The sequence below is a fragment of the Myotis yumanensis genome, unplaced genomic scaffold (assembly GCF_028538775.1).
Source record: "Myotis yumanensis isolate MYYU_CA2020_CCGP unplaced genomic scaffold, mMyoYum1.0.hap1 SCAF_9, whole genome shotgun sequence".
NCBI classification, from domain to species: Eukaryota; Metazoa; Chordata; class Mammalia; order Chiroptera; family Vespertilionidae; genus Myotis; species Myotis yumanensis.
The window spans coordinates 12,208,785-12,280,873 of record NW_027223760.1 but is presented as its reverse complement, the minus strand read 5'-3'; the positions used below and the strand labels follow the sequence as shown (position 1 = coordinate 12,280,873).

Below are 72,089 nucleotides of genomic sequence, written 5' to 3'. Positions count from 1 at the left end.
AAGGACTTTTATCCTTTGAGATGGGATAAAAGAAAAAGTCATTTTCTAATAAATTCCCCTCTACTTTTGCTGTGTGACTTAGAAGTTGGTCCAAAAGTTCATCTTCAGCAATTACATCTTCATGATCAATTGTACTTCTCCTGCAAGTGGTGACATGAATCTGTTTCTCAGGCAAAGCAAAGGGATCAAATTAGTAAGACACATACTTCCTATCACTTCTTGCTTTAATTCTGGATTTTACCAAAATGACTGGTTTAGGTGAATTATCACATTTGTTTTGGGTTTGCTTGGATTTCCGCTTTGCTTTTTTTTTCCTGCTTTGCTTTTTAAGCAGCCATTCACCAGCAACTATAACAGAAGCTCACTAGCACTTAAGGATAAAAACACAACCAGATAAGGCTCCCCCAACAACTGTGTGCAAAAGGGGCCACATGCTAAACCTGAGCAGTTCAGGGGAGGCCTGTGTGGCAGCCTTACAAACTCAGAGACTTAAAATAAACACAAAGGATGGTCTGAAATTAAAACTTTTTAAAAATACATATTTTTATTGATTTCAGACAGGGATGCTGGAGAGGGGGCGGGGAGGAACATCAGGATGAGAGAGAATCATTGATTAGTTGCCTACAATGTGGGCATGTGCCCTGACCGGGAATCAAACTCAGACCCTTCAGTCCACAAGCCAGTGGCTCTATCCCAGAGCCAAACTGGCTAGGGTTGAATTTAAAACTAAAGGCAGTAGTCATGTCCTAGGCTAGAGTCTTACCTGACAAAGTTCAATTTTCACCTTAACTAAGCCTGTGTGTTGTCTTTTTGCATCTACCATAACATTCCCTTGGAATCTCAAAGTAATTTCCTTTTTCTAGACCCCTCAAAGCACAGGTGCCACACCAGAGGGGAGACCACACATACCCTCACTGTTATTGAACTAATTGCTGACTATTAACTATCTTGTACCCACCTATGTGAAGGAAATACGTGTCTATCATTTTACTTTTTATTCTATCACCAGTGGATTTAATCCATGTAAGTCTTATTTGGATTGTAATGTATCAAATCAGGTGCAAAACTGCCATTCTCTGGAGCATTTTCTCAATCCTTTGAGATTTTGCTTCCCAGCAATTGTCAGTTTGGCTCAAATAAACTCAGAAAATTCTCTACAAGTTTGAATATTTCTCAGGTTGACATAACCCAAACTGATCCATTTCCTCAACATAATTTTAAAACCACACAGCTAGGGGTGCAAAGAGGAGAGGGAGGGGGAGAGAGAGAGGGAGAGGGAGACAGAGACAGAGACAGAGACAGCAGGGAGGGAGACAATCCAAATACTCAAGTCCCTGATAAAGAACAGATAGATAATAAAAACCTAAAAGAAACCACATTGGAAACACAGAGATGTCTGCAAAACCAGAGGCTTCTTTCATCCCCAAAATACCAAACCAACACAAGGGGAGAAAAAGTGAATGCAACGGATCCATGTGCCAAAGTTTTGGTCCTGCCTCATGGAGACACTGCACTGGGGCAAATTTTGAAGAGGAAAATGGGCGTGTTGGGGGCAGAGAAAGAGCGAGCCAGTATGTGGCCTGCAAACTGCAACAATGCAGCCTCCATGAACAACGGGCCCCTGTCCGCTGGTAAATGTAGTTGTGCTGTTGTGTTGTGTTGTGTTTGTTTTTGTTGTGTGGGAGTGTCACTCGATGTGCCCTGACATTTCTCCTCAGTCGGGGGGAGTGGATGTCAGGGTTAGGGTTTGGGAGAGCACGGGTGAGGGCAGAGGAGGTGGGCAGGAGCCCACATCCATGGGCTGGGTGGGTACCTGTAAGTGCTGTGCCTCCTGAAGCTGCTTTCCGTACAGTCACTGCTGCATTCTCCTCTTCCTCATCCTCTCCCCCCTCCTCTTCCTCAGTGTCCTCAGAATCCAGGACCTCCTCTGCATCGCTGTCCTCATCTTCCTCTTCTCCTTCAGCGGTCAACGTACACCACACACCACTTGGGTCTGAGCCAAGGATCCCCTTATGGACCCTGACGCTGGGGGTCTAGTGAGGGAGGGGGAGGCGCTGGCGGCTGCTACCTGGGGTTACTGCTGCCCCTGCAGCCCCACATCCTCTAGGTCCCCACCTCAGCCACCTCGCGGTGCTTCCATTGAAGGGAATTAGGCCAGACTTAGTTGGACCATGTGTCCCATGACTGCAGGCCTTGTGGAGAGGGAGCCTGCATGGAATGCATCAAGCTTATAGGGAAGGTGAGGCAGGGACATCTATACCACCACCATGAACCCTGTTGAATGAAAGAAATTATCTCATTAGAAAAGGGGACTGTTTTTCCATTACTTGCTGGTACCTGCTGAGCTAGCGATCTGGTGAGCCACTGAAAGGGGACAGGAAATGTGTCTCCAGGACGATCCCATTTGTTTCTCCTCACCTCCTGGATTCCCCACACCTCACTGATCCCCATTCCCAGGCTGTGCCTTAAACACACTATGTATTTGTTGGCTCACTGGTCAACCCAGAGAAAAACACTTGTTTTCATTCTCAGTAAGGAACTTTGGGAGGTAACTTGGGCAGGCACCAAGAGAACAGCATCAGCAAACTAATTAACCAAGTAGGAACTGGAGGCCCTTGCACTCTGCCTAGAACCCTACCTAACCATTTCAGATAAGAATTCCAAATTGTCCCCATTGATTCTTATTGAAAATCTCATTCTCATTAGACAATCCTTGTTGTGTAGCTTCTGTGCCATGTTTGGCTTATATGTGGCATTGCGAGGTCTAAACGGATCCCTTAGCCAAGGCGGCCGCTTTCTCCAGCAAAAGCCCTCCTAGAAACAGACACATAAATATGAATTCTGTGTTTCCCTCCTTTCTCCTGCCACAAAATATGCTGGGCTGTTTCCCAGTCCCACTGCTCCACGGGGGGGAGGCCGGGGGGGGGGGGGGATAGGGGGGGGCAGGCTGTGCTATTGCCCTGTGTGTGGTTGGCAGCATTCTGCATCTCATATTGCTAAGCCACCAGCAGTTATCTGTGGTCATTTAGGTCTATTATTAAATCTTGTTCACTCAGAATTTCTTTTACTCACGCAGGAATTTAGGTCTCACTGACTTAATGTGATTTAGTAATGACTCCTCTCTTTGCAGGAGTGGAGGAACCAGGACATTCACTTGGAATCACGTGTCGAAGGATCTGTGTTGGACACAGAAGGAAGTAGGTAGGTTTGGTGCTGCGCTGAGCTGGAGTGAGGGGAGGAGCACACACATGACCTGCAGTGGGGTCCACAGAGGCTGAGGCAGGACAAGTGAATGGAGAAGTCGTCCACCAGTACGTTTCCTGAAATAAAGTCCTGAGGAGGGAAGCCTTGGTCAGTTACCGCTCACACATTCTTCCTTATCTCCAGCAACTGCCTGGTAGCTATCCAACAGTTGGGAAGGGATTTTGTTTTGTTTTTTATAAAGATGCTTGATTATTTATTTTATTTGTGGATTTCAGTCCCCTTTTCCAAACGTGCGGGGGGGGGAGATTAGCTGCCTACCGCCTGCCCTCCTACTGGAATTGAATTTGAAACTGGGCATTTGCCCTCACCTCCTGATGAATAGGACAAAGTTCAACCAACTGAGTCACACTGACCTGAAGTAACCACAAGGGATGGTTTGAAATTAAAACTTTTAAGTAAAAGTAGTTTATGGAAGGTAGTCATCACCTGGGCTAGAATCTTTCCTGACAAAAGTCAATCTTTACCATAACTGAGACTGTCTATTGTCTTTTGCATTTACCATAACATATCTTGAGAAACTATATATATATACAAATTAGGCCAGGACACCATAATGAGTCATGACCGTACACGAGGAGGTTGTGAGCACAGGTGAGGCCTGGAATGGAGAGGGAGACAGAGACAGGGGGGCTGGCGAGCCACCGTGCTGGACTTGGGCCGGCCCCCTGGAGCCAGAGTGGACACAGACAAGGACAGCGGGGCTGGCTCCCAGCCTCCGCGACAGAGCACAAGCCTGGAGAGGAGATGGTGGGCCCGCATGCCCTGGAAGCAGCTCGGCTCCCTCTGGCCTCCCGCAATATCGGCGCGGGTCCCTCTTGGCTCCTGTGAGTGCCAGAGGCTTGTTTCAGCCGCCCCTGGAAGCAGTGCAGCTCCAGGTGGTGCACTTTGGTTCCCCCAGGCTCCTCAGAAGCAGCAGGTGGCCTACGGCACTCTGTATCACAGGATGGGCTACTAGTATCAGAATAACTTCCCCTGACAGTACATCAGGATTCGAATCCGCCTATCACATGTCCTTATGTTCAACCACCCCTAGAAAGTTTTTACTTCCAAAGCATATCCACATCTACACATTTACCTGATGGGGGCTGGGGATGGGGGTGGGGGTGGGGGGCTTCCTCTGGCTACTACCCGCCTTGGGCAAGCTCAGCCCCATCTTGGGCACCACCTCAGCCTGGGCAATAGCCCACTTGCCCTGGCTGTTGCCTAGGTGCCTGGAGCAGAGCACCCCTACCCGTGGGTCCAGCACATGGGCACCTACCGTGTGGGCACAGAGCTGGAGCTGGAGGCTGCATGAGTGGTCTGCCCCTACTGTCCCCTCCGATGGGAGTGCAGGCAAGGAAGAAGGGAGAGCTGAGTGGGAAGGTGCTGGGGCCAGGCAGGAGGTGCAGGCCTGTGGAAATGGGTGCAGGGAGAAGGCCCATTGCAATTGCTGAGGCCCCTCTGGATGGCCTTCAGCCTTTTCTTCCCTCTGACTGTGTGACCAGAACTGACAATGGGTGGAGCACAGTCAATCAAAGGAGCTTTGTCTCCAAGGAGCATGGAAGAGACTGAGCCCATGAAGGGGCTGCTATGGGGAGCCCAGTGGGGTTGGGATAGGATGGGGTGTGGCGGGTCCTTAGGTAGCCCAGGCACCTCTGTACTGTGGCATGTATCTCATCAGGGCCTCCCTTCGTGTCCCTGTGTCCCTTTCCAGCTTGGAGAGGAAGGCAGGGGAGCCCCCAAAGGTGTCCCCCTCCTGCCCCTTTGATGCCAAAAGATCTCGAGGGTATTGGGGGGTGGGGGTAGGGGTGGGGGGGGGGAGGCGGGGGAGGAACTTATGCAACCCAAGCAGGCCAGGGCAGCAGTTAATTCACTCCATGCACAAACAGCCCTGCCTCTGACTTAAAACCCTGAACCAAAGTGCTATAGATTTTAGGAAAAAACTCAGCACTAATCGGAATATCCTATTTACATTTGACTCTTTCTCCTCAAGCCCCTCTATAAGAGGCAAAGGATTGAATATTTTCATGAGAGTTTATTTAAATCTTTGGTAGATAATTTTAATGGAAGGCTACACACGATCAGTAGTTGAAGCAAAATCTTTTTTTTTTTTTTTTTTTTTTTTTTAGAGAAAGGGAGGAACCCATTTATTAACACTAGTGACTAGTGGACTCCGGGAAATAATTTCCAAATCAGAGCGAAGTAACATACAGAGGCTTTGCTTTTTATAACCTTCTGGGGTCTTTGTCTTGCAGATATGGTTCTGAGCCCTTGTGGGCCTACAGGAAGGCCCCCAGGTGTTGGGGGTTCCCAGGTCTTATCAGATGATCTTCCTGGGGCCAGTGATAATGACCTCCCCCCCCCCACTCTCAGGGCAGTGCATTGTTCAGTTTTTATGGGCTGACATGCCTTGCAAGACCAGTTTCCTCCTTATTCCCCCACCCCTTTTCCCACAAGCTTCCTTTAGCCTTATGGAGCAACTAATCCACAGGGGGTGTTTCTGGTATCCAGGTATTCAGTCCTGCAACCTTGAGAGCCATGGGGGTGGTCAGGATGATGGTAGGTGGTCCCCTCCAGGTAGGAGTCAGTCCTTGGGTGGTCTTTTCCCAAACAGAGTCACCAGGTTGGAAGGCAGAACTGGGAGGTGCTCCTGGACTGCCCTCTGGGTAGACTGCAAAGCCTGCAAGAACTCAAGGATCCTGGCTCTGAATTCTTTTAGGGGAGAATGGATGTTGAATTTCCTCTGTAGTTGTTTCGTTCTGAGGAGGGCTGGATGGAGTTTTCTCTCAGAGCCAAAGGATCCTTGCTGTCTGTCAGAGGGACGAGAGGCCTGGGCAAAGAAGGAGGCGGGCTTGTGACCTGGTAGAGACAAACTGTTTTAAGATTTTCCTTGTCAGTCCTTTTCATGGACTCTTCAGTGTGATATAACTGTCTTAAAGATTCTGTCGACAGGTTCAGAGGGGTCCATCCACTTTCTCCAGATGCGGGCAGGGTCCTGGGCTGAGGTCCGGAAGCACCTGGAGTTCCCCCAGGTTCAATTCTGCTAAAATCAGCAGCAGGCGCCTTCCGGAGGCGTGTCCTACACCCCCGGGCCTCAAACCCCGTCCACTCACCGGAGGCTAAACAAAGCCAAAACGCGGTAGCTTCCTGGTCACGGAACATATGTTACAGAAGAGCAAAGAAAAACCAAGCACGCTTCCTAGAGAAAGGGAGGAACCCATTTATTAACACTAGTGACTAGTGGACTCAGGGAAATAATTTCCAAATCAGAGTCTGAAGCAAAATCTTAACCAAAATTTCCCTCCTCCTAAGTATCCTAGCAAGAAGTCATGTCTAAAGTTTTAAAATTAAAGGTTCTGTCAGGTATTGCCTAAAATGAAAAAACAAAAACAAACAAGCAAAAAGCCTGTGTTGGAAGGCAGAAAAATTTTGCTCAGAGAGTTAGTAGTTTAACAAGGGGAGGGCTTGATGATGTATCCGGAAAGATGAGTTTTAAATGAAAGAAAAAAAGAGAGGTGCCCACCACCCCAACACACAGGAAACAGACCCTCCTCCAGCTTACCCAAACGCTCCTCGGCCATGCCAACTCCGAGACTCCTGCACTCAGGATGACACCACCTGTAAAGCACAGAACTTTGGCTTTGCTTCTGAAGTGATGCAACCACAATACCTTCCTTTTCCCTTTCTTCAAGGTCAGAAAGATCCTGAAGCTGTAAGGATTTTGAAGTAAAGCCCCTTGCCAGAATCTCAATGTAGACTTTAGTTTTTAGAAATAAAAACTAAATTCCAACAATCCCAGCTATCAGTTGAGGTGTTCTGCAGCTTCAAAATCAAGTAAGACTTGCAGATGAATTACTAGATATAAACAACTGTTTTTATAAGTACCATACAAATACTGGAGAAAATTATGGACACCATCACCCAAGTCTATGAAATTATTAATTCTAGCTGGTGGTCCAATACTCAGATACTTCCACTTACAGGTCTCCCACATCTCCTCCCCACAACCCAGGTCTATTCTTGTCTCTAAAGTCTAGAATTTCAATGTTGAAAGGAGTCTAGTCAGTCCAGTGGTCAGCAAACGCATTAGTCAACAGAGCCAAATATCAACAGTGCTTCTTCAAAATAGACTTGCCCAGGCCAAAAACAGACTTCTGCGCGTGGGCCACAAAGTTTCAATCGAACTGTATGTGCGCACCCACACGTGGTATTTTGTGGAAGAGCCACACTCAAGGGGCCAAAGTGCCGCATGTGACTGGCGAGCTGCAGTTTGCCAACCACGGAGTTAGTCAAAGAAAATCCACAAAGTTTACCTTAATGATTCTTTTTTCCAATCATTGAAAACAAAGTAGTAAGTTGCCAGTTCTTAGCACTGGGATCTGTTTATGGCAAGAGCCTCATGTTGAACTGCCCTATGTCTGATGCCAAGGTGAACCCAAAGACAGAAGAGATAGACCTAAGAATATCACAAAACAGACACAGAGACTTATTTTTAACACACCAGAAATTTATCAATATCAATTTCATAGTGATTTTGAATATTAAATAGGAGACAACATGTTAAGCAATGACTTCAAAGTAAACTATAAGTGTTAGGAGGCTCAGGAAGTGGCATAGAGAACAAAGAGAACCAAACGGTTAAAGAGGAGAGAAGGAGGGGAGTTTAATGCTGTGTTCTGGGGCAAGACCCACCAGCCCAAAAGGGGGGGCCAGTGAATTCACAACCCCAGGGAGGGAGGGGCTTCTGTTTTATACAGGTGTTTGGTGAGGGTGGGGGGCCTGAGCTGAGGAAGTCTCTGCTGCAGGGATCATCAAGGTATTCAGCTGAGGAAGTCTCTGCCACAGGGGGTGGGCAGGGTATTCAGGAAGGAACCAGTATCTGTGTGGGGGTCGTGTGGATTCCAGGGAGGGCCCAGTATCTGTGTCTGGCACGTTGATTGGTTTGAAATTCCAGGGAGGGTCCATTATCTCACCACATGTCTGCACGTATCCAATCCTGGGCTCTCTCCGACCTAACAATAAGTAAGTATTATTAAGCCACAGTACTTTTCTGCATCATTTCCAGAGCCCCTGGCTAATTGAAAAGTTGCACTGAACTCTGGTGGTGAAAGTGATGATGGAACAACTTAGAAAGCCATGCATATGCCAATTATAGGGTTACTAGAGGCCCGGTGCACAAAAATTTGTGCACTCAGGGGGAAGGGGGGGTGGTCCCTCAGCCCGACCTGTGCCCTCTAGCAGTCTGGGGCCCCTCAGGGGATGACCCCCTGCTGGCTTCGGCCCGCTCCCCAGGGGATTGGGCCTAAGATGGCAATCAGACATACCTCTGGCAGCCTGGCAGCTCTGGGGGGATGTCCACTTGCCAGCGGGGAGCAGACCTAAGGTACAGTTGGACATCCTTAGCGTTGCTGAGGAGGCAGGAGAGGCTCCCACCACCACCGCTGTACTGGCAGCCATCAGCCTGGCTTGTGGCTGAGCAGAGCTACTCCCATGTGAGAGCGCCTTGACCACCAGAGAGCAGCTCCTACATTGAGTGTCTGCCCCCTGGTGGTCACTGTGTGTCATAGTGACCAGTCATTCCCAGTCATTCTGCTGTTAGGGTCAGTTTGTATATTACCCTTTCCTATATAGGATAGAGGCCTGGTGCATGAGTGTGGGCCGGCTGGTTTGCCCTGAAGGGTGTCCCGGATCAGGTTGGGGGTCCCCACTGGGGTTCCTGTCCAGCCTGGATGAGGGGATGATGGCTGTTTGCAGCTGGTCCCACGCCTTTCAGGGTGGGGGTCCCACTGGGGTGCCTGGCCAGTCTGGGTGAGAGGCTGAGGGCCATTTTCAGGCTGGCAGGTAACTGAAGCTCCAAACCTCTCCTTTTTTTCTTTTAATTCTGGGATTTATTTACCTACTATGGCTGTCACTGGAACTGAGAGCCGGCTTTAGCTCTGAGGCTCGGCTCCAGCTCTGAGACCTCGGCTGCTGAAAGCAGGTATCTGGTTTCTTTGGCTTCTATAATTGAAACACTGTTGCAACTCCAGCTTTGAGGCCTGGCTGGCTGAACGCAGGTATCTGGGGTTTGTTTAGCTTCTATAACTGCAACATTGTTTCTTAGAGTGCAGCTCAGAGCCTAGCAGCAGCAGGCGGGGAACCTTGGCTTCCTCCTTGACTGGATCAAGAAAGCCTCATGTTCACTTCAACTGCCTGGCTGCCGGCCGTCATCTTGGTTGGAAGTTAATTTGCATATCTCCCTGATTAGCCAATGGCAAGTGTGTCAGAGGTATGGTTAATTACCATGTTTGTCTATTATTAGATAGGATGGGTACCCAAAGGCAGTAAATTGTTATAGTCATCCCATCCTGTAGATCCTGTTTCAGACTATAATCTGAACAGAAAAAATGGACCCGTCCCCAAGGTAGGATCTTAATTTGCAGCACTCCCCTCCCCAAGTTACTGACCCCTATTAGAAGATACTTCTGCATAAATTTTATAAGATCTAAAACAAAGTTCATCTTCATCTAAGGTTCAAACCTGCTTTCAGAATGCAAATCTTCAGTGTTAACTCTCTAAATAACTTACACATTCATGTGGATTTCTCATATCACTAGCCCTTTCTTAAAGGCGTATTTCAATTTTTAATGATGTAGGACTGCAGGTCCTCAAATTCAACATCATTTTGTTGTGTTATAATGTCCACAGGAACTTAACTCTTGTCTTATTAATCTATACGGTAAAATTGGTTTTGTTTTACATCATTTCACTTAAAAGTTGCAGAACATACTAGCATGTTATGTGAGCACTTAGTGTATATGAATGGATTTATAAAATTCCAATAATACAAATAAAGTCAAATAATTTTTTATTAAGTTACTGGTGCATCTTCCTTTATCACTAGTTTGTAAGCTCTTCAAGTGCTAGAAAGATCCATTACCTTATTTTCTCATCCCCAGAACCAAACACAGTTCTTGGCATATGATAGGAGATTGATGGTCTTTTGATTGAGTGAATGAATGAAATGAGCAAATATGAAAATGAAATTACTTTTTCCAACTGAAGCTGCCTGCTAACTAGCAGTACTGAAGCCAAATTTTTAAATGCTGACTGCTGCAGGGAAAGCCAGCCTGTACAGTGAATCAGTGAAGCAGCTCTGGACAACAAGGAAGCTTCCGAAGCTGGTCCCTGGGGAGTAGAGACAGTTGTCACCTTGTGTAAGCTGGCCACACTGCTTGCTGGCAACCATTTTCCTTCATGATACTGAAAAAAACAATCTCTCTGATGTCTTAGGGCTTCCCTTGATTGTAAGACATTACTCACTTTCTGAATTTATAAAAGAGTTTAATCATGTGTACTTGCCAATATATAAAGGTACAAGTAATCACTAATAATTAAGGGCCTGAATTTAAAAAAAGAAATCTACAATGCCCTCTTTTCTCAACTATGTATTAGGATGTGGAACATTTCCTTCATTACTCTGTCAGTGTGGGCTTTATGCTGTGAAAATCTCAAAACCTAAAGCTTATGCAATGAATTGGTCTTAATGTTCAATTGAGAGGGGGAAGAAATGTATTATAATGGATACCAAGTAATTGTTTCCTGATCTTTCCAGTACCTGTAACATCTGAGTGGCTATGTGAAATGGGTACAGGTTTGAACGCGGTAGATCGGAGTCTGCAAATTAATGTCTGCTGATCATCTTTTCAGCGACAGCATTGAAGAAGGTGGTGAGCAGGGTTCACAAGTGAAGGTGGTCTACCTGAGTCACATCTGAGGAGAGTTCTCAGATTCAGTAGAGGTGAAGTCAGTGAGGAAAGGATATGGGTAAGAATAGGCAGCAAGGTCAGTAAAAAGCCAAACGTTGAAGTCAATCAGAGAAGCTTATGAAGACATAATTATAATGTGAAAAGTCTGGGAAATCTAAGCCTCACTCATTCATTCAGAGGAATGAAAATGGTCCATGAGAGATTGGGTGACTGGGAAGACATCAACCAAAGAACTTGCATGCATATATGCATAGCCCATGGACAGAGACAATAGTGTGGTAAAGGCCTAGGGTGGGGTGCGGGGAGGACTGGAAGGGATCAATACGGGGAAAAGGAGGATATATGTAATACTTTCAACAATAAAGATTTTTTTAAAAAGTCATGGCTAATAATAATAAAAATATAATGGTCCATGAAAAAAAGAATGATGGTTGAATTGAGGCACATACCTAGTAATTTACTATACTTCTGGGGCTCTGTGAAGGTCAAATTGGACAGCACTTAAATGGAATAATGTTTCGGCAATGCATTAAAGAATGTTTAGACATTTTCCTGGGAACTGAAGGGAGTTCTGAATAGGCAGTTTGGGAGTGATGATAAAGAATCCTTTGGGTTATAACTCATGAGAAATTTGGTCAAGCACACATATCTTAAAACCACATCATAGTAAATGCAAGCAAGATTCTTCCTGTGAACATTTCTTAAATTAAGGGGCAGCATAAAATGACATGGGGCTTTAACATCATTAAATTTGTGTTTGACCTCGAGCTTCCACCGGTATTGTCAGGAACCTTAAGTAAGTCCTTTCCCCCTCCTGAGTTTACGTTTCTTTATCTAAATAATAATCATCATTATCATAGTAATAAAATGGGATCCAGCGGAAGGGTGTAGGGAGGCATCCGCAGGCGTTCTGTAAGCCCTGCAAATGGCAGCCTGTTACCCTGCGTTCAGTGCTTCCTGCGGTAGAGCTGGGAGTGTGCACCTGGGCCCCTTCACTGGAGATTTCGGGGAAAGCTGCTCTGGTCTCAGGCCTTGGGCTCCATGGGCATCCCTGGCTGAAGAGCAGGACCCTCCATGATGGCACGGGATCCGGGCGGCCCTGCAGCCAGGAAGGCCAGCTGGGAGAACCCTTAGGACGCTTTGGGTGGTCCCCGGCCATTTAAGGAAATGCCACCCGGAAAACAAAACCACCCCTTCCGGCCTCTTCCCCAAGGCACCTGCGGAGGGGTCATTTCATGAACCAATTTTGTCTGGAATCCTAACATTTGACAAGCACGAGGAGGCCACCTGTGCTGCGGTGGAGAGTTCTCTCTCTCAAATATCAGTCCCTGGAGCAAGGGCCCGCTCAGAGGACATGAGGCGGCTGAGGTGCTGAGGCTGGACTCCGGGGCTGACATTCTGGCCCCGTTGACCGGAAGCCGTGACTCCATCCCTCCCTCCACCCTGGGCTCAGCTCCCAAACCGCCATGGTTTTGTTACTGTCAGTGGGATTCTCAAAAGGCACCACCAAGTCCTCCATTCCACCATCAACTGTCAACGGCTGCTGCAAAGGGCACCAACTCCCGCATTCCATCCACCTCCAACTGTCAACGGCTCCCTCAAAGGGCACCAACTCCTCCATGTGTCCAGGCCAATGGTCTGGCAGGGGGTGGACAGCAGGCAGGCAAGGACAATGCTGCACTTGACCCTCCCTGCAGGTCCCTGAGGGTCCCCAGCTTTACCCTACAGGGGTGTGGTGTGGGGGAGACAGACCCTTTTTGTCCTTCCAGACTCCATCCTCACCCCCAAGTAAAATGATCCTTGGGAGGCTCAAGGGCTGCCTAGGGGATTCTGAAGAGGAAGTGGGAGAAAAAAACTACAACTTTCATTCCTATTGATTTGTATTTTACTCTTTCAATTTTTAATTGTGTGTTTTTTTTTCCAAATAAGCAGCACATTCATATGCTTTAAAAAGGTAAAGATACAAGGATCTCGAAGAGATATTGGTACCCCCCATATTCATAGCAACATTCTTCACAATAGCAAAAAGGTAGAAGCAAAGGTAACAAGGGAGGACAGAATAAACAAAATATGGTATATACACTGGAATATTATTCAGTGCCCCCACTTGCTACAATATGAACTTGGAGGAAACTATGCTATGTGAAGAAAGTCAAAGACAGAAAGGCAAATACCGTATGATCCCATTTGTATAAGGTGTCAGAGTGGTCAAATTCACAGGATAGAAAGTAGAGTAGGGGTTGCCAGGGGTTGCAGAGCAGGCATGGGTAGAGTTTCAGTTTTGCAAAATGAAAATATTCTGGAGATGGATGGTGGTGATCATTGCACAACACTGTGAATGTACTTAATGTCACAGACCTGTGCACTAAAAGACTGTTATGATGGGCCTGGTCAGTGTGGTCAGTGGTTGAAAGTCTATGAATCAGGAGGTCACAGTTCAATGCCCAGTCAGGGCACATGCCTGGATTGTGGGCTCAATCCTCACTAGGGTGTGTGCAGGAGGCAGCTGATCACTGATTCAATCTTCATTGATGTTTCTATCTCTCTCTCTCCATTGCTCTCTGAAATCAATAAAAATATAGTGTTTAAAAGGGTTAAGATGGTCAATTTTATGGCTTGGGCACTTTACCAAAATTTTTAAAATAAGAAAAATGCAAAGAGTACAGAAGTCACTCTTCCACTTCTGTCCAACAGCCATCCAATTTCTTCACCCAAAACACCTAACATCACCACTCTTTGAGTATCTTTCCAGATTCTGTGTATATACACACAAATCCATATTAAGATATAGACAGGTTCATATGAGGAGGAATCGACGCCCAATACACAGTGATACAGGGGTTCAGTGAGACAGACTTGAGACCCTTTGAGCTCCTATATTAACGAATGATGCTCTTATAATGGTTGCAACTTGACTCCATGCTCCGAGTCGTGCTCCGTATTATATCAGCCACACTAACAACCTATCGGTTTTGTGGGCATAAAAGTCCTTGAACCCAGCATGTAAGAGGACAAATGTGTGAATATAGTGTTGGTTATTTAGGGGGGGGGGGAGGATTCCCAATCAATATAACAGAGCCCTGGCCAGAGTGGCTCTGAGGCTTGTATGTTCTCTCGTACTCAAAAGGTTGTATGTTGGACTCCTGGTCATGGCAAACGCTAGGGTTGCAGGCTCAATCCCTGGCAGGGGACATGCAATCAATGTTTTTTTCTCATATTGATGTTTCTTTCTCCCTCTTCTTTATCTTCTCTCTCACATTTTTCAAATATCTTAAGTATTTAAAATAGCAAAACAGGATTTACTCAATCCCTCTGTTTCCATAGAAGGGGATTAAGCCAGACTTAGTTGGACCATGTGTCGTTTGGCTGCAGGTCCTGTGGAGAGGGAGCCTGCATGGAATGCATCACGCTTATAGGGAAGGTGAGGCAGGGACATCTATACCACCACCATGAAAGCTGTTGGATGAAAGAAATTATCTCATTAGAAAAGGGGACTGTTTTTCCATTACTTGCTCGTACCTGCTGAGCTAGCGATCTGGTGAGCCACTGAAAGGGGTCAGGAAATGAGTCTCCAGGAGGATCCCATTTGTTTCTCCTCACCTCCTGGATTCCCCACACCTCACTGATCCCCGTTCCCAGGCTGTGCCTTAAACACACTATGTATTTGCTGGCTCACTGGTCAACCCAGAGAAAAACACTTGTTTTCATTCTCAGTAAGGAACTTTGGGAGGTAACTTGGGCAGGCACCAAGAGAACAGCATCAGCAAACTAATTAACCACATAGGAACTGGAGGCCCTTGCACTCTGCCTACAACCCCACCTAACCATTTCAGATAAGAATTCCAAATTGTCCCCATTGATTCTTATTGAAAATCTCATCCTCATTAGACAATCCTTGTTGTGTAGCTTCTGTGCCATGTTTTGCTTATATGTAACATTGAGAGGTCTAAACATATCCCTTAGCCAAGGCGGCCGCTTTCTCCAGGAAAAGCCCTCCTAGAAACACACACATAAATATGAATTCTCTGTTTCCCTCGTTTCTCCTGCCACAAAATATGCTGGGCTGTTTCCCAGTCCCTCTGCTTCACTGGGGGGCGCTGTGCTATTGTCCTGTGTGTGGTTGGTACCATTCTTCATCTCATATTGCTAAGCCACCAGCATTTATCTGTGGTCATTTAGGTCAATTATTAAATCTTGTTCACTCAGAATTTCTTTTACTTACACAGGCATTTAAATATCATGACTTAATGTGGTTTAGTAATGACTCTCCTCTCTTTGCAAGAGTGGAGGAACCATTATCACTTGGTGTCATGCAGCCAAGGATCTGTGTTGGATACAGCAGGAAGTTGGACAGTTACTGCTCACACATTTTTCTTTAGCCTATATCTCCAGCAACTCCCTCGCAGCTATCCAAGATTTTTGAGGGGTTTCTGTTGTTTGTTTTTCAAAGACTTTTGATTCTTTATTGTTTTTATTGATTTCAGAGAGAGGAAGGGAAAGAGAGACGCTCCACTACCACCCTGACATGTGCCCTGACCAGTAATCAAACAATGGACTCCTGGTAAATGAGACAATATGGAATAAACTGAGGCACAATGGCCGGGCTGGCACTTTAATTAAAAAAAAAATAACAAAACCTACTGTGAATTTTACACTAGCTTTTAAGGGTGAAGATCCTGCTACACCAGGACAGGGCACATATTTGTGCATGATCTTAAAAGCTTGGGGAGTGAGTAGGCTCAGGGACCCAAATATTCTGACAACCCCAAGGCCTGTTGAGAGGGGCAAAAGTGAATGATCCTCTATGGCAGCAATTCTCCACCTATGGTTCGCCACCCCTTTGGTGGTCGAACGACCCTTTCACAGGGTTCGCCTAAGACCATCCTGCATATCAGATATTTACATGACGATTCATAACAGTAGCAACATTACAATTATGAAGTAGGAACAAAAATAATTTTATGGTTGGGTCACAACATGTGGAACTGTATTTAAAGGGCCAGAAGGTTGAGAATCACTGCTCTATGGATAGGTCACAGTGATAGCTAACCTTTTGAGCTCGGCGTTTCAGCACTGAGCTGACTTAACTCTGGTGCCGTGTCACATATAGAAATTTTTTGATATTTGCAACCATAGTAAAACAAAGATTTATATTTTTGATATTTATTTTATATATTTAAATGCCATTTAACAAAGAAAAATCAACCAAAAAAATGAGTTCCCCTGTCACCTCTAACACGTGTGTCATAGGTTCGCCATCACTGGATAAAAGGTCAAGTAAGTTATAAATAACTGGTGAGCCAGGGGCACAGAGCACCTGGATAGCCTATACCCCTGAGGGAGGAGGTGTCTGCTAGTTCTCAGGGACTCAGTGTATTGGGGAAACAAGGGAGAGAAGACCTCTTCACCAGGGTGTACCACACTGCTGCTTAAGGAAGTATTGGCTTCCCAAGGAATTCCAGCTTCAGCCCTGCTTTATTTGCCTATGGCCCTTCTTATTTGTATATAAACAGTTGACTATTTACACTATAATTCCTTACCTCAAGGCTAGAGTTAGCTATGAATTGATACATTTCAAATACATGCTTTATTAACTATACCAATAAAAGCCTAGGTCAGGGGTGGACAGCCTTTTTGTGAGTGCATGCCAAAACCAGCAAAATCTCTGACTCAAAATTCTTCTGTGTGCCAACCCTAATTTTTTGAGAACATGTTATGCCTACTTCATATCTCTTAAGGTGTACGTATGTGAAGGACCTTGAAGAGCCCTGACCGGTTTGGCTCAGTGGATAGTGCGTCGGCCTGTGGACCAATTCCGGTCAAGGGCATGTACCTTGGTTGCGGGCACATCCCCAGTAGGGGGTGTGCAGGAGGCAGCTGACCGAGGTTTCTCACTCATCGATGTTTCTAACTCTCTATACCTCTCCCTTCCTCTCTGTAAAAAAATCAATAAAATATATATTTTTTAAAAAGAAATTTGAAGAAATAATAAAATTCATTTGAGCGACAAAAACAAACTCTATGATGATGAAAAATACATTTATTTTTTAATGTATACATGTACACTGAAGTCTGACAGAAAACTTTATGAGTCTGTTTGATATTATCAGGGGAACTTTTGTTGCTGCATCACTGATGACAGAGAAATTACATCAGGTTTTTATTTTGTGACCTTCAGAGATATGCACAAGCTATTACTTTCATCTCTCAGGCTACTCCTATTACGAGAATTAAGAAAATTCATCAGTGAGAACAAAGATTCACAAGCATATATGGATGAAAACAAAACACTGGTGGGAGAGAGGAAGGCAGGAAGAGTTAAGGCAGAGGCATAGAAATTGCTCTTAGCCTCTCTCCTCAATCCACGTCTATGGTCTTTAAAATAATTGTTATGTAAAATTATTTATCTAAGATGCACCTACACTGAATTTATCTGAAAAATAAAAAAGTTGATATTAAGAAAAAAATTGTAAATGGACGATTATAAGAGAGGGTTTAGCGTGCCAGCAAAAGTTACCGGCGTGCCATGTCTGGCATGCATGCCAGGGGTTGTCCACTCCTGGCCTAGGTGGTCCTCACGTCCTTGCACGCGACATCATCACAAGATGGCCACCACAAGATCGCCAAGTGCACAGCAGAGGCGGTGCGCAGTGGCCACTCCACATGGTGAGGCCTAGGGGTCCCCTGGCTCCGCATGGTGCGGAGGAAGCCAGTATCAGCATCTCTGCCAACTCATGTGAAGGAGGTGGGTCCCAGTGGAGGAGGCGGGTCGCGGTAGAGGAGGGCAGCTGGGGGCGATCAGGCTGGCGGGGGAGGGCATCTAGGTGTGATTGGTTTGGCAGGGCAGCAGTTAGGCATCAATTGGGTTGGCGGGGGAGCTGTTAGGGAGCAATCAGGCTGGCAGGCAGAGGCAGTTAGAGGCAATCAGGCAGGCAGGAAGGCGAGCAGTTAGGAGCCAGGGGTCCTGGATTGTGAGAGGCATGTCCAACATCCTCTGAGGTGTTCCAGATTGGAAAGGGTGCATGCCGGGCTGACGCACACCCCCCTCCCCTGCACGAATTTCATGCACTGAGCCACTAGTGCTTTCTTAATAATCCTTAAGGTGGGGTTCATTTCTGAGATTTTAGGAAGTACTTTCCCCCTCCTGTCTCTGCAGTAGACTCTGAGTCATTAATGTGTGTTAATGAAGGGGAGGATTTACTCCACTTCCTAGGGTAAGAAGAAAAGAAGAAGGTCAAGGCTTTGACACTTGAAAGGAACAATTAAACTATTCATTATTTCCTCATTTTAGATGAGAATTCTAAGTGTACTCAATTATTTATGTTTTTAGGAACAACTCCTGCTCCTGTGACTTCTGCTTGTGTTTCTTGCCGCCATACAGATTTTTGAGCCAAAAGGGCTGCCTTCTCCAAAATCCACATTCCTAGAAAACAGATGGGGGGACATGAACTGTACCTTTGCCCTGCTTTGTCCCGCCACAGTACTTTGTCCTCCTCAAATTTACCTCTATGTCAATGTCTGATGATGACTTGAAATTGGAGAACAAGCTGCTTGGAGGAAAATACCTACCAAGAGTTAGTGATTCATGCCATTCTCTATGACTCTCGCACATAGAGTTCTGGTCTTATTCGGACTAATTGGGTACCTGGGTCCGTATTCCTGAGCAAAATCACCACAGACCTGGGACCTTGAAAATGATTCCCTGCGTGCTGGGCTTCCAATTCTCTGTGCAGTTTAAAATGGCCCTGCAATGTCTCTGGGAGACCTATGTACGTGGCTTGGCATGGGGTATAGGTAAGATTTTCAGTGTTGCTTACTGCATTTTTAAGCATGTGCAGTGTGGACAAAAGGGGTCACATGCCAACCTGAAAAGCTCAGGGGAGGCCTGCATGGCAGTCTTGCAGACTCAGAGACCTAAAGTAACCACAAAAGATGGTCTGAAAATTACATATTTAACTGCAAACAGGTTATAGTGGGTTGTCAGGCCTGTATTTTCCCTGACAAAGATCAACTTAGATCTTTACTGAGCCCATTTATCTTTTTGCCTCTAAGATAACATATCTGTGAAATGTCTGGGTAATTTGTAAATTCCTCTTTTTTTCTGGACCCTTCAGGGTGCAACAAATAGCACCAGGACATTCCCTCATTGTTATGTTATGAAGTTAATCATCAACTGTTAATGATGTGGAACTATCCTGTATCCATCTATGTAAAAGCAGCACATGTCCATCATTTCACTTTTTATCCTATCCCAGAGGTTTCCCTGCTTTGCTTTATCCCACCTCCTTAATCTATCACCAATGGATTTCATGGAATCCACCTACATCCCTTTCCTTTGATTGAAATGTATAAATACAGATGTAACCCGCCATTCTTTGGAGCATTACCTCAATTCCTAGAGGTTCTCCTTCCCAGCATATGTTAACACTTTGACTCAAATAAACTCATAAAAATTCTTTACAATGGCTTTTTTACGTTAACAGCAGCAAAAATTCAGCACTCTTTGGGGTCACCAACCTGCACCCAATCCTGACCCAGCCTCTCTCTTTGGCCTGAGCACGCCTACCAACTCTACCACTGTAATGCCACAATGGCACACATTGCTCCTATAAAGTGACATCCTTCAGATGCTTGGTGGTTTTCAGATATGCGTACCCTTGATGACCCGTGTACTTTCACGAGTGTCCTTAAAGTGAACACATAGGTTTAAATCTCTTGACTTCCATGATTTTGTGGGTTTTTCTGACACAAGTGAATAATGAACCATTTTCAGAGGTCACCTCTGGCCGCTTACAGAAAGGGGAAGTTCCTCTGCTTATAAAATTCTACTTTAAAAATCACCAGACCCATATTCATCTTGAGCTTCCCCTTTTCTGTACTTTCCTCCGGAAAATCTATTTTGGAAGAAAATATCATGATTATTCATACAATGACCACTCTCTCTAAAACTTTATTCCTTTTCTTTTAAGTGAGATGTTAACTTTTTTGAGGACTGAAACTCTGTCTAGTCCTTTGACTCTCCCATAGTCCTAACTTAGGACCTTGCATGCAGATGGCAATGCATTTTATTGGCTGCTTCAGATCACATTCAGCAGATAATTCCCGATAAAACTCTTAGAAGTAGAAAAACAAACAAACAACTCTTAGAAGTAGAAAATAAAATAAAAGTATCTACCAGAAACCTACACAGCAGCTTTGTTTTAGGTCAAGAACAAGAGTAGGATGCCTGTTATTACTGTTGCTATTAATCATTGTCCAGGAGTGTCAGCGCCAGCCTGACAGGTTGAGCCGTGCTGAGGTAGGGAGGTTGGAAATGAGAAAAGAAAGAAAGACAGGAAAGTGGCATCTGGAGGACTCCAGTTCTTGAGGAACTGAAGCGAAGTTTATTAGTCACACACTCTTATTTATACACAACACACTGAATAGGAGGTCTATCAAGAGGAATGTATTCTTTGTTCCTCTTAATCTCTAAGGGAGGGACAGAACAGAAGGACAAGTTCTCAGTACAGCATATCTCAGTAAATAGTTACAGACTTGTTGGTAAGCCATGAAAGGCTGTTCTCATTCTACAAAGGTTGCTCTTATTCTACTAATAATCGCCATCCAAACAAGTGTAGGAAAACTGTAGGTCCCAGCCTTGCTAGCCCCTTCAGGTGCAAGGACCTTGCCAGCTTACATCTGGCCCCCAACAGAGGAGGTCCTAATCAATGTAATAGGAAAAATGAAGTACTGCGAAGAAAGGGACAAAACGTATTTGCACATGAGATGGTGCACAACCTCAAAAGCCCAAGAACATAAATTAAAATTTTATTGGCAGTACTATGACAATTCAGTAAGATGGCTAAATAAAGACATGCAAATCTCAATACCACAAATAACTAATTAAAAAATGAAAAAAGAGTCCATTTTCAATGTCAATACAATTATATAAAAGGAATAAGCTTGACAAAAAATGTGTAAGACCCATTAAAACTATTCTGAAGGACTTTAGAAAGAATACACAAAGTGAGATACCATCTTCCTAGAAGGTCGTAAAGATCTTAATTCTCTTTAAATTAATCTACAAATGCAATGTAATCCTATTCAAATTTCAAGATAATTTCTAAACAAAAACTGTCTAACTGACATTTGGTAGAGAAAATATGCAATGAAATGTATGAAAAAGATAAAAAAAAAAAGGAGTAGTTTAACTGCCAAAAAGGAGTCTAAAAAGGAACTGGAATTATATAGTGACACAGGACCTAGCCAGTTTGGCTCAGTGGATAGAGTGTTGGCCTGTAAACTGAAGGTTCCTGGGTTCCCTTCTGGTCAAGGACTCATACCCAAGTTGCAGGCTCCATCCCTAGCAGGGGGCATGCAAGAGACAGCTGATCAATGATTTTCTCATCATTGATGTTTCTATCTTTCTCTCCCATTCCCCCTTTCTCTGTAATCAATATATATATATACAGTGATACTGCTACTGGTACAAAAAAAGATAACTGGGTCACAGCATAGAGTCCACAGAAAGGTAGATCTCAGATCAGTGAGGAATGAATGAGATATTCAATAAAACATTTTAAGACAATTTGATTTTCATGTAGGACAGCGGTTCTCAACCTGTGGTCACAACCCCCTTGGGGGTCGAATGACCCTTTCACAGGGGTCGCCTGAGACCATCGAAAAACACATATATAATTACATATTGTTTTTGTGATTAATCACTATGCTTTAATTATGTTCAATTTGTAACAATGAAAATACATCCTGCATATCAGATATTTACATTATGATTCATAACAGTAGCAAAATTACAGTTATGAAGTAGCAACGAAAATAATTTTATTGTTGGGGGTCACCACAACATGAGGAACTGCATTAAAGGGTTGTGGCATTAGGAAAGTTGAGAACCACTGGTGTAGAGGATTGTAAAACTGAAAATGTATAGGAGATATTAAATGCTAGGGATGAGCTATGCAGACTTAGGAAATTGTAGAATTTTATTGCTGGGAGAAATTGTAGAGATTATTTCATTTGAACCCCTTATTTATTTTATAGATATTATCACTAAAAAACTCATAAGTAAATACAATTAACTTACAAATACTGGAGGGAAAGCAGCCCCTCAAATGAATTTTTATGTAATTCTCTCAAATTATTTCCACTGAGATTTCTGAAAAATGAAAAGGTTATTTCTGGATCAAAATGCAAAACAACTACAACTATCTACTGTACAGAAATATATATGGGGAAACCTGAGTAATGGTGCCATCGAAATACCCTAATTTTTATTTAATTGAAGGAAAATAATTTTTTTATTTAAACCTTTCTTCTCACGTCCTCTTTGTGCAAAAAAAATGGACCATTCTAGAATTGATTCACTTTCCCTTCCTCCTTTCTTTCTCTCCAAAGAACTTACCAATACTTGAAATTACATAATACATATATATGTGTGTTTATATATACATATATTTTTTACAAATTATTTTGGCACTAGCTGGTTTGGCTCAGTGGATAGAGTGTCCGCCTATAGACCAAAGGGCCCCGGGGTCAATCCGGTCAAGGGCACGTACTGGTTGCAGGCTCTTCTGCCCAAGCCCTGGTCGGGACTCATGCAGGAAGCAACCAATCCATGTGTCTCTCTCACATCGATATTTCTGTCTTTACCTCTCTCTTACACTCTCACTAAAGATCAGTGGGAAAATATCCTCGGGTGAGGATTAAAAAGGAATAATAATAGAAAAATAAAATATTTTGAAATCTTCATTTTATAATAGATTTCTTTTATTTTCATATATATTTTAACATATAAATCTTTTAAAAACATAGTACTCAAGAAAATAAGCTTCTGCCCTGGCTGGTTTGACTCAGTGGATAGAGCGTCGGCCTGTGGACTGAAGGGTTCATGTTCGATTCCGGCCAAGGGTACTTGCCCAGGTTGTAGGCTCAATCCTCAGTAGGGTGCGTGCAAGAGGCAGCCGATCAGTGATTCTCCCGCATCATTGATGTTTCTCTCTCGCCCTCTCCCTTCCTCTATGAAATCCATAAAGAAATATATATATTTTTAAAAAGAAAAGAAGCTTCTGCAAATCACCAAAGAGAAATTTGGGAGGAAAAATGATAAGAAATGGTGCCCCGGGGGGTCCATTGAGGTTAGAAACCTCTCCCTTACAAGGTATAAATCTCAAGCTGACTTAGAAATCTTGAAACCTGCCTGGCCAGCATGGCTCAGTGCTTGAGTATCAACCTGTAAAGCAGGAGTTCACGGTTTGATATCAGTAGAGGTACATGTCCAGGTTGCAGGTTCAATCCCTAGTGTGGGGTGTGCAGGAGGCAGCCGATTCTCAGCATTCTATTTATCTCTCTCCGTCTTCCTTTCTGAAGTCAGTTAAAAAATATTTTAGATAAATAAATGTTCAATAAATATATAAAGGAATCTGAATTCACAAGTAATGAGATAAACTCAAACTTAGGTGGGACCGCCTTTATTCACCCATTAGATCAGCCAAAAAAATGGAGACTATCTAGTGGTGGAAGGATAGAAGAAAACAAATACTGCAGTTGCCCACTGATTGGAGTGTAATTTGGCATAATTTCTTTAAGGGCAATTAAATGTTGTATCAATATAGTTTCACCCCAACAATTCCAGTTCTAAGTATCTATTCTACATAAATACCTGCCCATGATCCCAAAGATGCATGTACAAGAATGTATGTTGTGCCCTAGCTGGTATGGCTCAGTGGATAGAGCATCAGACTGTAGACTGAAAGGTCCCAGGTTTGATTTCATTCGGGGCACATGCCTGGGTTGCTGGCTCAATCCCCAGTAGGGGGTGTGCAGGAGGCAGCCAATCAATGATTCTCTCTCATCATTGATGTTTCTCTCTCTCTTCTCCCTTCCTCTCTGAAATGAATATATAATATGGAAAAATTAATTTAAAAAAAAAGAATGTATGTTGCATCAAATACATGTAACAAGAAAACTGGACATAATTTAAACAGCCATTAATAGGGGATTATTAAACTATGGAATATTATGGAATAGTTTAAATGAATTGGGTAACCCTCTCTGTATCAAGAAGGAAACACGTGTAAGATATGTTATGAGGTGAAAGAATCAAGTAGTAGGATGTTACCATTTATGTAAAAAGGAAAGATATGAAAATCACATAACATACCTATTTTGCTATCTGTAAATATGTATGTCGGCAAATGTGTGGAAAAGATCTGTAAAGATATATAGTAAACAGAGTAGCAGTTACGTTAGGGTGCGGATGAGGGCACAAGCAGGGTTTTCACTATACATGCTATTTCATTTTTATATATTGAAAAATAATCATGTATTACTTGTTATAATGGAAAATAAATTTAAACTGACTGAATATAAAGAGGGCCTACCAAACTTAATTTTTCAAATAAACAAAACTGCAATCAATAGACATTGATTCGGGAAACAAAGAGGGAAATACCTTTTGTCAGAGCTATTGACCTCAAAATTCTGGACCAAGAAGTTCTTACAATGCAGTTAGTTTTCAAATTCATTTTTGGAGAGAATATACTCACAGTTTCTCAACCAAATGGTATGACTTCCATGTATCTTTACCAATGTAAGAAATAGCGTTACTGCCTAAACGGTTTGGCTCAGTGGATAGAGCATCGGCCTGTGGACTCAAAGGTCCCAGGTTCGATTCTGGTCAAGGGCATGTACCTTGGTTGCAGGCACATCCGCAGTAGGGAGTGTGCTGGAGGCAGCTGATCGATGTTTCTCTCTCATCGATGTTTCTAACTCTCTATCCCTCTTCCTTCCTCTCTGTAAAAAATCAATAAAATATATTAAAAGAAAAAAGACAAGCATAACCAATTGATTTAAAAAAATGAATTGTAAAAAAAAAAGAAAGAAAAAGAAATAGGGTTTCCTTGCAAGTTTCTGTGAAGAAACACAGTTAATATCATTGAATAGGTAAGAAATGAACAGAATAAGTAAAACAATCATGGTAACCTTGATATTCAAATGCAGAAAACACAAGCTTTCTAATTTCCACAACTATCTGCTTCCCAGTTTGCACAATTAATAAAGATATAACGTGAGCTCTAGTTGGTTTGGCTCATTGGATAGAGCTTCCACCTGAAGACTGAAGGGTCCCAGGTTCAATTCTGGTCAAAGGCACATGCCTGGGTTGTGGCTCCATCCCCAGTAAGGGGGCGTGCAGTAAGCAGCAGATCAATGATTCTTGTCATTGATCTCATCATTCTCTCTCTCCCTCTCCCTTCCTTTCTGAAATCAATAATAATGTATTTTTTTAAAAAAATCCACAAATAGTGAGAATGTGTCCATGAATTACAAGTGTTTAAAAGAAGCTGTTAAATTCCTGAGGTTCAGTTTCAAACACGAATTCTGTGATGACTCTGAATCTTTAGCTTTGTCCTCTTCCCTCATCAACAACATACCTATTCAGTTTACATACTTTTCAGGAAGGTCAGAAAAAGTTATGTCTGCCCCTCTGCCTAGTGGACATCTCCACTCAAGCAGAAGCCTTCTTGTTGCTTTATGCTCACCAATGAAAGATGCCAAAACTGAGCTCACCTCCTCAAACTGGCTCTCTTTCCCAATTGCTGTATGTCCACCTGTCATACCACCATCATTCTCATCATCATCCAGGACAAAATTTTCCTGGGTCATACTTGATCTTTCTTTTTCCTGTACATCCCATCCCTCACTCCAGTCAGTTACTAAAGCTCATCAGGTCTTCATTTATAGTGTTCTGAGGATTTTCTTTCTACTCCTATCACAACCACTCTGATTGAGCGCCTTCTCACTGGACTCCTAGAGTATTCTACTTGGTCTCCCTAAGTCCAAATTTCTTCTCTAGATTGCTCTACTTATGGAATCTAAAATAATCCTCTTATTTTACTCATGTGTCTCTTTCATTTGAAAACTTCCAGTGGGTCTCCTTATCTCAGTATAACTTCCAAACCTCTAGAGCTCATAGTCAAGGTTTCTCATAATCATATTTTTCACTGCTTCCTAAACCAATTCTTTATAACCAGACTGGTCTATTAAATCCTGATCATTCCTGTAACCATGCCTTTGCCCTAGGTCAGTGGTCGGCAAACTGCTGCTCACAAGCCACATGCAGCTCTTTGGCCCCTTGAGTGTGGCTCTTCTGAAGCCTTTATTAAGTTAATAACAATGTACCTACCCTAATTAAGTTAATAACAATATACCTACCTATATAGTTTAAGTTTAAAAAATTTGGCTCTCAAAAGAGCTTCCTGCTGCTGTGTTGGTGAGGTGGGGGAGCCGAGCTAGCTCGAATAAAGACTCTTATGCTTTTGCATCGGAACTGGCTGACTCCTTGGTGTGGTTTCTTGGGGATCCTGAAATCTGGGCATAACAAGATAAGTTCTAGATATGACTGAGGAAGCAAATAATAATAGCCAACACAGACATATGTTAGAAACTTGTATAAGTACTATATATATACTAGTAGCCCAGTGCATGAAATTCGTGCACATTAAAAGGGAATTAATTGCCCTAACCGGTTTGGCTCAGTGGATAGAGCATCCGCCTGCGGACTCAAGGGTCCCGGGTTGGATTCCGGTCAAGGGCTGGTACCTTGGTTGCAGGTACATCCCCAGTGAGGAGTGTGCAGGAGGCAGCTGATTGATGTTTCTCTCTCATCGATGTTTCTAACTCTCTATCCCTCACCCTTCCTCTCTGTAAAAAATGAATACAATATGTTTTTTTAAAAATGGAATTAATTAGCAGAGATACTTTGATATTGCTATTTGCCCTTTCTCTATAATAGAAGTGTGAGAGATGAAAGGAAATGAGTAACATGTATACGAATATAATATAGAAATTTATTAATAAATAAACAGTAACAAAAGGATATAATAACGGAGGCATGATATAAAAATGACAAAAACATGATATGAAAACAACAGTGATATAAACAATGACTGATAAAGTGATTAAACTTATTCTAATATCTCCCTGTACACCACATTAAGAGAGAAAACACTTTCAGAGTGCATGACTAATTTCCCTTGTGATGAAGTACTTAGAACTTTAACTGTAACATCACATGCTCTACAAACTCGAGAGAAAGCTACATATAACTGACCATGTGCAAAAGAAGGTTCAGGTAGGAACATGCCAACTCTGTATAGAGTTTGTCGTTGTGATTTATTAATAGTTATCACAAATGCTGGCATCACGGGAAAAAGTCGTCAAATCAATTTAAATGGGAGGCCAGTGTCAGATGGGGAAAAATTTATTCTTGGAATCAGAACAGCCTCTCTCACTGCAGATCCTGTTAATACTTCAGCTTTGATAATGTTAGGTTGTAATCTTTTGATAATAAATCTGGTACCGTTACAAAGACCCCAGTTACTATTGAGATTAGTCAATAGTATGATGATTGCATCCACTTTCAATTTTAATTTATGACACGGCATTCCCGAAGGAGTAATACTATTCAGAAATTCGATGGGGAAATTTTCCTTTGTTTGTTATGGGGTAGGGCCCCAACATTAGTAACAAAGAAACAGAATTAAAACTTTATTGTGGGGAGCCGCCACAGTGTTTTGGACAGGTTCAAGCCTTGGACTGATGAGAGGGCACAGTCCTCTCATTGCCATGTGCAAGTCCCAGCTTGGAGGGCAGGGCCCTCCCAGCACAATTATAGCCAACAGCTGTAGTTGTAAGCTTGAACCTATGGTCCGAACATGTGGCCCCATGTGCCTGAGTGATGTGGGCTTGATAGAGTTCAGGTGCATGAAGTTGAGTAGGATTGAAACCCAGAAGAATGTTTGTAAACATTCTGGTCACGCCCTTACTTTGCCTCCTAGCATCTGCTATAAAATAAAGGAATGGCTGTGGGAGTGGTCGCTGTCTCTCAGAGAAGCAGCGTCCCACCGAGACCCAGCTTTCATTCTCTTGTCTGTCTTTTCTAATCCTTTCAGTCGCCCCACTCAGGTTCACCCCATGCTGATGCTGCACACTTTAGAAACATCTGCCTCCATGCTCCCAGGGTGGGTTCCTGCCTCAAACTCCATCCTTAGGAAACAGCTCCAGGAAACAGCTTGGGGGAGGGCACAGCCTTTGCTAGGACAACCCCTGTAGGACTGACTTCGTTCTGCTCCATCGATGTTTTTATATAAACCCATCATTTTTATATAAATACTAGAGGCCCGGTGCACAAAAATTTGTGCACTCGGGGTGGAGGGGGGTCCGTCAGCTCGTTCTGTGCCCTCCCGCATTCTGGGACCCCTCGGGAGATAATGACCTGCTGGCTTAGGCCTGCTCCTGGGTGGCAGAGGGCAGGTCCAATCCCTAGGTGCAGCCCCTGGTTGGGCTCAGAGCAGGGCCGATTGGGGAGTTGGGGCTCCGCCCCCTGTCATGCACAAAGCAGGGCCCATCAGGGGGGTTAGGGCTCCATACCCTGTCACACACAGAGCAGGGCCGATCAGGGGGTTGAGGAGCTCCCTTCTGTCACGCACAGAGTAGGGCCAATAGGGGAGTTGGGGCACTGCCCCCTGTCACACACAGAGCAGTGCGGATCAGGGGGTTGGGGCACCACCACTGTCACACTCAGGGCAGGGCCGATGGGGAGGTTATGACTCTACCTCATCATACACAGAGCAGAGCCCGTGGGGGTGGGGGGGGTTGGGGCACTGCACCCTGTCACACGCAGAGCAGGGCTGATCAGGGCGTTGGGGCACTGCCCCCTGTCACTCACAGAGCATGGCCCATCGGGGGTTGGGGCTCCGTACCCTGTCAAGCACAGAGTGAAGCCGATCAGGGGGTTGGGGCGCTGCCCCGTCATGCACAGAGCAGGGCCCATCAGGGGGGTTGGGGCTCCGTACCTCTCACACACAGAGCAGGGCCAATCAGGGGATTGAGGAGCTCCCCCCTGTCACTCACAGAGTAGGGCCAATAGGGGAGTTGGAGCACCACCCCCTGTCACCCACAGAGCAGGGCAGATCAGGGGGTTGGGGCGCTGCCCCCTGTCATGCACAGAGCAGGGCCCATCAGGGGGGTTGGGGCTCTGTACCCTGTCACGCACAGAGTGAAGCCGATCAGGGGGTTGGGGCGCTGCCCTGTCATGCACAGAGCAGGTCCGATCAGGGGGTTGGGGCTCCGTACCTCTCACACACAGAGCAGGGCCAATCAGGGGATTGAGGAGCTCCCCCCTGTCACTCACAGAGTAGGGCCAATAGCGGAGTTGGGGCACCACCCCCTGTCACACACAGAGCAGGGCCGATCAGGGGGTTGGGGCGCCGCCACTGTCACACTCAGGGCAGGGCCGATGGGGAGGTTATGGCTCTACCCTGTCACACACACAGCAGGGCCCGTGGAGGGGGGAGGGGTTGGGGTGCCGCACCCTATCATACACAGAGCAGGGCCGATCAGGGGGTTGGGGCGCCGCACCCTGTCACACACAGAGCTGCAGGGTGATAGGGGGTTGGGGAGCTCCCCCCTATCAGGTACAGAGCAGGGCTGATCAGGGGGTTGGTGCACCTTCCCCTGTCACGAACAGAGCAGGGTGGATAGGTAGGTTGTGGCCCCGCCTCCTGTCACACACAGAGCCGCAGGGTGATCAGGAGGTTTGGTTGCTGTCCCCTGTCATGCTGATCCCGGTGCGCGGAGGTCTCATGGCTCCGCTGATCCCGGTGCTGGGAGGCATATTACCCTTTTACTATATAGGATAGAGGCGTGGTGTTCGGGTCGGGGGTGGCTGGTTTGCCCTGAAGGGGTCCTGGATCTGGGTGGGGGTCCCCGCTGGGGTGCCTATCCAACCTGGGTGAGGGGATGATGGCTGTTTGCATCTGGTCACACCCCCTTCTGGGTGGGGGTCCCCACTGGGGTGCCTGGCCACTCTGGGTGAGGGGCTGAGGGCTGTTTTCAGGCTGGCAGGTGACTGAAGCTCCCAACCGCTCCTTTTTTTCTTTTTTTTTAAATTCTGGGCCAGCTTTAGCTCTGAGGCTCAGCTCCAGCCCTGAGGCCTCAGCTGCTGAAAGCAGGTTTCTGGCCTTTGTTTACCTTCTGTATTTGAAACAATGTTGCAGTCCTGATGGCTGAAGCCTGGCTGACTAAAGCAGGTTTCTGGGGTTTGGTTTAGCTTCTATATTTGTTACAATGTTTCTTAGAGTTGCAGCTCAGAGGCCGGCAAGGCAGGCGGGGAACCTTGGCTTCCTCCGTCACTGAAGCAAGCAAGCCTCCCTGTTCGCATCAGCTCCCTGGCTGCTGGCCTCCACCTTGGTTGGCAGTTAATTTGCATATCTCACTGATTAGCCAATGGGAAGGATAGCAAAGGTAAGGCTAATTACCATGTTTCTCTTTTATTAGGATATATATATACATATATACATATACATATACATATATATAATCTTCTAAAACAACAAATCTATGTAATAGTAACTAATCTTCATTTTACAGGTATGGAAATTGAGTCTCAACACTAATAAATAGCATACTAGGTTCAAACCCAGTAACTCTGGCTGTAGAATCTCTACTCCTAACCACTCTGTTGTATCACCACCAATAGGACTGGGAGAGGGCCATGTTGCTGTAAAGAGCAAAAGTGGGAGGACAGTAGAGGTTAAGGAATGAAATGCTAGGGCTAAAAATTTGGAAAAATAATATGGGCAATTTGCAGGCAAAAGACGGTTAAGGGGGAACAATAGTATTGAGGAGAATACAGATAAGGAATAGTTGTCAAACAAAGATAAAAACAAAGTCATTCAACATGGTTTGGGGGAGATGAGGAAGGCCCAGGAAGACCTCAAGGAAAGGGCTGCCATGTCAGCCTGGATGCAGAGAGCAAATGAGGAAAGGTGATTCTTACAAGATGGAGAAGGTGCCATTATAGGTGCTGGGCTCTGGTACTGGCACTCTCTTGAGCCTTTGCTTTGAGCCAACACCAGTACATGACAGTGTCCCATTATTGCAGGAACAGATCTCACAGATGTTCATGGTGGCACTCTGTTCAGTCATTGGAGGAACTGTCTCTGATGACTCTTGTGGCTGAGTTATTGTAACTTCTAGGTCAAATAATAGACCTGAGGCTGTGACTTCAGAAAAAGTCGACTGAACCTGAACAAGTTCTGGATGTTGAAGTGTCACCTCAGGGTGCTTTGCAGGAGCTGCAGTCTGTTGCAGGGGTGTAGTACCAGTCACCAGGGTAGACTCTGGAGTGATGGTGAGCTCCAGGTCCACAGGTGGAAAGGTTGGCTGAAGCGCCTGAACAGTCTCCGGCGGTGGAACTGTCATAGCAGGTTTTAGTGGAGGAGCTGCAGTCTGCTGCAGGGCTGTAGCAGAAGCCCCCAAAGTGAGTTCAGGAGAGATCGTTAGTCCCAGGTCCACAGGTGTTATGGTTGACCCCTCAGCCTGAATAGGCTCTTGCTGTGGAAACGTCACCTCAGAGTGTTTTGGAGGAGATGCAGTCTGCCACAAGGCTGTAGCAGCAGCCTCTGAAGCAGACAGAGTTGGGGACTCCTGCTGGGATGTAGGTTTTTCTTCGTTGGTAGCCTTTGCATGATGAGCTGAGACCTTGCTTGTAGCAGATGTTGCAACCTTCTTAGGGGGTTCTGAAGTTATTGTTTTGCATAGATTTCAAGATCCCCAAAGACCACCAGGGAGCCGAGTCTGATGCAAATGCAAAGAGCTTTTATTCAAGCTCAAGCTCAGTCTCTCCGCCTCTACCTACGCAGCGGCAGGATGCAAAAGAGCCCCCAGTTCCAGAAGTACAGCAAGTTTATAGGGCTTGTGGTCGGGTGGTGGGGTGATGCTCTTACCACTGAGTTGACTGATTCTGCTTGGTTGGGTGAGGGCTAGGGTCCAGTTACACAAAGACAGGATGTGGTTAGCATACCTTTGGCTTTAGGTTATTCCCCTTGCATTCCCATTGGCTGATTTAAGGGTGGGCTGGGTAACTGACACATTCTGTGGGTTTTTTCAGAAAGAGGTCATGTCGGGGACATAGTTTCACAAGATGGAGGATGCAGTACAAAATGGGGTCAGTCCTGCTCTGCCTTTTCATTCCCCCCTTGTCTGAAACTAACAGGCCCAATCATGGGACGGACCGCATTTCTACCTCGCCGCCCGCTACTAGAGGCCTGTACTGGGCGTGCAGAACCATCAACTGAACCGCCCCTATGTGCTCTTTGACAAATTGGACTAGTCTGTTGATAATGCAAGGGCCGAAGGTCAACAGCATTAGTAGGATTACAAGGGGTCCAGCGAAGGCAGAAATAAGAGTGGTTAACCACGGGGACCAGTTAAATAAAGATTCATTCCAAGACTGAGACTGCTCCTTCTCTAACTTTCGTTTCTGCAGTCCCTCTCTCATGAGGGCCATGGATTCTTTAACAACTCCCAAATGGTCAACATAAAAGCAACACTCCTCCTCTAGGGCTGCACAAAGGCCTCCTTGCTGCATGAACAGTAAGTCCAATCCTCTTCTGTTCTGGAGTACTACTTCAGATAAGGAAGTAAGGGATTCTTGTAGATTGGTAATGGATTTCTCAATTTTTTCTATGTCTAGGTCAATGGCTGCTCTTAGGGCTCTATAGTTCTTGTCTTGTATGACTAGTGAGGATATCCCGGTTCCTGCCCCTGCTAGTCTCAGCCCTAAGAGCGTGGCCAGAGTTAGGGCTGTAACAGGTTCTCTTCTACTTGGGGGGTTAGCAGAACCTATCCTGTTAAGCATTTCCTCCCCCGAATGGTATACTAGCTTGAAGATTAGCTGGACGAGTACGCAAAAGTCTTCTCTTGACGAGTTGAGGATTTTGGAGTGGACGCAGGGAGCGAGGCCGCTGGAACAGGCCCACCATGCATTTTTGGGGGGGGAGCAGGTAAGCTGTCCCACTAGGGACTGATAGAGTCTTATTACAAAGATGTGATTGTTCAGGGGGCACTCGGCCTATGCAAGTACCCTGCCCTATTACTGCCTGGAGGGTTAGTCTTTCAGTGGCCTGCTGCCACCTGCAGGAGCAGGAATTGGAGGCCGTTGTATAATTGCCCCTAATAGCGATACCTTCGTAATATGGTGTCCGGACATCTAGACAGAGTCAATAGGACTCGGTCAGGTTGGGTCGCGAAGTGTTCAAAACATGATATGCTCTTAAGATCATGCTCCATAGGGGGTCTGTGTCAGATGTTGAGGTGCAGATCGGGGCGGGGAAGGCAGAGGGCTGTGAGGTCGGGGGCCGGGTGCTCTTGGGCAGGGATGCCCGGGTGGGGGTAGTTCGAGGTGCTAATACCCGTTTAGGCCCCACCCCTGCTGGGACCTGCTGGGCTACCTGCACCCGGAGGGTGAATAGTGTTCCCCGGTCTTGGGCTGCAAGCCTTACTTTGTCATATAGTCTAATTCCCCAGGTTTTTCCAGCTTCCCATCCCGTTGCTTTCTTTCCCTGTTCTGTGAAGGATATACTTACGGGGTTACAGAGACTCTCTCGGCCGCAAGTTGGGGCAACCGGCCGCCTTATGGTGATTAGATCACCGGTTTTCGGGGGAGTCCGCCAGATGTGTCCAGTCGAGACACACGACCAGGAGGCGCAAAAGTAGTCTGCCGCGTTCCCACATTTGTTGCGAGCGCGACCCCGTGTTTGGGCCCACAAGTGGCAGGGGCAAACATAAAAATAAAGGTTTTGCTTGCAGATGAATGGTTCATATTCCATGGGCAGTCTACCAGGAAAGAGGCTCCGGAGGTCTACCCGGAGCTCCAGGAACCATGTGTCCTTGGGATGGATCTGGGAAGTCTGATTAAGTATAGTTCCTGAAAAAGCCACTGGAAACAGCTTGGGTGGGCCTGCAAGTTGAGTGGGGGGTGGGAGGGAGTGTCTCAGTCCAAGGGAGGGGCAAACAGTTTTAACCAGGTTGATGGAGACTCAGATATGGCACCCAACTGTACGTATAGGTTTGGTCTCAGCAAATGAACAATGGCTTCTACCAGCACTTCTCTCTGGGAGAAAGTTGCTCCCTCCAGCCTTTGCTCTCTGATGCCACACAATTCAGTTCCTTTCTGTATGACCTTGGCATCTTTTGAGCTGCTGCCCCAGTGCTGGAGCTTAGAGAGCATGAGTCTGTGAGGGCTTTTAAGTGGAGCACCTGGGACTCTGGCAGCATTTTGTCTCACTCAGCCAAAATCTCTGCTGGTATTTGCAGCCAGAAGTTATGAATACTTCTCATGCAGGGGCTGGAAACCTGGGATGGAGGCCTGGTGTGGGGCTGGGACCATTTGCTTATCAGGGCGCATCTAGACCACTGATATAACCCTCCCAGTTTTTAGCTACTACACATGGGTATTTGACCAGCCTAGTTTGCAACTCTGCCCTTCCTACTAATCTCCATGTGGCTCCTTCTTTATTTTTTAGTTATAAGACTTCATGCAGTTCTCAATGATGATTGTTTTGTACTTTAGTTGTAATTTAATTTTTATGTGGTTGTGGGAGGATGTGAGCACCACATTTACTTATGCTGCCATCTTGACTAGACCCTTTTCCACTTGTATTTCACAATTTTCCTAATGTTATGCATACTCTTAAAACAATTATACCATTTGTTATTCCTTAAATGTGTTCTCTTTTAAATTTCATAAATTTTTAAATTTATGAAATATAATACCATGTTAGAAATAAAAAAAAAAAAAAAAGTATAGTTCCTGAGCTGGTGTCTATGATCTGCCAGGTAAGATTGCAAGGGGCATGGGGACTCCTGGCAGTGTAGGTGACAGCGAAGAGAGTCAACAGAGTTACCGACATCAGGCGGGTCGAATACGCTGTAGCTTGAGTTTGAGCGGGTTGTGCTGATTGTGATTGAGGCTCCATTGTGTGATGAGGTCCTTCCGGACTGCAGAGGGATCAGCTGGGTGGACGTGTGTGTGATGGATCCAGGTCGCGATGCCGTCTACCTTGAGAGCAGTGGGTGTAGTCAGCACTACGACGTAGGGACCCTTCCAACGGGGCTCGAGGGTCTCCTGGCGGTGTCTCTTAATGAACACCCAGTCTCCAGGTCTGTACTGATGAGGCGTCGGGGTCCAGCCAGCCTCGTAGATGGCACCAAGGCGCGGCCAAATGTCCTCGTGCACCTTCTGGAGTTCTCTTAAGAGAAAAGGTAGTTTGGGAAACAGCTGCTTGGCACTACAATCCTGGCCTCAGCACCACCCAGTCTGATATAAGACGCATACCAGGACCCTGCAGCCACTGGGGACAGAGACCTGTGACCACAGCATCAGACCTGCGGACACCAAAAGTTCAGAAATCCCCGCGGCAGATCCCTGAGTAACAGAGCCTATCCCCGCTTCCCGCAGCCTCGCAGGCAGCGGCATAGTAACTGATAGACCCACCCTTTGCTGGGGTCTCAGTGCTGCCACAGGAACTTTAGCCTGGAAGTGCGCGAGCACCTTGGAACTGGTCCCGCTTAGGGCTGGGTTCAGGAGTCTTTGGCTGGGAGCAAACGCACGAACACCAGGAACTGATACTAAGCGCACTGCTGGCTGTGGAGCCCTGGGCTGGGAGCAATCCTATGAACACCGGGAATTTATCCTGTGAGGCACAGGCTCAGGGACCCCAATTCTCTGGGCAGGAGGCAGCACCAAGCACCAGTGACTTGACTGTGTTTCTTATCACCTGCACCTGAGATCCCTGATTCCCTGTGCATTCATACTAAGAGCCAGTGGCTCCAATTCTTGGTGCAAGGGCACACAGGGACCCTGATTATCGAGGCAAGGTTGCGCGAAGCAACACAGACCCGATACTGGATTCTTGGGGAACTCTGACTCCTGGCGCACGCTAGGGGGCGCTGATTTTCAACACACTCCAGGGTGGTCTCTGTTTCAGCATGGTGCAGGCAGGGTCCCTGATTCTAAGGGCACGCACGAGGCCACACTGAAAGCTGGCAACACTGACTCTGAGCGAGCCTGGTTCCTACCAACCCACAACAACAACACATCTTAGTGTCAGAGCTCTTCAGTGACACTAGGGTGGTGGGAGGCTCCCACTGCACATGGCCCAGGCCCACGCAACTCGACGTTTGAACCATCGGAAGATTATCAGAATGAAGAGACGACACAACACCCAGAGGACAGACAATGAGGAGTCGCCAAGAAAGAAAATTAATGAAGTTGAAGCATGTAACATGACAGAAAAAGAATTCAGAATAATGGTTATACAATTCATTCACCGGATGGATGAGAAAATCAACAACCTATGCAAGAATCAGGAAGAAATGAAAAGTGATATAGCTACAATCAAAAACACCATGGAAAGTTTCAACAGCAGACTAGAAGAAGCAGAAGACCGAATTAGTGAGTTAGAAGATAAGGCAGAGAAACAAGCTCAATCTGAACAGCAACTGGAGAAAAAAATTAAAAGCAGGAGGAGAGCCTAAGGGAGCTTTGGGACAACATGAAACGAAGTAACATACGCATAATAGGGCTGCAAGAAGGACAAGAAGAGCAGCAAGGATTAGAAAATCTATTTGAAGAAATAATGACAGAAAACTTCCTAGATATGGGGAAGAAAAAAGTTACACAAGTACAGAGAGTCCCAAGCAAGATGAAGGCCAAAAGACCCACACCAAGACACGTCATAATAACGATGGCAAATGTACAAGACAAAGAATCTTAAAGGCTGCAAGAGAGAAACAGAGAATTACCCACAAAGGATCCCCCATCAGATTATCAAATGATTTCTCAACAGAAACACATCAGGCCAGAAAAGAATGGACAGAAATTTACAAAGTAATGCAAAGCAAAGGACTGAATCCAAGAATACCCTATCCAGCAAGACTATCATTCAAAATTGAAGGGGAAATAAGAAGCTTCACAGACAAAAAAAAAGGCTAAGGGAGTTTATCACCACCAAGCCAGCAATGCAAGAAATGCTAAAGGGACTGTTGTAAAAAGAAGGAATAAAAAGCTCAGTAAGAAAACAGCCACAAAAAAATAGAAATGGCTACAAACAAGTACCTTTCAATAATAACTTTAAACGTAAATGGACTAAATGCTCCAATCAAAAGACATCGAGTGGCTGGATGGATAAAAAAACATGACCCATATATTTGCTGTCTACAAGAGACCCACCTCAGAAGAAGGGACTCAAACAGACTGAAAGTGAAGGGATGGAAAAATATCTTTCAGGCAAATGGTAATAAAAAAAAAAAGCTGGGGTAGCAATACTTACATCGGACAAAATAGACCTCAAAGAGAAGGCCATAACAAGAGATAAGGAAGGCCACTTCATAATACTAAAGGGATCAATACAACAAGAGGATATAAACCTGATAAACATATATGCACCCAATGAAGGAGCACCCAAATACATAAAAAAAAAACGCCTGGAAGATATCAAGGGAGAGATCGACAACAATAGAATCATAGTAGGGGACTTTAATACACCACTGACACCACTGGGGAAATCCTCTAGACAAACAATCAGCAAAGAAACAGCAATCCTAAATGACTCACTAGATCAGATGGACTTAATAGACATCTTCAGAACACTTTACCCCAAAGCCGCGGAATATACATTCTACTCAAGTGATCATGGGACAGATTCAAAAATAGACCACATATTGGGTCATAAGTAAAGTCTCCCCAAATTCAAGAAGATTGAAATCATAAAAAGCATCTTCTCAGATGACGATGGCATAATATTAGAAAGAAACTACAATAAAAACAACTCAAAATACTCAAACACTTGGAAGCTGAATAGCATGTTATTAAATATTGACTGGGTTACCAATGAGATCAAAGAAGAAATTAAAAACATCCTGGAAACTAATGACAATGAAAACACAACAATCCAAAACCTTTTGGGACACAATGAAAGCAGTCCTGAGAGGGAAGTTTATAGCTCTACAGGCCTATCTTTTTTTAAAAAATATTTTATTGATTTTTTTCAGAGAGGAAGGGAGAGAGATAGAAAGTTAGAAACATCGATCAGAGACAAACATCGATCAGCTGCTTCCTGCACACTCCCTACCGGGGATGTGCCCACAACCAAGGTACATGCCCTTGACCAGAATCGAACCTGGGACCCTTCAGTCCGCAGGCTGACGCTCTATCCACTGAGCCAAACCGGTTTCGGCTACAGGCCTATCTTAACAAACAAGACAAAATGGTAGTAAATCATCTAAATCTACATCTCAAAGAATTAGAAAGAGAGCAACAAGAAAACCCCAGAGTGAGCAGAAGGAAGGAGATAATAAAGATTAGAGCAGAAATAAATGACATAGAGACCAAAAAAACAATACAGAAAATCAATGAAACCAAGAGCTGGTTCTTTGAAAGGATAAACAAGATTGATGAACCTCTAGCTAGGCTCACCAAGAAGCAAAGAGAGAGGACCCAAATAAACAAAATCAGAAATGATTGAAACGAAATAACAACAGACCCCACAGAAATACAAATGATAGTTAAAAAATACTATGGACAACTCTACTCCAACAAACTACACAACCTGGAGGAAATGGACATATTCCTAGAAAAATACAACATTCCAAAACCTAATCAGGAAGAATCTAAAAATCTCAATAGGCCAATAACTATGGAAGAAATTGAAGCAGTCATCAAAAAGCTTCCAGCAAACAAAAGCCCAGGACCAGATGGCTTCACAGGGGAGTATTACCAAACATTCAAGGAAGAACTACAACCTATCCTTCTCAGACTACTACACAAAAATACAAGAGGATGTAACACTCCCAAGCTCATTTTATGAAGTCAGCATCGCCCTAATACCAACACCAGGTAAAGACAACACAATGAAAGAGAATTACAGGCCAATATCCCTCATGAACATAGATGCCAAAATCCTCAACAAAATCTTAGCAAATCAGACCCAGCAGTACATCAGATAGATCATACACCATGACCAAGTAGGATTTATCCCAGGGCTGCAAGGATGGTACAATATCCGAAAATCAATAAACGTGATACATCACATAAACAAATTGAAAGAAAAAACCACATAGTCATATCAATGGATTCAGAAAAAGCATTTGACAAAATTCAACACCCATTTTTGATAAAAACTCTCAGTAAGGTGGGAATAGAAGGATCATACCTCAACATAATAAAAGCCATATATGACAAACCCACAGCCAACATCATACTCAATGGACATAAACTAACACCATTTCCCCTAAGAACAGGAACAAGACAGGGATGCCCACTCTCACCACTCCCGTTCGACATAGTACTGGAAGTATTAGCCATTGCAATTAGACAAGAAGAAGAAATAAAAGGCATCCAAATTGGAAAAGAAGAAGTAAAACTGTCCTTTTTTGCAGATGACATGATATTATACATAGAAAACCCTAAAGACTCCATCAAAAAACTTTTAGACTTAATAAAAGAATTCAGCAATGTAGCAGGATACAAAATTAATGCCAAGAAATCTATGGCATTTCTATACACCAATAGTGAACTTGCAGAAAGAGAGACTTAATAAACAATTCCATTTACCGTCGCACCAAAAAAATTAAGCTACATAGGAATAAACTTAACTAAAGAGGTAAAAGACCTCTACTCAGAAAACTAAAGGACATTGAAAAAAGAGATAGAGGAAGACATAAACAGATGGGAGAACATACCATGTTCTTGGATTGGTAGAATCAACATCATTAAAATGTCCATACTACCCAAAGCAATCTATAAATTCAACGCACTTCCCATTAAAATACCAACGGCATATTTCACAGACCTAGAATGAACTCTCCAAAAATTCATCTGGAATAAAAAAAGACCCCAAATAGCTGCAGCGATCCTGAGAAAGAACAAAGTAGGTGGGATCTCAATACCAGATATCAAGCTGTGTTACAAAGCCACTGTTCTCAAAACTGCCTGGTACTGGCACAAGAACAGAAATATAGATCAATGGAATAGAATAGAGAGCCCAGAAATCGGCCCGAACCAATACGCTCAATTAATATTTGACAAAGGAGGCAAGAACATACAATGGAGTCAAGATAGTCTCTTCAATAAATGGTGTTGGGAAAATTGGACAGATACATGCAAGAAAATGAAACTAGACCACCAACTTACACCATACACAAAAATAAACTCAGAATGGATAAAGGACTTAAATATACGACAGGAAACCATAAAAATACTAGAAGAATCCAAAGGCAAAAAAATCTCAGACATATGTCGAAGCAAGTTCTTCACCGATACAGATCCTAGGGCATTGGAAACTAAAGAGAAAATGAACAAATGGGACTACATCAAAATAAAAAGCTTCTGCACAGCAAAAGAAACCATCAACAAAACAACAAGAAAGCCCACTACATGGGAGAACATATTTGCCAATGTTATCACTAATAAGGGTTTAATCTCCAACATTTATAGGGAACTCATACAACTCAAGGAAAGGAAGATAATCCAATCTAAAAATGGGCAAAGGACCTAAATGGACACCTTTCAAAAGAGGACATTCAGAAAGCCAAGAGACATATGAAAACATGCTCAAAGTCACTAATCATCCGAGAGATGCAAATCAAAACAACAATGAGTTACCATCTCACACCTGTCAGACTGGCTATCATCAACAAATCAACAAACGACAAGTGCTGGAGGGGATGTGGAGAAAAAGGAACACTCATGCACTGCTGGTGGGAATGCAGACTGGTGCAGCCACTATGGAAGACACTATGGAGTTTCCTCAAAAAACTAAGAATGGAACTCCCATTTGACCCAGTGATCCCACTTCTAGGAATATATCCCAAGAAACCAGAAAAACCAATCAGAAAGGTTCTATGCACCCCTATGTTCATAGCAGCATAATTCACCATAGCTAAGATCTGGAAACAGCCTAAGTGCCCATCAGTAGATGAATGGATTAGAAAACCGTGGTACATCTACACGATGGAATACTATGCTGCTGTAAAAAAGAAGGAACTCTTAGCATTTGCAACAGCATGGATGGAACTGGAGAGCATTATGCTAAGTGAAATATGCCAGTCAATGAAGGAAAAATACCACATGATCTCACTCATTTCTGGATAATAAAGACTATTATAAACTTATGAACAAAAATAGATACAGGGGCAGAGCTGCCTCAAATAGACTGTCAAACTACAGCAAAAAGGCCAGGGAGGGTTGAGGGGCAGGACGCGAGGGCGGCGGGGGACGGGAGGGCCGGGGGAGAGATCAACCGAATTACTTGTAGGCATGCATATAAGCATAACCAATGGACATAAGACACTGGGGGGTAGGGGAGGCCAGGGGATTGTCAAGGGCGGGGGGAAAAAAAGGAGACATATGTAATACTGTTTGTAATACTTTAAGCAATAAAAAAAAATGAAAAAAAAGAGAAAAGATATTTCTTGATTTTCAAATTCAGGGAGAAGCTCAGCTTTAAGGTTAGGAATGATAGGGCGTGGCCTGCCAAACAAGATTTCATAGGGAGTAAAGCCCAGGGTGTAAGGGGAGTTCCTCACTTGGTAAAGGGCATATGGTAGGAGAGCCACCCAGTCCCCGCCAGTCTCCATGGTTAATTTAGTAAGGGCCTCTTTTAGGATTCTATTCATCCTTTCTACCTGCCCTGAACTTTGGGGTCTATAGGCACAATGCAATTTCCAATCTGCCCTTATAGCCTTGGCTACTGCCTGTGTTACCTGTGAAATAAGAGCTGGCCCGTTGTCTGATCCAATCATAGCAGGAAATCCATACCTGGGTAGGATGTCTTCTAGCAGTTTCTTGGCTATCGTCTGAGCTGTTTCATGCTTGGTTGGGTATGCCTCTACCCATCCAGAAAAGGTGTCTGTAAATACTAAAAGATATTTATAACCATACTTCCCTGGCTTGACTTTGGTGAAGTTGATCTCCCATTGAGCTCCCGGCTTGGTTCCTCTGAGCCTGGTTCCTTTTTGACTCGACCTGGCCCTCACGTTTGTGAGTTGGCAGGTCTTACAGGTGGATACAACTTGATTTATTTTGGAGTTTTGCTGGTGAATCTTGATTGCGGCATGCTGGATTAAGTTCTTTAATTTCCGGGCCCCCAGGTGGGTGGACTGGTGCATGCTTTCTGACACTGGGACTCCGAGCTGATCTGGCAGTATGAGCTCCTTGTCCAGTGTATACCACCATCCCTTTATCTCCTGGGCTAGGGGAAGTTTCCTGATCCACTGCAACTCCTCCTGGGAGTATCTGGGTTGGTCTGGTATAACTGGGTCCCCTGGGTCTGGTAGTTGTAGGGCCATGGTGGGGACCAAAGTAAGGGCCACTGCCTTGGCTGCCTGGTCAGCCTTTTGGTTACTTCTTGCTACCGGGTCATCAGTCTTCTGGTGCCCTTGGCAGTGGATTATGACTAACTTGGCAGGAAGCCATAAGGCTGTAAGCAGGTTGAGAATCTCCTGCTTATTTTTTATAGTCCGTCCCTCTGCCGTCAGTAACCCCCTCTCCTGATAGATTGCCCCATGAAAATGAGCTGTGGCAAACGCATAACGGCTATCCGTGTAGATGTTGAGCTGTTTTCCAACTCCCAGTGTCAGCGCCTTAGTGAGGGCGATGAGCTCTGCTCGCTGGGCTGACGTTCTGGAGGGTAGAGCTTCTGCCCATACAGTGTCCGTTTCAGTGACCACCGCTGCCCCCGCACACCTGTGCCTGTCCTGTATAAAGCTGCTCCCATCCGTGAACCAAGTGGCCTCAGCATCTGGGAGAGGCCGGTCGATCAAGTCCTTCAGGAATCCATGTACTTGCTCTAGGATTCCCCCACAGTCATGCAGTGGGGCATCTAGGTCAGGGTCGGGCAGCAAAGTGGCAGGGTTAAGGGCCACACTGGGGTGGAACCGCACTCTAGGGGGGTTGAGCAGAAGGCTCTGATAATGGGTCATACGTGCGTTGCTCATCCATCTATCAGGAGGCTGTTTCAGGAATCCCTCAATGGCATGCGGGGTTGTGATCCAGATTTCCTGCCCCAGGGTCAGTTTGTCGGTGTCCTTGACTAAAAGCGCTGTTGACGCAATAATTCTTAGGCACGGCAGCCAGCCGGCAGCTACTGGATCTAGTTTCTTAGACAGGTAAGCTACTGGGCGGGTCCAGGGGCCCAAGGCTTGAGTTAAAACCCCCTTCGCTATTCCTCTGTGTTCATCTACAAAGAGGTGAAAGGGCTTTGTAATGTCTGGCAGGCCCAGGGCTGGAGCAGCTAGGAGGGCTTTCTTTAACTGGTTAAAGGCAGCCTCTTCTTTCTCAGTCCATTCAAACGCCCTCCCCTCTTTGGTAGCTTCATATAGGGGCCTGGCGATCTCAGCAAAACTCAGTATCCAGAGGCGGCAGTAGCCGGCCGATCCTAGGAATTCCCTTACTTCCCTTCGGGAGGTGGGAGTAGGGATTTTCAGGACAGTTTCTTTTCTGGCATCTGATAACCACCACTGTCCGCCCTCTAGGATGTATCCCAGGTAACTTACCCTCTCTCTGCATATCTGAGCCTTCTTCGCAGATGCCCGGTACCCTAACGCCCCCAAGGTGGCCAGCAGATCCTGGGTACCCCGCTCACAGTCCTCGGCCATGTCGGCATTAATCAGGATGTCATCTACGTACTGAAGGAGGGTGAGGCTGGGGTGCTCCCTCCTGTACTCACCCAGGTCCTCGTGTAGCGCCTCGTTAAAGGTGGTGGGCGAATTCTTGAACCCCTGAGGCAAACGTGTCCAGGTTAATTGTCCACTGTAGCCCTCCTCCGGGTCGTGCCATTCGAGGGCAAATAAGGGTTGGCTTTGGGGTGCCAGCAGCAGGCTGAGGAAGGCATCCTTTAAATCTAATACGGTATACCAGACTCTAGAGCAGCCGTGGGCAAACTATGGCCTGCGGGCCGGATCCGGCCCATTTGAAATGAATAAACCTAAAAAAAAAAAAAGACCGTACCCTTTTATGTAATGATGTTTACTTTAATTTATATTAGTTCACACATACACTCCATCCATGCTTCTGGTCCGGCCCTCCGGTCCTGTTTAAGAACCCATTGTGGCCCTCGAGTCAAAAAGTTTGCCCACCCCTGCTCTAGAGGGTGCCAAGGAGCTCAAGGGAGTATATGGGTTGGGAACTGTTCGGTGTATATCCATGACTCTTTTACTTACTTCCCAGAGGTCCTGTTCTGGTCGGTAGTCATTCCTGTGAGGCTTCCTGACTGGCAGGAGGGGGGTATTCCAGGCAGACTGGCAGGGAACTAGTACCCCTAGGCTTCGCAGTCTTGGGATGTGAGGCTGGATTCCCTTCCAGGCCCCCTGAGACATAGGATACTGCTTGATCCTTACTGGGCCTTCTCCTGGTTTTAGCTCTACTAGGATTGGGGTCCTGTGAGTGGCTAGTCCTACCCCGCCCCTTCTCTGCCCAAGCTGTGGGGAATTCTTGTAGCCATCTGTCCATGTTGTTCTCTATTGGGGACACTTTCTGGTGGAGGCGGTACTCATCCTCCAGTCTCAGAGTCAGGACCTGGATGGGGTGGCCTTTGCCGTCGGTGACCTGAGGCCCCCCTTGACTGAAAATTATCTGAGCTCCAATCTTGGTCAGTAAGTCCCGTCCTAATAGTGGGTAAGGGCATTCTGGTATCACCATAAAAGAATGGGATACCCGGCCGGTTCCTAGATCTACCGTTCCTCAGGTAGTCCATGAATATTGGCTCATACCTGTTGCCTCTTGTACCCAGGACTTCTAGTTTGCTAGCTTCCCGAGGAGTGCGGAGGACCATATATTGCGCTCCTGTGTCGACGAGGAAGTCAATAGGGGTCCCCTCCACGATAAGAGTTACCCTGGGCTCGGGGAGGGGGTCCAAACCCCGACTCCCCTAATTGCTCAGTTCATGCAGCTCTAAGATTTTCACTTGATCAGTCTTGCTTCACTTCCCGCCAGCCTTCTTTGGACATTCTCAGGCCCAATGCCCTATCTCCTTGCAGTAAGCACACTGATCCTTCTGCAGCCTCCGCCTCCCTTCCCTGGCAGTCTCCTTACCTCTTTTCCGGTCACTTGCAAGCTGTCGGAGGTGACGGTCCTGTTCCTCAGGAAAGTCCGCGGTGGAAGCCAGCAGTATCCTGGCCAGGTCTCAGGTTTGCTTACTGCTGGCAGCCACCACAGCGCGAACCTGTTTATCTTCAGGAGCCTCCTTGTTGTTGTACACCTTTTCTGCTGTTACCAGCAAGTCCTGAAGACTTTTCTCCCCTAGTCTACCTTATGCAGTTTTCTCCTAATGTCTGCAGCAGATTGGTTTACAAAGGCCATGATAACAGCCGCCTTATTTTCAGGAGCCTCTGGGTCCATGGGGTTATAGGTACGGAACGCCTCCATGACCTGCTCTAGGAAGGCCGCTGAAGATTCATCCTTTTCCTGCTGAATATTTCCTACCTTAGCCAAATTAGTCAGCTTCCTAGCAGTCATCCGAAGACCGCCCCCCAATTAGAGTCTGGCGGTAGACCCGGAGCCTCTCCTCACCTTCTGCCGCTTTGAAATTCCATTCAGTCCTAGTTAGAGGAAAGGAGGTATCTATCTGAGCCTGGTTGGTGGTAGGATTCCCGTCCACGCCCAGGACTAGCTTTCGGGTCACTGAGGATCCTCTCCCTCTCCTCAGTGGTGAATAGGACCTGCAAAAGCTGCTGACAGTCGTCCCAGGTAGGCTGATTGGTGAAAAGAACAGAGTCTAGTAAATCAATGAGCCCTGCTAGCTTTTCAGAGAACTTAGGATTCTGAGCTTTCCAATTATAGAGGTCACTAGTGGCAAAAGGCGAGTAATGATGGGGCTGATGGCCCCCCTCATCCGGGGGACTGGTGGCTCGCAGGGGTAGGGTCTTAATAGTGGAGTCAGTGACGGAGGAAGACTGCTCTCTCTGAACCCTTTGTCTGGTATAGGGTGGGCTTCCCATTGGAACTCCTCCGCGCCCTGCTTTCGGAGCAGCGTCTGCTTCCCCAGATGGGGGTTGGCTGGATCCCTCCAGCACTGTAGGGGACTGATATGGGGGAGGAAAAATTAGTTCTTCTTCAGTTCCCCCCCACAAGACAGGGTAAAGGGGAGCTGATGGCTGAGTGAACTTCTCCTCCTCCTCCATCTCTGTCCCCTGCAAAGCAAGAATAGGTCTCGGCTCTGGAGGATGTGGAGCCCGGAAGGGCTTAAGCAAAGAGGGTGGGTCCTCCACAAGATCCTGCCAAGTAATAATGTAAGGGAGTTGATCAGGATGACCCTTCTTGGGCTGGGAGACGACGTCTCTGACCCGACAGATGGAAGGGAGGTCAAAAGTTCCCTCTGGCGGCCATCCGACATTGAAAGTGGGCCACTGACCCTTCCGTACCTCCACACTGAGTTCGTTGGCTCTTCCCCTAATCTCTTTGAGATGATCAATCATAATACTTAAAGGAGTAGTCTGAGTCTGTCCAATAATGTTCGTCCAGTAAGTCCACAGAATAAAATAGAGAGACACAAACACAGACAAACAAAGGGTCCCAAAGAACAGTCTTCCAACTCTGTGGAAGCAAAACCGAAAGCTAGACGATGGCCTCACGGCGACCGGCGGATCCATGTCCCTCCAGAAAGGAGGATCAGAACGTCTTCCGAGTCCTCCTGCCCGTGGTCCTCCAGTGCGTCCACTTAGAACACGTCGGGCACAACCAGAATAGCAGAGATGAGCTCACACCAGAGGGACAAAAACACACAAACACACAGACACCAACCGCAGTCAGTCAGGCTCTCCAGGTCAGGGTCCCTCGTGGGTCTTGTGGATCCCAGACGAGCCCCCAAATATTATGCCCAGATTTCAAGATCCCCAATGACCACCAGGGAGCCGGGTCCGATGCAAAACCAAAGAGCCTTTATTCAAGCTCGAGCTCGGTCTCTCCGCCTCTACCAACGCAGCGGCAGGATGCAAAAGAGCCCCCAGTCCCAGAAGTACAGCAAGTTTATAGGGCTTGGGGTCAGGTGGTGGGGTGATGCTCAGACCACTGAATTGGCTGATTCCGATTGGTTGGGTGAGGGCTAGGGTCCAGTTACACAAAGACAGGATGTGGTTAGCATACCTTTGGCTTTAGGTTATTCCCCTTGCATTCCCATTGGCTGATTTAAGGGTGGGCTGAGTAACTGACACATTCTGTGGGTTTTTTCAGAAAGAGATCATGTCGGGGACATAGTTACACAAGATGGAGGATGCAGTACAAAATGGAGTCAGTCCTGCTCTGCCCTTTCATTATCAAATTACCCAGGTCCACAACTTTAACACCAATAGGCAAGAGTTGATGCTGAACTTCACAACAATCTGGAATTGAGTTTGCTGCCTCATGATGTATGAACACTTGGAGGGCGGGAAACGAGTTAAGTCGGCTCGCGTGAATTGCGTGTACTCCGCGGGAGCCGTCTTTAACTCGGTTCATATAGATTTGCGGTGGAGTGCGGGAAACGTGTAAACTCGGGCCGATTGTAACTGCGTATTACCAAATATTTGTTTGTAATCCACCCTTTTGGTGGATGGAACAAAACCAAAAGACAGAGCCATCTTATATTTTGGCGGGAAATTCACCCGCACTCCAAGTGTTAAAGGTTGAGCTTTAACATCCATAGAAGATTTTGGAGGTTGACATAGACTCTTCAGAATGATTTGAGAAGTTTGTATATCATCAAGAGCAAAGGTCCTCAAACTTTTAAAACCGGGGGCCAGTTCACTGTCCCTCAGACTGTTGGAGGGCCCGACTATAGTTTTAAAAAAACTATGAACAAACTCCTATGCACACTGCACATATCTTATTTTGAAGTAAAATAACAAAACGGGAATAAATACAATATTTATATTTGCATGTGGCCCGTGCGCCATAGTTTGAGGACCCCTGGACTACAGGATCTTCTGTCCCACTGATCCTTATCTCTCCTCTCCCCTCTCGCATGCAGGAACACCAACTTCTGTTCCTCGAAAATCCTGACATGTCCCTGACCCAGTCCCCAGCTCTAAAGCCAGCCACTCTCCTTCCCACTGCCTCCACCCTACCTGCGGAAACGCATTCTTGCCCCAAGGTCATCGAGGCTCTCACTCAGCCTTGGGCAGGACTCTCAGATTCTCCTCTCTCCAATCCTGACTTAACTCTGTTTGTGAATGGAAGCTCCTGCCTGGACCAACAGGGAAGTCGGAAAGCCTTCTATGCGGTAGTGATACCCGAGTGGTCCCTGGAGGCGGCCCGACTCCCAGAGGGTACCACCTCTCAAAAGGCCGAGCTCATCGCACTGACCCGCTCCCACGCCTGGCCAAAGGGAAGAGAGTAAACATATATACAGACTCCAAGTATTCCTTTCTGATAGCCCATTGCCATGTGGTTATCTGGAAGGAAAGGGGCTTCCTCTCTAATAAAGGCTCACCTATTATCAATGCTAGACTCACAACACGCTTACTTGATGCCTTACAGCTTCCCTCCCAGGTAGCCATCATGCACTGCTGAGGCCATCAGATAGACTCCTTGCTGGTTACTCCTCGCGGGGAAATGCCCAAGCAGACGCAGTAGCCACAGGCTTAACTCAGGGTGAAGGGCCCGCAGCCCCGGTCCTGTTCCTTTCCCTTCCATCCATTACCCCTCAATACACAGAAGAAAAAAGCAAATTCCTGCAGGTGGAGGCTCTCTGGTCCTGAGGGACGGATCTTTATAAACAACAAAATCACCCTTCCTCAAGCCCAGACAGGGGCCATTGCCCAACAAATCAACCAGTCTTTGCATATTGGACCACTGGCACTTTGGAGGTTCCTCGAACCCCTTTCACCTTGTCCAAACAGCGGGAGGTGATCACAAGTACCTGCTCCTCCTGCCCCACGTCTCCGGCTGTCTCATCCCAGGGAGGGTTGCATCACAACTTTCCCGCCCATTAAATGAGGTGACACCTTCCAGGGCAGGGCTGGCAGGTAGACGTCACCCATATGCCTCCCCACAAAAAGACCAGTTATCTGCTTACCATGGTAGACACCATGACAGAGTGGGTGGAGGCCGTTACCACCAGCAAAGAATCTGCTGAAGTGGTGGTGAGACCCTAATAACACACATAATCCCAAGGTTTGGCCTCCCCACCTGCATCCAATCAGACAACGGCCCAGCTTTGATATTAAGGGTGGTCCAGCAGGTTAGCACTTCTCTTGGCATCTTCTGGAAACTACACATACCCTACCGACCACAATCATCAGGTAAGATTGAGAGAATTAATGGACTCCTTAAAGACCATCTAACTAAACTCTCTAGAAATTTGCAGCTCCTGGCCAGACCTCCTGCCCATGGCTCTGACCAGAATCCAGGCTACACCAAGGAGCCCCACCTTCTTAAGTCCTTTTGAGCTTCTATATGGGAGATCCTCCTTGCTCAACAACTGTCTCCCTATTGATCCTCCTCCCTTGGGTCCTTATCTTCCATATTTGTCCCTACTCAGGCAGCTGCTCCGAGAACACACAGAGAGGTTTCTGCCCAAGCCAGAACCAACCGACCAAGGATCTCTAGGACTAGCCCTTCACCCTGGTGACTTGGCCCTCTTTAAGAATCTACATCCAAAAGCCTTGGAGCCTAGGTGGACAGGACCTCACACTGTAATCCTAACAACCCTCACCGTGGCAAAACTGCTTGGTGATCCGTCATGGCACCAACTCTCCAGGCTCAAGAGGACCCCGGAGCAGCATGACTTTTAGAATGTGAGGTGCTGGGCTCAACAAAGGTCCGCTTAGTCGCCCTCCCCCTCCTCCTCCCCCCGGCCCTGAGCAGCCTACACTCACCACCACCCGCTTATGTATGGAGGTTCAAGGTCTGTGAAACCTACTATCAGGATGACAAACAAGTCACCCGGCAGGTCGGATCTCAGGACTGCCCTCTGGTCGGATGCCAGATGGAGATCTTGATGGCTGTCGACCTCCAGTCAGTGTCCAACTGGGGGCAATCCTATGTCTGTTTTCTTATGACCAGCAGGACCCAGAGACTTGAAATCAAGATGTCGACACCTATGGGCGTTGCCACTGGAGAGGCTGGGTCACTCATGATGCCTAAGACGAGGTCTGGACTAGGCCCTTTTTCTGGAAGGATGGGACCTTCAACATCAGGGTCAGGGATCTCTGTGATCAGCGATGGGTTACGGGTGTTATGGGAATGCTATACTGGAATGATTGGAGCTCTACCCCTTCAGGGACCATCTATACCTCCCGGGAATATGTCTTGGACCAGGAGGCTCAAATCCAGGTTTCCAACAGCATCCTACAGGCCGAACAGTCCCTTAAAGGGAAGCTGCCTGACTCCCCCGGGTAGAAGTCCTATCCTCTTGACTCCGACTTATTCAACATACTCTACTATTCCTCAATGAGACCCGCACCCTGCCCAATGTCTCCCGCTGCTTTCTATGTGACTCTCTCCAAAGGCTTTTGCTGGCTGCTGTCCCAATCATAACTCCTCCAGGAGCCCAGGGGCAAGGTGAATGTCAGCCTCCCTTGGCTGTCATTCCCTTTTGGAACCCAAAACTTCAGAACCCATGCTTCCCCCACGGATATGCTACCAAACCAGTAATCCGGTAACTGGGGGATGAGTCACTTGGAACTGTACCCAAAACTACACCGCAGCCAGTCTCACCAAGGCCAGCCCGGGTACCTTCTTTTGGTGCAATGGCACCTTAAGCAACTACATAAACTCCTCTGACCCCGGGCCTTGCTTCGTGGTCACAGTAGTTCCCCAACTAACCTTGTATGGAGAGTTGGAGCTCACCTGGCTGCTCCCTTCATCCTGCTCCTGGGCCTGCTGGGCCGCCTTCCTCCCTGTCATGTTAGGGGTAGGTATCGCTGCCTCGGTAGCCCTTGCGGGGGAGGGAGGGGGCTCAGGAACAGTCTGGTCACTGCTCAGGAATTCACTGACATGCCCCAGTTAGCCCTGGAGTCTACAACCACCTCTTTAGCCTCCCTACAATAACAAGTAACATCAATACCCCAGGTAGCCCTACAGAACTGGCGTACCTTAGATCTCTTGACAGCAGAAACAGGAGGGACCTGCATATTCCTTCAGGAAGAATGCTGCTACTACATCAACGAGTCTGGAGTAGTGGAACAAAACGTGCAGATCCTGACTAAGCTGAGTGAAGAACTAAGTGCAAGACACTCCCAGAACAACTCTCCTTTCGGCTGGTTCCAAAGCCCCTTAGCTATCTGGATCCTACCCATGATAGGACCCCTAATTCTCATCTGTGTCTTTTTTCTCCTAGCCCCCTGCCTCCTTAAGTGCATCCACTCCTGCATTGCGGAGATGTCACGGGTGACTGTAAATCAGCTTCTGCTCCATCCCTACACTCGGCTACCCTCCAACCTGCCTCTGCCTGACCCTGGCCTTTAACCTCCCCGCCCCCTCCCCTTCGTCCCTGGTCAGCTGGGAGTAGTCAGAACGAACCTGCGCCCCCTATCACCAAAACACCGGAATGTTAGGTCGAAAGGGGGTCCAGGAGTTGATGCATGCCTCCACCAGGCAGATGGTAACGTAAATACTGAGCCCTTCCTAGAATCTGTAACAGGCCAGTTCACCAGGTCAATAGTGACGCAGATACTGGTCCCGCCCTGGAATTCCTAACAGATCAGCTACCAGACAGATGATGACACCTGGAAACCATGTCAACCCCCGAGGCGGGAACACTCACAACTCATGCTCCCCCACCCTCACTGAACAGCTGTATAAAAAAGCGCCCCCCTCCCTATTGGTGCGGATCCACATGCCCTGTCTTTGGGGTTCATGGGTCGCCCAGGGACGCAGAACAAAACCTCTCATTCCTTCCTTTTCTGATCAGCTCTCTTTATTTCCCATGCTGCCTCCTGAGCCACCTAACCTAACAACTACCTGGTACACATGAATTTTGATTATTGAAAAAATATCTACTTACTATTTTTATGTCTCCAAAATCATCTTTAAAAGAGCGAGTTAGCCCAACTGGCTCCCAGACAAAATTAAGTATTAAGAATCTCAACAGAATTTTTTTCAAATTATTAAAAGTACTACCACATATACTATGATAGAAAATAAACAAGAATTACAAAAATGTGGTAACATTAAATTTAAAACAAGTTCCCAGTATTATCATGTGTAATAGTACAATGAATTGTGAGTCAAAGCTTAAAAGATTTTTAAAAAAACCACACACACTCACACATACACACAAACACCCAGGACTAGTGGCTGCCTAAATTTCAGAAATATTTATCAGATCCACCTGGTTTCTTGCCCTCTTTGTTTTAGCAGTCTCCTCTCATCAGTGAACCAAGCAGAACACTGTAGTCATTCACTAAGTAGGTAGGTGGCTTTCTGACCTACTCCAGGAATCTCCCTGGGGGAATTCCCAAATCTCTTAGGACAAATCCAAATTACTGATTTCTTTTCTGACCAGGAATGATACTTGCGATAAACCTGTAAATGCATCCAGGTTTATTCTGAGTCTGGTTTACTAGTCTGATGATGGCATCTGCTTTGTAGAGGAGTGCTTCAGAGGCAGTGTTTTGGTGTGAGAGAAACAGCTATCCCTCTAGGAGAGAGAGTGCTTTTGTGGGCATCCCACTTTCTGAGTTACACTTGAGCCCCACTCTGGAGCCAGAAAGCCTACAGTGACCATCCCACTTAGTACTTGTATTATCTTGGGTGGTTTACATAACTTTTCCGTACTTCAGTGTCCTCATCTGTAAAATGAAAATAATAATTTTAACACTTACCTCAATAAGTTCCAGTGAAGATTTTGTGAATTAATGACTATAAAGTGATTAGGGAAGTGCTACGTGTTAGATAGTAATGACTTAGAGCATGGACTACAGTGCTGTTTCCTGCCTTTGAATTCCAGCCCCATTAGGTAGGTGATCTTGGGTAGGTGACTGTACCTTTCTGTGTCTCCATTTCCTCTTCTGTAAAATTGAGATAGTATTGAGCTCAACGGGTTGTGTATTGAATGACTTAATATAGGTTAAGCGCCTAGGACAGTGACTGTAATGTGGGACGCACTATAAAATGAAATTACTATCATTATTATTATTATTATTTTTTAATATATTTTATTGATTTTTTTACAGAGAGGAAGGGAGAGAGATAGAGAGTCAGAAACATCGATGAGAGAGAAACATCGATCAGCTGCCTCCTGCACATCTCCTCCCGGGGATGTGCCCGCAACCCAGGTACATGCCCTTGACCGGAATCGAACCCGGGACCCCTCAGTCCGCAGGCTGACGCTCTATCCACTGAGCCAAACCGGTTTCGGCTACTATCATTATTATTGCTATTATCATCATCCTAGGTTACAATTCAGTGCAAGATTTTTGAGACGTTGATGTCTTCCAGGTCTCCTGCTTCTTTAATCACTATTTCTCAGGCTCCGTTGTTGCTTCCTTTCCTTTGCTGGATTTCTAAAAGAATAGTCATTCCCTAAGGATATGTTCCCAGCCTTCTGATCTCATCCTATCCCTTCTCCCCTTGGCAATATCATTGCTTTAATATGTCCATTATTACGTCTTAGGAAGATATTTTCTAAAGCTGAACTAATAGCCCAGGTCCCTCTGGGAGCTCCACATCTTATCTGAACATGGATGTTCCTCAGCATTTCAGACTGTCTCTGTGCAGAACAAAGCTTATCTCTGTTTCCTCAAAATGTTTTCTTGTGTTCTTGTCACATTAGCTTTGACTCCTCCCACCTTATCCTTCATATACAGTCACCAAATTCTACTGATGCTAATTCATGAGAAATTTTGAATGCATGATCTCCTCTCCATTTTTCCTGCCATTTCTCCAATTCACAATGACATTAGCCTTTTAATGAGTCCTGGCATCTCCTGAAATTACCCTCTAAAATTAATACTACACATTATTTAGCATAAAGAGTCATGGAATGAATATATATATATAATTACAATGTAGATTTTGAAAACATGGAGTGTATATATATATATATATATATATATATATATATATATATATATATTACAATGTAGATTTTGACATTATACTACAATGTAGACATATATGATATACTGGGGTTGACCAGTATCCCCACAAAACATTTGTTCACTCAGAACCTGTGAATGTAACCTTGTTTGGAAACAGGGGTTTTGCAGATGTAATCAAATTTAGATGAAGTCATACTGAATTAGGGTGAGCCCTAAAAAGAGAGGCAGAGATTAAAATGATGTATATATGAGGGAAGAAATGCCAAGGGTTGTCAGATACCACCAAAAGGAAAGAAAGTATCCTCCTGTAGAATTTTCAGAGGGTACATGGTGCTGTTTACTAGGACATTGTGGTTTCAGACTCCAGAATGGTGAGAGAATATATTTCTATGGTTAAAAGCCATCTGGCTTGTAGTAATTTCTTATGGTAGTCCTAGGAAACTAATATAAATGGTATGGATATGCCACCTTTTGTTTATCCATTCATCAGCTGATGGACTTTTGGGTTGTTTCTACTTTTTGGCTAATAGAAATAATGCTGCTGGGAACATTGTGTACACCTATGATACATTTTGAGTTAATTTTTGAAAAGAATGGAAGGTTAGATAGATTCTTTTTTAAATCTATGAATATTGAGTTGGTCTAGCATCATTTGTTGACGATTATCCTTCCTTCAATGAATTGCTCTTTCATCTTTGTCAAAATCATTTGGTCTTACTTCGAGGCTCTCTATTCTGTTCCATTAATCTATGTATCTATCCCTTCTCTAACACAATCCAGTCTGATTACTACAGTTACACAGTAGGTTTTTAGATCAAGTAGAGGAATTTCTCCTAACTGATTCTTCTTTCTCAAAATTCTTTTAGCTATCTAGGTTCTTTGCCTTTCCACATATATTTTAGAATAATCTTATCTATTACCATAGTCTGCTTGGGCTGCTATAAGAGAATAAACACACTGGGCGTTTTATAAGTAACAAAATTTTTTTAAATGTATTTTATTGATTTTTTATAGAGAGAAAGGGAGAGAGATAGAGAGTAAGAAACATCGATGAGAGAGAAACACCAATCAGCTGCCTCCTGCACATCCCCTACTGGGGATGTGCCCGCAACAAAGGTTCATGCCCTTGACCTGGGACCTTTCAGTCTACAGGGCGACGCTCTATCCACTGAGCCAAACCAGTTTCAGCGAGTAACAAAAATTTATTTCTCACAGTTCTGGAGGCTGGGAAGCCCAAGATCAAGGTGCTGGCAGATTTGGTGTCTGGTGAGAGTTTGCTTCCTGATTCATACAGCATCTTCTTGTTGTGTCCTTACATGGTGGGAGGAGAAGGGAGCTCTCTGGAGTTTCTGTCATGAGGGCACTAATCCCATTCATGACGGTTATGCCCTTCCCCATGACCTACCCAGCTTCCAAAGTTTCCTCCTCCACAAACCATCATTTTGGGGATTAGGTTTCAGCATATAAAATTTTTTTTGGCGGGGGGGGGGGTTAGAAACATTTAGTCTAGAGCATCTGTACTTACAAATATTTTTTTCTGAGTAAATCCCAAGTTTGAAAAATCAATTACATATTCAATTAAATGAATAAGTCACATATTTCTATCTCTTAACTCCAGCCTTTCTCCTGAGATGCATATTTGAATATCCAACTAACCACTTGACAGCTACACTTCAGTATTTTGTTTTGAATATGTTAATTTTGAGATGCTCCTTTTATCTTCAAGTTTATCCTCTAGTCTTCTCCCTTTTAGAAAATGGCAACACTACTTAGCCAGATGCTCAAAACAAAACAAAACAAAACCTTCTTGTACTGGCTGGATGGCTCATTTGGTTAAAGTATCGTCCTCCTCTACACCAGAAGCTTGTTTGTTCAATTGCAAGTGAGAGTACCTACCTAGGCTGAGGGTGTGATCCATGCTCAGGGTGCCTGCATGTGTGTGTGTGTGTGTGTGTGTGTGTGTGTGTGTATGTGTGGCAAATGATCAATGTTTCTATCTCCCTTCCTTTCTCTCTAAGATCAATAAAAAACAGCATATTCTTGGGCAAGGATAATAAAACAATAACAAAAAACAAACAGAAGAGTTTTAGTGTCTTTAAATACACACACACAAGCACAGCAGAACATGTCTTTGTTAGTTTCAAAACATTTCAGGTTCTGGTGAAGTTGGCAGAATAGGTAAATGCAGTGCTCACAGTCTCCTACAACCACATCAGAAGCACCTGAAATATAGACGAACAGAAGTCCTAAAACTAAGGATACGCAGAAGAAGGCACATAAAGACTAGCAGGAGGGGCACAGAAGCAAAAGTTGCTGGCCCCACATCCATGTGTGGCAGGAAAAAATCGGGAGGGATATTTCATCATTGGAGATTCCTCCTGAGGAGCTGAGGAGCAAGGAGTCCCAGTCCCACACCAGGCCCCTCAGCCAGGGTTCCAGTGCCATGAAGAGAAGTGCCCATAATTTCTGGTTTTGAAAACCAGCAGGAACTGTGACTGATTGAAATGGAGGGCTTCAGGAGTCCCAGGTTTTCCTCTTAAATGGCCCATGCCCAGTGTTACTTGAACTCACTTGTTCTGAGCTCCAGTGTGTGTGGAGTAACAGCTCTAAAGGCTTTAGGGGAAGGGTTGGCGGGAAAGCTTTCTGCAAGACAGAAGTGCTGGCAGAGACCATTGTTCCTTTGCTGAGCCTTCACCCCACAGAGAAGGTGCCTTGTCTGAGACTCCATTCATCTAGCTAACACTGTTTGCTCCACTCTGGAGATTCCCTGAGACCCTGCCCCAACCAACTTTTGGACCCACCGAACTTTCCAGTGGCTCCTCCATACAAATGGTCTGTCTTGGCTCATGCTGCAAACTTTCCTAGAATTTCTCAAAGGTTCACAAACCCCCAACAAGTAACATCTGTCCTCAGTATGCTCCATACCTCTTGCTAAGTGGCCCCAGGCCCAGCACCAATAGCAGCTGGTCATGGGTTGCAGCTTGGCATTTCCCAGGCATCTCCAAACCCAGCACAGGTAACAGCCATCTGTAGATCTCTCTGTAGCTCCTGCGGAACAGGGCACTCGTGGCAAATGATCCCGGTCTGCACCTACTGAAAGGTCCCAGAGCCAGCGCATCCCGTAGACGGCTTCAGATCACACCAGAGCACCACCCAAGCACCCCCACAAATGACACACTTAAGGGGTGAACTCAGTGGGCAGTGGAACCCCTCTGAAGTGGAGTTGGCCCCTGCACAGCAGCTCCTCTGCTGCCATCTTGGGCAGTCCTCAAGCCAACTGACCTGAGGGTAAGTCCCTCCCAGTGATGTGCCAACAGAAATCAAGGCTCAGCTACAGCCGGAGGGTGCGCAAAGTCTCACAGGGTGAACCCCTGAAGCACCTCGTTTAGGTGACTGAGAAGTCTGAGTGGGCCACTGGGCCCTACAGGACACTTACTACATTAGGCCACTCAACCAGCAACTCTACCCAATACATAGAAACATACACAGGCAGCCAAAATTAGGAGATAAAGGAACAGTATGTCTCAAATGAGAAACAAAACAAAACAAACACACACACACACAAACCCCAGGACAAGATTGCAGAAAAAGAATTAAATAAAATCGAAGCAAGCAACAGATCAATGTTTCTCTTACATCAATGTGTGTTTCTCTCTCTCAAATCAATAAAAACATGTCCTCAGATGAGGATTAACAAACAAAAACACTTGTGAGCTCCAAGAGACAGCTTGTTTTGTCTGTGATGTTGTCTCCCCAAAGCTAGCTGTGTTCAGTTATCCATAACGCTTATTGAATGGGTGCATTAGAGAGGCATGACCCCCAAAGTACCAAACTACCTAAAAACAGTTATCTCTGAAAATCTCTGAAGTAAATAACTCCAAACTCTTACATCAAGGATTCCTTAAGGAAAAAAAAATTATTGCAAAACTTTCAAAGAATAGCACATGATTACCTTCCTTTTCAATCAGCCTCGGGTGATAGTCCGTGCTATTCCTCGGTGGATCTACATTTCTGTGGCATTTCTCATGGAGGTCAGCCGCGGAAACGTGGGTCTGGGCTGCCTTCACCTGGAGCTGTTTGTATTATTGACTTGCTCTCTGAACATTTAAATAATTTCTTCTTCCCAGCTCTTGGTCCACTCTCTCCCCTTCCTTCCTTGACTGAATTTTTCCTTGAGTGGGTTTACACTCTCTAGGTGGGAAAGCGTGGGGTTTTTTTTTGTTTTAACTATATTTTTATTGATTTCAGAGAGGAATGGAAAGGGAGAGAGAGAGAGATAGAAACATCAATGATGAGAATCATTGATAGGCTGCCTCCTGCATGCCCCCTGCTGGGGATTGAGCCCGCAACCCGGGCATGTGTCCTTGGCTGGAATCGAACTTTGACCCTTCAGTCCGCAGGCTGACACTCCATCCACTGAGCCAAACCAGGTAGGGCTGGGAAGCGTTTTGATGCTCTTATATTTCTGAATATACAACGACATCTGATCGCATGAAGTTTATTTTTATTTTTTAAAATATATTTTATTGATTTTTTACAGAGAGAAAGGGAGAGGGATAAAGAGTTAGAAACATCGACGAGAGAGAAACATCGATCAGCTGCCTCTTGCACATCCCACACTGGAGATGTGCCCGCAACCCAGGTACATGCCCCTGACCGGAACTGAACCCGGGACCCTTCAGTCCCCAGGCCGACGCTCTATCCACTGAGCCAACCGGTTAGGGCAAACCCCATGACATTTAAAGGGAGGGATTCTCCTGGCTCGTTCGCCAGCGCCCATGTGTCTCGCGGCTTGTTGCCTGCATGGCTGGTGCTCCTTAGGGATAATATGCTCCCCTCTCCAAGGGTAGCATGTCCGGCGGTGGGTTTGGAGGCGGGTGGGAGACGGGGGCGGCTGAAGGGGAGAAAGCATAGGCATACCTTGGCGTACAAATCCCAATTCCGCCCCAGCGACAAGTGGGGCAACCCTGAAAGCCCAAGGACTTCTTCAAACGCTGCCAGCCCCACCTGCTCCATGAGACATGCAGGTCCCATCTCATAGCCACGGGCCGCCCAGAGGGATGAGGGCGGCTGCGCGAGGACACGCGCCTGCGCACCTGCGCCCAGGAGCCCCAGGCCCCTGCTGGAGCACGCAGGTCCCGCCTTCCTGGGTAAACCAGCACTGCGCAGGCGCAGGCGCAGGCGCGAGCCAGTGGAGGGGGAGGGTCGCACGCGGGCCGGGCGGAAGGGAGGGGCCGGCGGCCATGGCGGAGGACAAGGCCTCCAGCGTGTTCCGTGGCCTGGCGGTGGCTGGTGGAGGCGAGAGTAGCGAGAGCGAGGATGACGGCTGGGAGATTGGGTATCTCGACCGGGCCTCTCAGGTAGCAGGGGAGGCTGTTTCTTCTCCGCGCCGAGGTCTGCCTCCCCGGCCCTGGAAGCCCCGGCCTCCTTGGGAACCCTCTTCCTTCCTCCCCTGTTTGCCCTTCCTCCTTCGTTTCTCCAGTGGGAGTACAGGCGCTGGGGTTGGAGAGAAACCCGCAGCGTGTTGGTCTGGTTTCCTTACTGTGCTTTCCATCGCCGGCGCCTCGCTAGGTTGTCCACGTGGTAGCTCGTCCCGTGGGCTCGGACCCGCCATTACCCGGCCCCTTTCGAGGTCATTTGAGACACGAATTCTTTGCAAACTTCGGGTGTCGCCCACCACCACCGTCCCGTCCCCCCTCCTCCCTCTTCCAAAACGATTTACCGGTTACGGTGGAAATGAAAACGTGTATAATTGTTTTTTTTTAAAGGTCTGCTTTTTTTAGAAATTAAAAGAACCGTGACCCACTGAAGACAAGAATGAAACGTTTAAGAAAGCGTTGACCACAGGCGATATTTCCTTGGTCCAGGAGCTCCTCAGTTCTGGTGAGAAATACGGGGTAGTTTCAGCCCAACACCATTGTCTAAGTTCACGGCTGTATCTGATTTTAAAAGGTGTGAGTTGCTTTTCTCAGGGGGTCACAGCGAATGTTAGTGGATCGAGTGTCCTGCAAATCTTTCTGACTCTGAGTTCTCTCTGCCTTTTCTTCCTCTAGTTTGAATGCCACCCTGTTACCTTCCATTAGTTCTTCCACCTCAAGACGCTTACTCTGACCAGTCCTACCCAACTAATACTGTTGTTGTTTTTTTTCTTTACTTTTTTCAGCATTTCTTAATCTATTAATATGTTTCTCAAGAGTTGATTCTAGTTAGGTACATCTCAGTTACGGTCTTCTCCTGTGCCTGGTGTGTGTGCGTGTGCGTGTGTGTATGTGTGTGTATGAGAGTGTGTGTGTGTGTAACATGAGGCCTGGGGTAGGAATCAGAATATCTGGGTATCTGTCCCAGCTGTATTGACTGCAGTGTGGTTCCCTGGAAACGTCATTTAAACTTCCAGAGCATCAATTTCTTTGTGTCAAGCATCATAATGCTGGCCCTGGGTCCCATGACATTTTATTTTCCGTGGATCAAATACTATTTTTAGGAATTGCCTTGACGTAGAAATGTGAGTCGTTGATCATAATGATTGAAATTATCCAAACGAACACCAGGCATTTACCATTGGAGTGGAGGTGTGGGGGTGGGTGGAGGATTGAGCAAAAAAGAAAGAGAGAGAGAACTCATAGACATAGACAGCAGTGTGGTGATGTAGGGGGCAGGGATAGAGAACGTGGAAAATGCATGGAGGCGGTAAATGGTGATGGAAAATAGAAAATAAAAACATTCACACACAAAAGAGTTAAATAATATTGTATATAGAAAAACGTTTGTCTTCTACACTAGAGATGCCTCATTGTATAGTGGAAAGGAAGTCATTTTGTTAACAGTACAGCTCTGGGTTTGAGTACTAGCCCTGCCATGGGTGGCTCTGTAATTTTGACCAAGTTACCAAACATTCCTAAGCTTCAATCCCCCACCCCCTTTTCAATGGGATACATTTTATAAAGATATTTTTCAGGGAGGGATGTTAAAATGAGATAATACATTAATAAAGTTATTAGAACAATAGGCATTAGGTAAATATTAGCTGTTATAACAAAAAAGTTTTATGTGAATTTGTGGACAATGGAACTTGAGTTGTAAGTGAAGAATGAAATTCGAATAATTAAACAGGGCCTACTACCTAACATAAGCACATGCAAAGAATGCACATAGTGTTGGATGTGATGTATTGTCTTTCTCTGACTTATTTCACTTAGCACAATGCCCCGAGATACATCATTCCTGTTGTTGCTGAAGGGAAAATTTTGTTATTTTTTATGGCTAAGCAATGTTCTATGTAGTTGTTCTTTTTTTTAAACATTTCTTTTTTTTCTTTCCTTTTTTAAATATATTTTATTGTTGTTTTTTTTACAGAGAGGAAGAGAGAGGGATAGAGAGTTAGAAACATCGATGAGAGAGAAACATCGATCAGCTGCCTCCTGCACACTCCCTATTGGGTATGTGCCCACAACCAAGGTACATGCCCTTGACTGGAATTGAACCTGGGACCATTGAGTCCGCAGGCCAACACTCTATCCATTGAGCCAAACCGGTTAGGCGGGTTATGTAGTTCTTCTTTATTCATGCATCTGTTGATGGACATTCATGTAGCTTCCTTATCTTGCCAATTATAAATAATGTAGCAGTGAAAATATGTGTGCATATGTGTTTTCAAATTTGTTTTGGGATTAATTCAGACAAAATACCCAGAAAAGGAAATGCTGTGTCCTTTCTTGTCTCTTGTTATAGTCTTTGTTTTAAAGTTTGTTTTGCCTGGTATAAGTATTGCTACTTCAGTTTTGCTTGTTTTCATTTCATGAAATACCTTTTTCCATTCCTTTACTTTTCTTTCTTTTTTTTCTAACATATTTTTTTAAATTGATTTCAGAGAGAGGAAGGAAAAGGGAGAAAGAGATAGAAACATTAATGATGAGAGAGAATCTCCTATTGACTGCCTCCTGCATGCACCCGACTGGGTGGGGATTGAGCCTTCAACCCAGTCATGTGCCCTTACCAAGAATCAAACCATGAATATTTGGTTCATGGGTCCATGCTCAACTACTGAGCCACACCGGTTGGACCCTCCTTTTACGTTTCAATCTGTGTGTGTCTTTTGATCTGAAGTGATTTACTTGTAGGCAACATATGCAATGGTCTTGTTTGGTCAGCCAGTCAGCCACCCCATGTCTTTTGATGGGAGCATTTAATACATTTACATTTAAAGTAATTGTTGATAGATATGTATAGTTATTGCCATTTATTATAAATATTTATTTCCTTCTTAATGAAGTCCGTTTAACATTTCTTATAATACTGGCTTATTGTTGAAGTCCTTCAACTTCGTCTTGTGTGGGAAGCTCTTTATCTTTGATTCTAAATGATAGCCTTATGGTTAGAGTAATCTTGATTGTAGGTCCTTTCTTTTCATCACTTTGAATATTTCTTACCAGTCCTTTCTGGCCTGCAAAATTTTTGTTGAAAACTTAGCTGAAAGTCTTGTGGGATCTCCCTTGTAAGTAACTACCTGCCTTTGTCTTGCTGGTTTTAAGATTCTCTTTGTCTTTAATATTTGGCATTTAATGTATGTGTCTTGGTGTTGGCCTCTTTGGGCTCATCTTCTTAAGGACTCTTTGTACTTCTTGGACTTGTATGTCTATTTTCTTCACCAGTTTAGGGAAGTTTTCTGTCATCATTTCTTCGAATATTTATCAGTCTGTTGCTCTCTCTCTTCTCTGATACCTCTGTGATAAGAATGTTGTTATGCTTGACATTGTCCAAGTTTCCTCAGACCATCCTAATTTTTTTATTCTTCTTGTGTGTGTTTCCTTTCTTTTTTTTCTTTTTGCTGTTGCAAGTGCCTGTTTTTCGCTACCTTGTATTCCACATTGCTAATTTGATCCTCCACTTCATCTAATCTACTATTAATTCCATCTAATGTATTCATTTCCTTTTTTGTAATCTTCATTTATGAGGGTTCCTTTTTATGTTTTCTCTCTTCTTTTTTATGTGTTTTATCTCTTTGTTGAAGTTCTAAGTTCCTCTCTTCTTTCCCTAAATTCGCTGATCATTCTTATAACCAGTGTTTTGATCTCTATATCTGGAAGATTGCTTGCTTCAGTTTTATTTAGTTCTTTTCCTAGAGTTTTATTAGGTTCTTTCATTTGGGACATGTTTCATTGACTCATTGTTCTGATTGCCTTCCTGTGATTGTTTCTATGTATTAGGCAGAGCAGCTACATCTCTCAGTCTTGGTAAAGTGGCCTTATGTGTTAGGTGTCCAATGAGGCCCAGCAGCACAGTCTTCATGGTCACTTGATTAGGATCCTCCATGTGTTTCTTCCATATGAGTTATGTGTGCCCGCTTTGATTGAGGTTGGCACCTTAATGGGAGGGATTGAACCTCAGGTGATTGGTTGTGATTATTGGCAGTTAAGGAGCTGTTGTGAAGAGGCTGACCTTACTAAGATTCATCTTAATGGGGCTCTAGTGCTGGCTGAGACTACCCTTTTAGTGTGTGGTTGGTAGAATTGTTTGTGCAGTGCACTGGTGTGGTCTGAAGCTGGCCACCAGGTGTATCGGTTCTGGACCTTTTGGAAAGGGTTCTGGGGCAGGCCAAGGTCAGCTGCTGCCTGTACCTGCCCACGACCACTTGGTTTGAGCTAAAGAGTGACCTGAGGATGTTTCCCACTTATGATTGGCATGGAGGTCCCTGGAGGATGCTAAGCTGTGAACTGAGGTTGACTGCCTCTAATGCTGGGCTTGGAGCTGTTTATTAAGAGGACTAGAGGCCCAGTGCATGAAATTCATGCACTGTGGAGGGGGGTGTCCCTCAGCCCAGCCTGCACCCTCTCCAATCTGGGACCCCTCGTGGGATGTCTGACTACCTGCAGTCGGACATCCCTCTCACAATCCGGGACTGCTGGCTCCCAACCCTTCGCCTGCCTGCCAATCTGATCACCCCCTAACCACTCCCCTGCCGGCCCCATCGCCCCCAACTGCCCTCCCCTGCCAGCCTGGTCACCCCCAACTGCCCTCCCCTGCAGGCCTGGTCACCCCCAGCAGCCCTCCCTTGCTGGCCTAATCACCCACAACTGCCCTCCCCTTCCGGTCATCTTATGGCTCTGGGTGCTGCCATATTTGAGGGTGGGGCATTGAATTACCATATTTCCTCCTTGACTGTGGGTGCCCCCATCTTTGTGACAGTGTGAGGGTCAATTAGCATATTCCCTCATTATTAGATAGGATAAGAGGCTGCTGTTTGGGGTTGTATACCTTTGAGAGATTTTAGGAAAGACGAGCACGAGCCAAGATAGGCCATTTGTATAGAAAAGCCATTGGAATTTACTTGAGTGGGCCCCAAATTTGGGAATGTTGGGGTCTCAGGGACTCATCAGGATGAGGCAAATGTTGTCAGCCAGGTTGATGGAGACTCAAACAGATAGGGCACCCATCAGTGTGTGCAGGCTAAGTTGGGCAAGGGCTCAACAAAGGAACTCTGTCTGGGAGAAAGCTACCCCTACAGCTCTTGTCCTGAAGCCAGACAATTCACTTCCTGCACATCTGTCCCTGGTACCTTGAACTGCTGCCCCAGTGCTGGAGTTCAGTGTGAGTGAGTCTCTCAGTGAATATGTGTGTGGGCCCTTTAAGAGGAACATTTGGGACTACAGCAGCCTATTTTCTCACTCAATCACAATCTTTGCTGGTTTTCACAGCCAGAAGTTACGGTGACTTCTTTTCCTAATACTAGAACCCTGGGCTGGGTGGCCTGGTGAGGGGTTGCTCCGAAAGGGGGACCTCTGCATGTGAAATAGCTCTCTGGATTTTGAACCACCACACATGGATGTGGGACTAGCCCCCTCCTACCTATCTGCCTGTGGCTTCTTAAGTATACCCTTAGCATTGGCTACATTTTCAAATTGGTTTTTACTTATATTTCGTCTGTTAGGTCTTTAATTTTTTCTGTTCCATGTAGACTTTTTTAATCTTGTGGAAAATGGCATTGACTTAATATTTAATGATTAGCTTTCTATATAAGTACATAAAGATCTATTTTGTTGTTTTATTTTTTCTTATGTTTAAAAATTCTTTTTTATTTTCCCTCCAGTGGGACTAATAGTCAAAACATGATAACTTGAGCCTGGCCGGAGTTGCTCAGTGGTTGAGCATTGACCTATGAACCAGGAGGTCACAGTTCGATTCCTTGTCAGGGCTCATGCCCGGGTTGTGGTCTTGTTCCTCAGGTTGGGGGGTGGGGAGACAGGGGGGAATGCAAGAGGCACTGGATAAATGATTCTCTCTCGTCATTGATGTTTGAGTCGCTCTCTCCCTTCCTCTATGAAATTAACTAAAGCATATTTTTTTTTTTAATAATGTCAGCTTGAAAACCATTTTTAAATTAACACAAATCACATCTTACGTTTCTCTTGGATCTTGCTATTGGCAATACTTAGCGCATTGTTTTTTGTCTAGCAAATATGGGAATTTAATACTGTCTTATTTATTGGGGTCTTAGAATTTGTTTCTGGGGTGATGTTTTTTAGTTTTTAAAGGAAACATGTATTGAATGTAATCTGTGTACTGGTTATTGTGTTAATTGCTTTTAAGTGTGTTATTTAATATATTCCTTACAACTAGAGATAGGTGCTATTTTATTTGTACATAAAAGAAAATTGGCATGAGAGCATTTAAGTCTTTGAGTGCAGCAGAGGTTTAATCTGAACAGGATCTACCATTGGAATGAAATTATATTTTCCATTTTCTCTGTATTTGGGATTATATTACATATTTTCTCATTGTTGCAAAACACATGTCTGTGTTACATTGCCGTATGTCTTTGGGTTTTTCCCTCCCTTTCCCTAAATTGTTGTAGGTAATTGAATATTTGGGTTTAAAAAGTCTACAGATTGCAATGGGAAGCACTATATGAACAGAAAAACATTGTTACTTTAATTTGACATAATATTTAGCCCTGAAAACAAGGTAGCCTGTGATCAACTTAAGTGAAACTTGGCAATTGTGCCAAAGTATGGATTTAACATTCCTTTTTTATTTGCAATGGTAATCTACACTTCTACACTAATAAAAGAGAAACATGGTAATTGGCGTATGACCGCTACCCTTCCCATTGGCTAATCAGCGTATCCTTATGCAAATTAACTGTCAGCCAAGATGGCGGCCGGCAGCCAGGCACTGAAGCGAGCAGGGAGGCTTGCTTCCTCCAGGGACTGCAGACTCCAACGTTCCCCGCCTCACTTGCCGGCCTCTCAACTGCAACTCTAAGCAACTATTACTATGTTGCAAATAAGAAGCTAAACAAAACCGGCTTTCAGTCAGCCCCGGACCGCAACATTGTATCCATGTTTTCAGCAGCGAGGCCTCAGAGCTAAAGCTGGCCCAGAATAAAAAAAAAAGAGAAAACAAGGAGCGGTTGGGAGCTTTTAGTCAACTGCCAGCGGGATAACAGCCCTCAGCCCCTCAGCCAGACTGGCCAGGCACCCCAGTGGGGACCCCCACCCTGATCCAGGACACCCTTCAGGGCAAACCAGCCAGCCCCCACCCATGCACCAGGCCTCTATTCTATATAGCAAAAGGGTAATATGCCTCCCGGCACCGGGATCAGTGGAGCAACGAGGCCTCCCGGTACCGGGATCAGCGTGACAGGGGGCAGCGCCCAATCCCCCTGATCAGCCCTGCTCTGTGCCTAATGGGGGGGAGCTCCCCAATCCCCCGATTGCCCTGTGGCTCTGTGTTTGACAGGGTGCAGCGCACCAACACCCTGATTGGCCCTGCTCTGTGTGTGACAGTGTGCGGCGCCCCAATACCCCCCCCCATGGGCCCTGCTCTGTGCCTGACAGGGGGGAGCTCCCCAATCCCCTGATTGCCCTGTGGCTCTGTGTTTGACAGGGTGCGGCGCACCAACCCCCTGATCGGCCCTGCTCTGTGTGTGACAGGGTGCGGTGCCCCAATACCGCCCCCCCCCCCCACGGGCCCTGCTCTGTGTGTGACAGGGTAGAGCCATAACCTCTCCATTGGCCCTGCCCTGAGTGTGACAGTGGCGGTGCCCCAACCCCCTGATCGGCCCTGCTCTGTGGGTAATAGAGGGCGGCGGCCCAACCCCCCTCCACGGGCCTTGCTCTGTGTGTGACAGGGTAGAGCCATAACCTCCCCATTGGCCCTGCCCTGAGTGTGACAGGGTGCAGCACCCCAGCCCCCTGATCTTCCCTGCTCTGTGTGTGACAGGAGGCAGTGCCCCAGAACCCCTATCGGCCCTACTCTGTGAGTGACAGGGGGGAGCTCCTCAACCCCCTGATGGGCCCTGCTCTGTGAGTGACAGGGGGCAGCGCTCCAACCCCCCTGATGGGCCCTGCTCTGTGAGTGACAGGGGGCAGCGCCCCAACCCCCTGATCGGCCCTGCTCTGTGAGTGACAGGGAGCAGCGCCCCAACCCCCTGATTGGCCCTGCTCTGTGAGTGACAGAGGGCAGCGCCCCAACCCCCTGACCGGCCCTGCTATGTGCGTGACGGGGTGGCGCCGCAACCTCCCCATCAACCCTGCCTTGAGTGTAACAGGGGGCGGTGCCCCAACCCCCCAATCAGTCTACCCTGAAAGTGACTGAGGGTGGCATTGCAACCTCCTGATCCGCCCTGCTCTGTGCATGACGGGGTGGCGCCCCAACTCCCCAATCGGCCCGGTTCTGAGCCTGACCAGGGGCTGCAGTTAGAGATTGGGCCTGCCCTCTGCCACCCGGGAGCAGGCCTAAGCCAGCAGGTCGTTTTCTCCCGAGGGGTCCCCGACTGTGAGAGGGCACAGGCCGGGCTTGGGGACCCCCCCCCGCAGTGCACAAATTTTTGTGCACCGGGCCTCTATTGTGGTAATAAAAGATAGTATAAATTATGAAAGTCTAAAAGGTTTCTATTAGATTATTAAATACATGATAAAATTTGAAACCTCCTTCAATCTTGCCTTAAATTTAGAATTGACATTTGTATTGTTGGAGACTTTTAAAAGTATATATAATAAACATTTCTGGATTTAGGAATTAGGTGGGTTTTCTTCCTAGTTTGCTGACACATTTTTTTAAATAAATAAAAAAATTCATTACACTTAGAAGGCAGTTTTCCTGGCAGAAGAGGGTGTTCTATTGAGATTGCTCAGTCACGAGGTAAAGGTTTTGTAAAATGATGTGACACTTTAATTTCAATAGGTGTTTTATTAGTGTTGATAAGACAGCACACATTAACTAATGTCCGAGGTTTTTACGTAATCATTGTGCGATCATTAACTTGTCAAATGTTAATGCCCATTTTAACAAATAGAAAATACCCTGGGAAAAATGTTGCTTTCTTTCTCTGAAGAGAAATTTAGTTATAAATGTCACTGAAGCAGTTTGGTAGATTGAGGCCTAATTTTGTATTATAATGTTATCTTGTTTTTTAGTTATGAGGAATTAAGTGATATATCTTTGTTGAAGTCACACAAATATTTTCAGAAAGGGTTTGTTAATAGCTTATTTAGAAAACATTACTAGAAATGGTGATTTTTCTGATTTTTTTCCTGTATTTTTTCCAATAAATTGCCTGTCCATATCCTATGCTCATTGTTTTATTTACCTGTTTTCCTTATGTACCTTTAGGAGCTGATCTTAACTTTGTTAGCAGTTTTACATGTTTGCAGACAATTAGGAATATCTTAGTGTAACTTTACATGAAGAGGGCATAGCATTCATATTGCTGTTTATGTACCTGGAAATCTACTTGTTCCTTTTGAAAGCACAGAATGGAGATGAAGGAAGTCCTTCGCAAAGGCACAGAAGTGAAGTCTTAACATTTAAAAAAAGAAAGAAAACTACCTTCCAGATTCTGACTTGACTTTTTGACTTACTGGTGTCTAGAACCAGTGGTAAGTTGTGTGCTGGCATTTATTCTCTTTCATTGTGGTCACATGGGCATATATAACTTCAAGGGAGTGAGAAAGTATAATCTTCCTGTTTTCACAGAAGTGAAATCAGTAATAATGGTGGACAGTCCTGACTATTTACCACCTAAATATATTTTCTTCATGACCACAATAATTGTATTTCTTTTTACTATGTGGTTAAAGCAATAACTAATTTGAAAATAAATTTGCACCAAGAAACATTATTTATCGCAAATTATTTCATTTACTCTTATATATAATTTGTCCCAAATTGGTTCTTTCTTTGTAATGTCTGTTAGATTCATTGCAGTTTTGATATTGTAATCCTTTAGGGCAGGGGTGTGGTACATCCAGCCTGTGGGCTGTCAGGAGGCCCTGGAAATCATTTAGTCAGACCCTGCCAATGCATTAGGGGTGAGTTAACAATGTTTTACCAAATAGAGCAGGCTAATTTTTAAGGTGATAATTTTGTATGGCCTATGAATGATAATATAAATGGCCCTTGGCAGAAAAAAAATTCTACACCCTGCTTTAGGGGTTACTTTTATAGCCCCCTAATATTTTTTAAAATATGTATTTTATTGATTTTTTACAGAGAGGAAGGGAGAAGGGTAGAGATTCAAAATGCTGACACGCTGAGCTCAAAAGGTTCGACATCACTGGTCTAAGAGAAGACTAATTTGCTGTTTTGTCAATGCGGTTTCAATTAACCCTTGGATGAGACCCACAACACATGGGATGGTGTGAGATCTCATCACTGTAGCTCCTAATCAAAGGGGTGAATGTGGACACCATTGCTCTAGTGCAGTGGTTCTCAACCTTCTGGCCCTTTAAGTACAGTTCCTCATGTTGTGATGACCCCCAACCATAAAATTATTTTCCTTGCTACTTCATAACTGTAATGTTGCTACTGTTCCGAATTGTAATGTAAATATCTGATATGCAGGATGTATATTCATTGTTACAAATTGAACATAAAGCATAGTGATTAATCATAAAACAATATGTAAAAGTTGTCCCAAAGTCACAAGAAGAAGTAATTTTGATAGAAAACACAGGTTTATAATTCAAAATTGTAAATTTCTTATTGATTCATAAAGTATACCATATAGGGTTATGTATGGAATAGCATATCGGGCAAATGGCCTCAATGGCTTCACTGGCACATACGCACTCTTTTTTTTTTTTTTTTGTAATATACTTTATTGATTTTTTTACAGAGAGGAAGGGAGAGGGATAAAGAGTTAGAAACATGGATGAGAGAGAAACATCTATCAGCTGCCTCCTGCACACTCCCCACTGGGGATATGCCCGCCACCAAGGTACATGCCCTTGACCAGAATGAAACCTGCGACCCTTGAGACCGCAGGCTGAAGCTCTGTCCACTGAGCCAAATCGGTCAGGGCACATACGCACTCTTGTGTTGAAGTTTTCCATGACCGTTTTACATAAATGTGGCTGAATTTTGTTGATACAGTGCTCAATTTCCTCCATGAAGACGTGGGTGGTCATGGGCTTGTTGGAATAAACCTTAGAATTCAAAAAACCCCAAAGAAAAAAGTCCAACGTCGTTAAATCCCATGATCTGGGTGGCCAATTCTGATCACCAAAACGGGAAATTACACCACCAGGAAATGACTCCTGCAGTAATTGAATTGTTTCTCGGGCGTATGTGGCAGCAAAGCCATGGAGGCCATTTACCCGATATGCTATTTCATACATAACCCTACACTGTATACTTTATGACTCAATAAAAAATTTACAATTTTTTATCATAAACCTGTGTTTTCTATCAAATTTACTTTTTGGGACACTCTTTAATTATATGTGTTTACTGATGGTCTTAGGCAACCCCTGTGAAAGGCTTGTTTGATCCCCAAATGTGTCACGAGCCACAGGTTGAGAACTGCTACTCTAGTGCATCAGAGAAAGGACCCTCAATCCCAGGTTCCAGCTCACTCATCAGGTAAAGCTGCCAATGCCTTAGGGCAGTGGTTCTCAACCTGTGGGTCGCCACCCCTTTGGCGGTTGAACGACCCTTTCACAGGGGTCGCCTAAGACCATCCTGCATATCAGATATTTACATTACGCTTCATAACTAGCAACATTACAGTTATGAAGTAGCAACGAAAATAATTTTAGGTTAGGGTCACAATATAAGGAACTGTATGTAAAGGGCCAGAAGGCTGAGAACCACTGCCTTAGGGCCTTAGTGATGGTCTGTGTGCTGTGTTGTCAGGGATGAATGTGCAGCACTGGCCCACATCTTCCTCCTCCTGCCTGTTCTCCCAGGTCACCCTGCTGCCGGCATCTAGCTGTTCACCATCCCTTTAGCTGCATCTTAAGGAGAGTTAACAAGTGCTGGTTCTAGAAAATATAATTAATCCACCACATTCCTGTTCACACCTCTATGGATAGGTGGTCAAATATCCTATCTAATAAAAGACAAAAAGGGTAATTGATGGTACCTTTGCTACGCTTCCCATTGGTTAATCAGGGTGATATGCAAATTAACTGCCAACAAAGATGGTGGTTAATTTGCATACATAGGCTCCAAGCCCCCAAGTCAAATTGCCCCGAAGCCAGCCGAGCAGCCAGGCCTCCTGGCCACGGCGCCAAGCATATCCGCAAGGCCTCCCAGCCCCAGGATCAGTGGAGCTGCAAGGCCTCCCCGCCCCAGGATCAGCAGAGCCGCAAGGCCTGATAGCTGGGGTGGGGCTCTGACCTGAGCCCAGCCAGAGCAAAGGCCTTGGTCCTGGGTGCCAGAGGAAAACTGGTGCCAGCAGCCAAGGGAAGGGAAGGCCTATTGCACAAATATCTTTATGCAACAGGCCTCTAATCTATATAATAAAGAGGTAATATTCTAATTTGTCCATTACGGTGTCCCAGTCACAACTAGTCTGTGGGCAGGGCCGGGGCGGGCACTTCTGCCCCCAGCACTAACATCAAGTTGCCTGGGTGCATCCCCATTCAGCACTGATATGATGCTGGGGGGGTGGGAGGGGGGAGTGGGGAGGCTGGGCTTGGCGGGGGACCTCAGGCCACATCCCCTGCTCTGACTCTGGGCCAGGAGACCTCAAGTTGCACCCCCCGCGCCAGCACTGTGCCGGGGGACCTCAGGCCAGGCCCTTGGCCCACAGGGCTTGATGGGGAACTTCAGGCCATGCTGCCCGCCCTGGCTCCAGGCTAGAAGACTTCAGACTGGGCCCCCTGCCCTGGTGCCAAGCCGGGAGACCTCAGACTGCGCCCCCCACCCCAACACTGGTCCGGGGGACCTCAGGCCATGCCCCTCACCCGGCGAGGCTTGATAAGAACCTCAGGCGGTGCCCCCTGCCTGGTGGGGTTT

General features: G+C 45.6%; 1 long non-coding RNA gene across 1 annotated transcript; it reads left to right on the top strand.

Annotated features, from left to right (window-relative positions):
* Positions 1–59,653: 59,653 nt before the first annotated feature.
* On the top strand, positions 59,654–69,413 carry LOC139016758 (uncharacterized). Its single transcript, XR_011472710.1, has 3 exons — positions 59,654–59,732; positions 68,602–68,725; positions 69,339–69,413. It is a non-coding gene; the product is annotated as an uncharacterized lncRNA (long non-coding RNA).
* The last annotated feature ends 2,676 nt before the right edge of the window (positions 69,414–72,089 follow it).